Source organism: Micromesistius poutassou, assembly GCF_964030765.1.
Source record: "Micromesistius poutassou genome assembly, contig: SCAFFOLD_2851, whole genome shotgun sequence".
NCBI lineage: Eukaryota > Metazoa > Chordata > Actinopteri > Gadiformes > Gadidae > Micromesistius > Micromesistius poutassou.
The window spans coordinates 1-54391 of record NW_028177084.1 but is presented as its reverse complement, the minus strand read 5'-3'; the positions used below and the strand labels follow the sequence as shown (position 1 = coordinate 54391).

Here is a 54391-nt window from a genome sequence, read left to right as displayed (position 1 = left end):
GTAGTGAACATACAGTGTGTAGTAGTGAACATGCAGTGTGTAGTAGTGACCATACAGTGTGTAGTAGTGAACATGCAGTGTGTAGTAGTGAACATACAGTGTGTAGTAGTGAACTTCCTGTGTGTAGTAGTGAACACCCTGTGTGTAGTAGTGAACTTCCTGTGTGTAGTAGTGAACACCCTGTGTGTAGTAGTGCACACCCTGTGTGTAGTAGTGCACACCCTGTGTGTAGTAGTGAACTTAGTGAATAGTGAACACCCTGTGTGTAGTAGTGCACGCCCTGTGTGTAGTAGTGCACACCCTGTGTGTAATAGTGAACTTCCTGTGTGTAGTAGTGCACACCCTGTGTGTAGTAGTGAACTTCCTGTGTGTAGTAGTGCACACCCTGTGTGTAGTAGTGCACACCCTGTGTGTAGTAGTGAACTTCCTGTGTGTAGTAGTGCACACCCTGTGTGTAGTAGTGAACACCCTGTGTGTAGTAGTGCACACCCTGTGTGTAGTAGTGAACTTCCTGTGTGTAGTAGTGCACACCCTGTGTGTAGTAGTGAACTTCCTGTGTGTAGTAGTGAACTTCCTGTGTGTAGTAGTGAACGTGTTCCGTCCCTTCAGGTACAGGATCCGGTGTAACTGCGTCCTGCCGGGGTTCATCTCCACCCCCATGACGGACAAGGTCCCAGAGAGAGTGATCCACAAGGTGAGAGAGAGAGAGTGATCCACAAGGTGAGAGAGAGAGAGTGATCCACAAGGGGAGAGAGAGAGAGTGATCCACAAGGTGAGAGAGAGAGAGTGATCCACAAGGTGAGAGAGAGAGTGATCCACAAGGTGAGAGAGAGAGTGATCCACAAGGTGAGAGAGAGAGTGATCCACAAGGTGAGAGAGAGAGAGAGTGATCCACAAGGTGAGAGAGAGAGAGTGATCCACAAGGTGAGAGAGAGAGAGTGATCCACAAGGTGAGAGAGAGAGAGTGATCCACAAGGTGAGAGAGAGAGAGAGTGATCCACAAGGTGAGAGAGAGAGAGAGAGTGATCCACAAGGTGAGAGAGAGAGAGTGATCCACAAGGTGAGAGAGAGAGTGATCCACAAGGTGAGAGAGTGATCCACAAGGTGAGAGAGAGAGAGAGTGATCCACAAGGTGAGAGAGAGAGAGAGTGATCCACAAGGTGAGAGAGAGAGAGTGATCCACAAGGTGAGAGAGAGAGTGATCCACAAGGTGAGAGAGTGATCCACAAGGTGAGAGAGAGAGAGAGTGATCCACAAGGTGAGAGAGAGAGAGTGATCCACAAGGTGAGAGAGAGAGTGATCCACAAGGTGAGAGAGAGAGAGAGTGATCCACAAGGTGAGAGAGAGAGAGTGATCCACAAGGTGAGAGAGAGAGAGAGAGAGTGATCCACAAGGTGAGAGAGAGAGAGAGTGATCCACAAGGTGAGAGAGAGAGAGTGATCCACAAGGTGAGAGAGTGATCCACAAGGTGAGAGAGAGTGATCCACAAGGTGAGAGAGAGAGAGTGATCCACAAGGTGAGAGAGAGAGAGTGATCCACAAGGTGAGAGAGTGATCCACAAGGTGAGAGAGAGAGAGAGTGATCCACAAGGTGAGAGAGAGAGAGAGTGATCCACAAGGTGAGAGAGAGAGAGAGAGAGTGATCCACAAGGTGAGAGAGAGAGAGTGATCCACAAGGTGAGAGAGAGAGTGATCCACAAGGTGAGAGAGAGAGTGATCCACAAGGTGAGAGAGAGAGAGAGTGATCCACAAGGTGAGAGAGAGAGAGTGATCCACAAGGTGAGAGAGAGAGAGAGTGATCCACAAGGTGAGAGAGAGAGAGAGAGTGATCCACAAGGTGAGAGAGAGAGAGTGATCCACAAGGTGAGAGAGAGAGTGATCCACAAGGTGAGAGAGAGAGAGTGATCCACAAGGGGAGAGAGAGAGAGAGAGTGATCCACAAGGTGAGAGAGAGAGAGTGATCCACAAGGTGAGAGAGAGAGTGATCCACAAGGTGAGAGAGAGAGAGAGTGATCCACAAGGTGAGAGAGAGAGAGTGATCCACAAGGTGAGAGAGAGAGAGTGATCCACAAGGGGAGAGAGAGAGAGAGAGTGATCCACAAGGGGAGAGAGAGAGAGAGAGTGATCCACAAGGGGAGAGAGAGAGAGAGAGTGATCCACAAGGTGAGAGAGAGAGAGTGATCCACAAGGGGAGAGAGAGAGAGAGAGTGATCCACAAGGGGAGAGAGAGAGAGAGAGTGATCCACAAGGTGAGAGAGAGAGAGTGATCCACAAGGGGAGAGAGAGAGAGAGAGTGATCCACAAGGTGAGAGAGAGAGAGTGATCCACAAGGTGAGAGAGAGAGTGATCCACAAGGTGAGAGAGAGAGTGATCCACAAGGTGAGAGAGAGAGAGAGTGATCCACAAGGTGAGAGAGAGAGAGTGATCCACAAGGTGAGAGAGAGAGAGAGAGTGATCCACAAGGTGAGAGAGAGAGAGAGTGATCCACAAGGTGAGAGAGAGAGTGATCCACAAGGTGAGAGAGAGAGTGATCCACAAGGTGAGAGAGAGAGAGAGTGATCCACAAGGTGAGAGAGAGAGAGTGATCCACAAGGGGAGAGAGAGAGAGAGAGTGATCCACAAGGTGAGAGAGAGAGAGTGATCCACAAGGTGAGAGAGAGAGTGATCCACAAGGTGAGAGAGAGAGTGATCCACAAGGTGAGAGAGAGAGAGAGTGATCCACAAGGTGAGAGAGAGAGAGTGATCCACAAGGTGAGAGAGAGAGAGTGATCCACAAGGGGAGAGAGAGAGAGAGAGTGATCCACAAGGTGAGAGAGAGAGAGTGATCCACAAGGGGAGAGAGAGAGAGAGAGTGATCCACAAGGTGAGAGAGAGTGATCCACAAGGTGAGAGAGAGAGTGATCCACAAGGTGAGAGAGAGAGTGATCCACAAGGTGAGAGAGAGAGAGTGATCCACAAGGGGAGAGAGAGTGATCCACAAGGTGAGAGAGAGAGTGACACAAGGTGAGAGAGAGAGTGACACAAGGTGAGAGAGTGACACAAGGTGAGAGAGAGAGTGACACAAGGTGAGAGAGTGACACAAGGTGAGAGAGAGTGATCCACAAGGTGAGAGAGTGACACAAGGTGAGAGAGTGACACAAGGTGAGAGAGAGAGTGACACAATGTGAGAGAGAGAGTGACACAAGGTGAGAGAGTGACCCAAGGGGAGGTTACCTCAGAGGGGAGTCTCACATGAGGCCGGTCTGAACGACGCCCGACTGCGCTGGACGTTTGTTAGTTTTATATTCATGTTAATAAAACTGTATTGAGCATGTGAATAATCAGACTGTAGTTAATTCTGGTTTTATTTTTGGGAGTTGGTAGTTTGAGAAGGAACTACCAAAATAAAAGTCCCTGTGACCGGTGTGGTTTCAGATGACGTCGCTGGTGCCCCTGGGGAGGATGGGCGAACCGGCCGGTGAGCCAGCCCCCCCCCCTCCCCTTAAACACATCTTATGTAACGCTAACTAACACAAAGTCACTGCAACCCTGCAACTAATGTTACGTTAACTAACATCAAGCTAACTAACATAGCTAACATCTCACTAACATCTCCTGTAACGATAACTCACACAAAGTCACTTTAACGCATCTAATGTTACGTTGACTAACATCTAATGTTACGTTAACTAACATCTAATGTTACGTTAACTAACATCTAATGTTACTTTCACTAACATCTAATGTTACGTTAACTAACATCTAATGTTACTTTCACTAACATCTAATGTTACGTTAAATAACATCTAATGTAATGCTAACTAACATCAAGCTAACTAACATAGCAAACATCTCACTTTAACGCATCTAATGTTACGTTAACTAACATCTAATGTTACGTTCACTAACATCTAATGTTATGTTAACTCACATGAAGCTAACTAACATATCGTCACTTTAACGTATCTGACGTAACGTTACACTGACCAACATGATGAACTGTAACCTATCTGACGTAACGTTACGACGCTAACGAAGAGGAGGTAACTGTGGGGTAGCTAGTGTGACATTATGTTAACGTAACATTATGTTAGCGTGACATTATGTTAACCTAACATTATGTTAACATAACATTATGTTAACGTGACATTATGTTAATGTAACATTATATTAACCTAACATTATGTTAACCTAACATTATGTTAACCTAACATTAACTAACTCTGACAGAACCACGAATACAACAGAAGACGTGTGTGTCGGTGTCGTTCTGTCTCTCCCTCTGACGTCCGTCCGTCTGTATCCCCCTGTGTGTGTGTGTGTCTGTCCAGAGGTTGCAGATGTTTGTTCCTTCCTGGCGTCGGACGACTCTCGCTACATCACGGGCGCCAGCGTGGAGGTCACCGGTACGTTTCAGCACCCGCTGGCCGTCAGCCGTCGATTCGTGTTTAAACCTCAAAGCGCTCCGACTGAGCAGAGTCCCAAACCGGGGGGCCCCCGGCCTGCAGGGGGCCCCCCGGCTGTGGGTCTCTGGGGCCGATGGTTGACGGGTTTAAAACAGAGCGTGGGGGTCTAAGACCATGTAGTGTAGACCAGTGGTCCTCAAAGCTTCTCTACGAGCGTACCAGTGTTGTGCCATGAACTAGTTCAAAAGAACTAGTTCATTGAACAAGTTCATTTTTCTATGAACTTTGAACTGAACGTAACATGTTTTTAACTAAAGAACTTGAACTTGAACTAGTTCAGATTTTGTGACATTCTGAATTGATGCTTAGGTCCACATGTTTATTAGTTAGAGTTACTGCCTTAGTTGTGATGAATGAAACAGGTGTAGATTGGTACAGGTGTAGGTGTAGAATAATATCCACAACAATCTGAGATTGTAGTGATGGGCAGCAGGTAGTGTAGTACACTACATTTTTTTTGTGTGGTACATTTTAAAAGATAAGCACAGAATACTCACTCCCACAGTTTTTCTTCGGTTTAAAAAAAAAACCTGTTAATGAACTGAACATGAACTAGTTCAAAACTGAATTTATTAATTTTCTTTTCTATTAACTGAACTTTGAACTAGTTCATGTGAAGTGTGAACTTGCACAACACTGCAGTGTACCCCCTCTTAGATATTTGTCCATTTTTTTTATTTTAATTAACATAAATAATGAATGGAAAGTAGTGTAGTGCCCATTCTATCGTCTGGCTTTTAGAATTGAAAGAATCTATTTTTTAAATTGTGTACATTTCTTTAGTTTGTATGAATCTTAAGGATCACCGCGCCGTCTGGCTAACCGCTACATCGTGTGTCTCACCCCTCAGGCGGGCTTTTCATGGGCTAGAGACGGCGTCGCCTTGGATACAGAGAACCTCTCATTGGCCAAGCCAGCTGTCAGTCACGACGTTTTGTACTGCTGACGGCGGACATCTTTGATTCTGAAGAAAACTTGATTGCCAAATTTTTTTTTGTAAACGTAATTCTTACGTTTGTAAATGCTGTATATTTGTGAATGATCCTGTAATGACTAAAACTTGTATAAAAACATCCAGCAACGTTTTTGTAAACCTCGTCTGCTTTTTATTGGTTTATTTGGGCGACCTTTTTAAAAGAGAAACGGGGCGACACATCAGCTCTTTTTAAAAAGGTTATATATTACAGAAACAAGAATTTAAAAAAAAATTACTTACACACATTATAAAATAATACTTTTTCTTTTTTTCCAGCACCATGAATTGTTGTCAAAACATTGTTTCTCCAACAAAAAATAATAAACATAATGGACCGGTTCCGGGCGGTTCTCCGGACACTCCTCCCTGCCATACGGACCCCCTCTACCTCCCCCGCCTCCCCCCTCCTCCCTCCTCCCCCCTCCTGATGGAACCCCAGGGGTCATGTGACCAGGTGGAGCCTCAGCAGCCCCAGTTGACAGAACCTTCAGACCAGTGACTACGGTATGGGAGGGGGGGGTGAGAGAGGGGAGGGGGTGAGAGGGTGAGGGGGGGGGGGAGAGAGACCGGGGTCGTGACCCCACGCAGCCCCTGGTAGTCCTGGTTCAGTTGGATCCCAAAGCACCCTGCTGGGCTTATTTAAATAAATACAATAGAATACTATCTCTGTACAACTGGACTGGACTGCCTACGTCTCCCTGGGGGGTGGGGGGGGCGGGTCTACCGCTGGTCTACCGCTGGTCTGGGGTCTGCTGGTCTCTGGTCACGTGGGGGGGCGTTTGGATTCTCCTGAAGGTCCCCCCCCCCCCCCAGCCGTCTCCACTCGGACTACATTAACCACAATGCAACACACCGGCAAGATAGAAGGGGTATATTTGTTCTGGATTAAGCAGGCAGCAGTGTGTTTCTTTTAAATAGTAAATAAAATATCTAAAGCAAAGTAGAGAGAACAGGGATGTTGTTAGTGTGGAGGGAAACGCTCTTCTGTCACGGAGGTGAGGAGGTGAGGAAGAAGAAGAAGAAGAAGGGGGGGGGGGCGGGGCTTATTCGCTGACTCCAGAAGAACACTTTTCACCCCGGAGTGGCCTTCCTCTTCTGGCTTCCTATTGGTCGTTGGATGCGGTCCTCTTCGTGACACTTTCCGAGGTCCCCCGTGGGTTGGCGTCCATTTTTGAAGTGGGGAGGGGTCTTTTTTTTTTTTTTTCCCCCAAGGCGAGTGATTGGTTGTCTCCCAAAAAGAGTGTGTGTGTGTGTGTGTGTTCATGAGCGTGTCTGAGTGTGTGTCTATAGGAGTGTGTTTAGGTGCTCTATGATGTGTGTGTGTGTGTGTGTGTGTGTGTTTCATATCATTTACAAGATAATTTACAAATTAGCGGGTAGCTGTTACCATGTCGACATGTATCTCTAAGTGCATGCGTGTGTGCGTGTGTGTGTGTGTGGTTCTTGGAACATTGTGTGTGTGTGTGTGTGTGTTTAGCCCTGGAAGCAAACAGGTCCGACTTCCAGACCAAACTGCTGGTTGCTCTCCCCAAAGTCTGTCACCTTGACGTCCGTCAGGGGGAGGTGCTCCACCTGCGGCGTGTTCACCTCCAGCACCGTCCGCTCCAGACCCTTACGGTACTGCAACGCACATGTTAACACATGTTAACACACACATGTTACTGTCATACACACTGCAACGCACACGTTAACACATGTTAACACACACACACTGCAATGCACACGTTAACACATGTTAACACACACACACTGCAATGCACACGTTAACACATGTTACTGTCACATGTTACTGCAACGCACACGTTAACACATGTTAACACATGTTAACACACACATGTTACTGTCATACACACTGCAACGCACATGTTAACACATGTTAACACACACACACTGCAATGCACACGTTAACACATGTTAACACACACACACTGCAATGCACACGTTAACACATGTTAACACACACACACTGCAATGCACACGTTAACACATGTTACTGTCACATGTTACTGCAACGCACACGTTAACACATGTTAACACATGTTAACACACACATGTTACTGTCATACACACTGCAACGCACATGTTAACACATGTTAACACACACACACTGCAATGCACACGTTAACACACATGTTAACACATGTTAACACACACATGTTACTGTCATACACACTGCAACGCACACGTTAACACATGTTAACACACACACACTGCAACGCATGTTAACACATGTTAACACACACATGTTACTGTCATACACACTGCAACGCACACGTTAACACATGTTAACACATGTTAACACACACATGTTACTGTCATACACACTGCAACGCACACGTTAACACATGTTAACACACACACACTGCAACGCACACGTTAACACATGTTAACACACATGTTACTGCAACGCACATGTTAACACATGTTACTGTCACATGTTACTGTCACATGTTACTGTCACACACACTGCAACGCACACGTTAACACATGTTAACACACACATGTTACTGCAACGCACACGTTAGCACATGTTAACACACATGTTAACACACACACACTGCAACGCACATGTTAACACATGTTAACACACACATGTTACTGCAACGCACACGTTAACACATGTTAACACACACATGTTACTGCAACGCACACGTTAACACATGTTAACACACATGTTACTGTCACACACACTGCAACGCACACGTTAACACATGTTAACACACACACACTGCAACACACACGTTAACACATGTTACTGTCACGTGTTACACATGTTACTGTCACACACACATGTTACTGCAACACACATGTTAACACATGTTACTGTCACACACACTGCAACACATCACCATCATATTGTCCAGTCAGATGACTCGTATTTAAACTGTGTGCGGTACGACTAAATGTAAAAGTGTAAAACTGTGCGTGTGTTGTGAGGTGTGTGTGCTGTGTGTGAGGTGTGCGGTGTGTGTGGTGTGTGGTGTGTGAGGTGTGTGGTGTGAGGTGTGTGTGTGGTGTGTTGTATGCAGTGCGTTGTGCGCCGTGCGCGTGCGTGCGTGCGACTCACGGAGCAGCCGTCCACCAGGGCCTTGATGTAGGGGTAGGTCTGGTAGGTGAGCTGCTCGTCGTTGGCCCCCTGCAGCTGCAGCGCCCTCTGGTGGCCGCCCTTGGCGCCGCGGTCGGCCCAGGCCACCGAGCGCTGGCAGTGGTAGGTGAGGTTCTGACGCGCCTGGACGCTCAGCAGCCTCAGGAAGCCCAGCTGGACCACGCCCACCGGCTCCCCGCTGGCGTCCACGTAGGAGAACTGGAGGAGAGGAGGAGGGGGGGGGGGGTCAGGGGTCAGGGGTCAGGGGTCAGTCTGAGAGGGTGTGGTCTAAAGTATGCCTTGGGGTTTGTGTAGGAGAGCGGGCCAGGTTTGTGTTGCCAGGGTTTGTGTTGCCAGATTTGTTTGTGTTGTGTTGCCAGATTTGTGTTGCCACAAATCTGGCAACCCAACACAAATCTGGCCCAATCTGGCAACACTGAGTAGACGTGGAGGTCGGGGGCGAGTCTGTGCATGTTGGGGGCGTGGTCTGTGGACAGAGGGCGTGGTCTGTGGATAGAGGGCATGGTCTGTGGACAGAGGGCGTGGTCTGTGGATAGAGGGCGTGGTCTGTGGATAGAGGGCGTGGTCTGTGGATAGAGGGCGTGGTCTGTGGATAGAGGGTGTGGTCTGTGGATAGAGGGCGTGGTCTGTGGATAGAGGGCGTGGTCTGTGGATAGAGGGCGTGGTCTGTGGATAGAGGGTGTGGTCTGTGGATAGAGGGCGTGGTCTGTGGATAGAGGGCGTGGTCTACGGACCTTGCTTCCTGCGGCGAAGCTGCTGTACCAGGACCCTGGAGTCTCCGTCTCCCAGGTGCTCATCTTCACCTGAGGACACGACGGCATCCCGTTAACCCCCAGCTCGGACCAACGCTCTCCTCCTTCATCTAGAACCCTCTCCTCCTTCATCTGGAACCCTCTCCTCCATCATCTAGAACCCTCTCCTCCTTCATCTAGAACCCTCTACTCCTTCATCTAGAACCCTCTCCTCCTTCATCTAGAACCCTCTACTCCTTCATCTAGAACCCTCTACTCCTTCATCTAGAACCCTCTACTCCTTCATCTAGAACCTTCTCCTCCTTCATCTAGAACCCTCTACTCCTTCATCTAGAACCTTCTCCTCCTTCATCTAGAACCCTCTCCTCCTTAATCTAGAACCCTCTACTCCTTCATCTGGAACCCTCTACTCCTTCATCTGGAACCCTCTCCTCCTTCATCTAGAACCCTCTACTCCTTCATCTGGAACCCTCTACTCCTTCATCTAGAACCCTCTGTTCTCTAGTCTGTTCTCTAGTCTGTTCTCTAGTCTGTTCTCTAGTCTGTTCTCTAGTCTGTTCTCTAGTCTCTGTTCTCTAGTCTGTTCTCTGGTCTGTTCTCTAGTCTCTGTTCTCTGGTCTGTTCTCTGGTCTGTTCTCTAGTCTCTGTTCTCTGGTCTGTTCTCTGGTCTGTTCTCTAGTCTCTGTTCTCTGGTCTGTTCTCTGGTCTGTTCTCTAGTCTCTGTTCTCTGGTCTGTTCTCTAGTCTCTGTTCTCTGGTCTGTTCTCTGGTCTGTTCTCTGGTCTGTTCTCTAGTCTGTTCTCTGGTCTGTTCTCTGGTCTGTTCTCTAGTCTCTGTTCTCTAGTCTCTGTTCTCTAGTCTCTGTTCTCTAGTCTCTGTTCTCTAGTCTGTTCTCTAGTCTCTGTTCTCTAGTCTGTTCTCTAGTCTGTTCTCTAGTCTCTGTTCTCTAGTCTCTGTTCTCTAGTCTGTTCTCTAGTCTGTTCTCTAGTCTGTTCTCTAGTCTGTTCTCTAGTCTGTTCTCTAGTCTCTGTTCTCTGGTCTGTTCTCTGGTCTGTTCTCTAGTCTGTTCTCTGGTCTGTTCTCTGGTCTGTTCTCTAGTCTGTTCTCTAGTCTGTTCTCTAGTCTGTTCTCTAGTCTCTGTTCTCTGGTCTGTTCTCTGGTCTGTTCTCTAGTCTGTTCTCTAGTCTGTTCTCTAGTCTGTTCTCTAGTCTCTGTTCTCTGGTCTGTTCTCTAGTCTGTTCTCTAGTCTGTTCTCTAGTCTGTTCTCTGGTCTGTTCTCTAGTCTGTTCTCTAGTCTGTTCTCTAGTCTCTGTTCTCTAGTCTGTCCTCTAGTCTGTTCTCTAGTCTGTTCTCCAGGTGTTATTGGAACACGTCCTAAGCCTGTTCTCCAGGTGTCCGGAGGCTGTACCAGAGGTGTACCAGAGGTGTACCAGAGGTGTACCAGTGTACTCACAGTGTTGCTGGTGCTGCTGGGGTACAGGCAGGTCTCGGCCGCTCCGCTGGTGAAGTTACAGAACACCTTGAAGGAGTCCCGCGAGCAGCCCTGGTTGGGGTCGATCCAGTACTCTCCTGTAGGGGGAGACGGAGAGCTGAGGACCGGAGCGCACAGCGCTACACCACCCAGTGACACCACCACAGAGGACCCCACCCAGTAACACCACCCAGTAACACCATCACAGAGGACCCCACCCAGTAACACTACCCAGTGACACCACCACAGAGGACCCCACCGCTACACCACCCAGTGACACCACCACAGAGGACCCCACCCAGTAACACTACCCAGTGACACCACCACAGAGGACCCCACCGCTACACCACCCAGTAACACCACCACAGAGGACCCCACCCAGTAACACCACCAAGTAACACCATCACAGAGGACCCCACCGCTACACCACCCAGTAACACCATCACATCTAGCTGAAGGTGTCCTGGAAGGAGGACGGAGGAGGAGAGGGTAGAGGGAGGAGGAGAGAAAAGGAGGCGAGGAAGGAGAGGGTAGAGGGAGGAGGAGAGGAGGAGAGAGAAAGAATGAGCAAGGAGGAGGAGGAGGAGAGAAGAGAGGAAGAAGGGACGAGAGAGGAGAGGGAGGAGAGAGGAAGGAGGAGGAGGAGTACCGTCGGCGAGGCCGGGCTGGCTGAGCAGCAGGTCCTGGCAGGTGCGGGCGGGGCTGTCCTGGGTGCCCAGGGGGAAGCGCATGGTCTCGATCTCCTGCCGCAGCGAGTTGAGCGAGCCGAAGACCTCCTCCAGGCCCTCGCCCGCCGCCGCCGCCGCCCCGGGGCCGTCCGCCTGCTCCTCCTCCGCCATCATCTTGCTGGCGTCGATGGAGCGCTTGGACTTGGGGCTGCGCTGGATGGGCAGCGGCTGGATGACGTCGCCGGGGGGGCCCTGGGGTGGGGGGGGAGGGGGTGGGGGTGGTTAGTGATGTCATCGTCGCCGCGGCGATCGGACACAGGAACACGTGGCGGTTGTTGTCCTTGTTGTGTTTGTTTTTTTCCGTTTACACGATGTGTTGGTGTGTGTAGAGCTGAAAACACACGACGCACCTAACGCACACTAGTACAATACACACAATCGTGTGTATTGTAATAGTGTGCGTCTGTCACCGCACTCGACACACTCACTCAAGACAAAGGACAGAGCAACCCAAACCCAAACCGAAGCTCTAAACACGACGCACACTTCACATGGCGTCACATGACAGGAAGCCGTCACGCCCGCCTGGATGATATACTTCCTGGTTTGGTAAAGACCGAGGGGGGCCGGGGTGGTGGGGGGGGGGGATGTTACTCACAGGGGGTCCAGCAGGTCCAGGTATACCCTTCTCTCCCTTGGGTCCTGATCCGCCCTAAACACACACACACACACACACACCAGAGATCAATTAATCAATTAGCTAATTAGCAATTAACCTTAAGGCCTTAACGAGGGGATTAGTAAGGTCTACTCACGCTGGCTCCCTTCGCTCCCTTGATTCCTTGAGGACCCTGGAATAATAAATTAGAACTTGTGAACACATGAACCATCATCACAGCTCTATAGGTTATCACTACTGATTGATGAACACATGAACATCTATAGGTGATCACTACAGACAGGTGAACACATGAACATCTATAGGTAATCGCTACAGAGTGGTGAACACATGAACATCTATAGGTGATCACTACAGACAGGTGAACACATGAACATCTATAGGTAATCGCTACAGAGTGGTGAACACATGAACATCTATAGGTAATCGCTACAGAGTGGTGAACACATGAACATCTCTATAGGTGATCACTACAGAGTGGTGAGCACATGAACATCTATAGGTGATCACTACAGACAGGTGAACACATGAACATCTCTACATGTAAACGTTAAAGGTCAAAGGGTCTTACAGGCAGACCGGGAGGTCCAGAGGGTCCTAGTGGTCCGGTGGCGCCGGACAGACCCTGGAACCAAGCAGAGACACACGGTGAGAACAGAGGTCAGACAAACAGAGGTCACAGGGTCAGGGGTCAGACAAACAGAGGTCGCAGGGTCAGGGGTCAGACTAGGGGGTCTAGACCCAGGGTCAGGGGTCAGACTAGGGGGTCCAGACCCAGGTCACAGGGTCAGGGGTCAGACTGGGGGGGGTCTAGACCAAGGTCACAGGGTCAGGGGTCAGACTAGGGGTCTAGACTCAGGTCACAGGGTCAGGGGTCAGACTAGGGGGGGTCAAGACCCAGGTCAGAGGGTTAGGGGTCAGACTAGGGGTCTAGACTCAGGTCACAGGGTCAGGGGTCAGACTAGAGGGTGTAGACCCAGGGTCAGGGGTCAGACCCAGGGTCACAGGGTCAGGGGTCAGACTAGGGGGTCCAGACCCAGGGTCACAGGGTCAGGGGTCAGACCCAGGGTCACAGGGTCAGGGGTCAGACTAGGGGGTGTAGACCCAGGGTCAGGGGTCAGACTGGGGGGTCCAGACCCAGGTGGGGGGTGGGGGTGACGTACGGTCTCTCCCTTGGGGCCCCCGGTGCCGTGGGAGCCGGTCATGCCGCGGTCTCCCTTCTCTCCCTGCTCCCCGGGGGGTCCGATCAGACCGATCAGACCCGGGTGACCCTTCTCGCCCTTGGAACCCGGATCTCCTCTCAACCCGAGAAGACCAGGAGGCCCCTGCAGGAGGAGAGGGGAGGAGGAGGAGGAGAGGGGAGGGAGGAGGAGGAGGAGAGGAAGGGGAGGAGGAGAGGGAGGGGGAGGAGAGGGAGGCAAAGAGAGAGGAGGAGAGGGGAGGAGGAGGAGGAGAGGGGAGGGAGGAGGAGGAGGAGAGGAAGGGGAGGAGGAGAGGGAGGGGGAGGAGAGGGAGGAGAGAAGAGAGGGGGAGGAGAGGGAGGAGGAGAAGGAGAAGGAGAGAGAGGAGGAGGAGAGGGAGGAGAGCAGAGAGGGAAGAAGGGGAGGAGGAGAGGGAAGAGAGAAGAGAGGGAGGAGGGAGGGAGGAGGAGGAGAGAAGAGAGGGGAGGTGGGGGAGGAGGAGAGACATGGTTAACATGTATTCTGTGCACCCGCTCTAATGTCACGTTTATGCACCACCAGGAAACATCTGGAAACATCTAATGGACCGGCTGGAGCCCTCATGTTGTATTTAGCACTTTAGCAAAACTACAGGAAGTACATTTAGAAACAGGAAGTGCAGCGTTCTGAAGGACAGGTGGGTCCACTGTCCTGTTGACGGCTGTGAGGAGGTGGACGAGGAGGTGGAGGACTTACCAGAGGTCCTGGGGGTCCCTTCTGTCCGGCCAGGCCAGGAGACCCCTGCTCCCCCTGCAACACACCAGCACAAAACACACGTCAACTCCCACAATGCAGCACTGCCTGCCCTCGCTCTAACCCCACAGGCCTATAGCGCAGCCTCCTCACTTTAAAGTTAGGACATTTTAAACACAACTGAAAGCAACTGGAGACTCAAGACCCACTTGTTCAGAGTTCACCGAGACTCTGCATAGCCTCCCCCCTTACCCCCCCACACCCCTCTTACACACTTATTGTGTGTGGCACTTAATGTATGCACTTATTGTGTGTTGTACGTCCTGGGACTTAAACACAGTACTTAGCATTGTGTAGCATCTTATCCTAGCTATCTGTGTTGTACACAGGGAATGGGTTAACCTAGTGATGGTTAGTGTATACGGGGAATGGGTTAACCTAGTGATGGTTAGTGTATACGGGGAATGGGTTAACCTAGTGATGGTTAGTGTATACGGGGAACGGGTTAACCTAGTGATGGTTAGTGTATACGGGGAATGGGTTAACCTAGTGATGGTTAGTGTATACGGGGAACGGGTTAACCTAGTGATGGTTAGTGTATACGGGGAACGGGTTAACCTAGTGATGGTTAGTGTATACGGGGAATGGGTTAACCTAGTGATGGTTAGTGTGTACGGGGGAATGGGTTAACCTAGTGATGGTTAGTGTATACGGGGGACGGGTTAACCTAGTGATGGTTAGTGCTTGGCACTTGGTTCTATGAACGTCCTCACTGTACCCACAGAGATATATTGTTGTCGCCCTGAATGTAAATGTTAACGCAAATAAGACAAGAACAACCAAGCGCAAAACAAGCGAGGCGCTGAAACGGACGACGAGTCCAAACAAAGTACTGACCACGGATCCAGGGAGGCCCCTGAGACCCTCGGTTCCGGGCTTTCCTGGCTGTCCCTGGGGCCCCACGGGGCCCGTCTTTCCTGGGGCGCCGACCGCGCCGGGGTCTCCCTGCAGAGAGAGAGAGAGAGGGAACATCGCAGCGAAACGTTATCACCCGGCCGCGAACGCAACGATGAGTCTGTTCTGGATCCACACACAACACGTGAAGCCCCCGTCTGTTAGAACGCAGTCTTCACCTCGTTCAACTAAGTTGAACTTCGGAAGTATTAGTCCCGAAGAAAGGAGGAGGGACTGAGGAGTTGTGACGTCACAAAAGCGTGCGGTTGCCAGGAAACGGTGGAAGCCCTGAAAGGCATTGATCTGACCGCCTTAAAACAAGCGAACGACCTTGAAGCAGAGTTTGACCTTTGAACCCTCACCTTGGTTCCCTTCTCCCCCTGTCTTCCTTCAGGTCCTTTGGTTCCGGCAGGGCCCTGGGAAATCAGACACAGGAACAGAATGAGACGGGAAAACTTAAGAATTTCTAATCTAAGAATGTATCACAGTTAGACTTCTTGTTGTCTGAAAAGTGAGATGAAAATAAAGTTTGGTTGACCAATTTAAGGATTACGGTTGACAGTCTGGCGTCGCTGCTCTAGAGTCTCTCTACTTAATGCAATAAAAGTGTGGCTTCAACGGTCGACTGTTCTAGAGTCTTCACAGAGTCTTCTTAACCTCACAAGTAAACTGTTCTAGAGCCCAATGTTCTAGAGTCTTCATAGAGTCTTCTTAACCTCACAGGTAAACTGTTCTAGAGCCCAATGTTCTAGAGTCTTCATAGAGTCTTCTTAACCTCACAGGTAAACTGTTCTAGAGCCCAACGTTCTGGAGTCTTCACAGAGTCCTCTTAACCTCACAGGTAAACTGTTCTAGAGCCCAACGTTCTGGAGTCTTCACAGAGTCCTCTTAACCTCACAGGTAAACTGTTCTAGAGCCCAATGTTCTAGAGTCTTCATAGAGTCTTCTTAACCTCACAGGTAAACTGTTCTAGAGCCCAACGTTCTGGAGTCTTCACAGAGTCCTCTTAACCTCACAGGTAAACTGTTCTAGAGCCCAATGTTCTAGAGTCTTCACGGAGTCTTCTTAACCTCACAGGTAAACTGTTCTAGAGCCCAATGTTCTAGAGTCTTCATAGAGTCCTCTTAACCTCACAGGTAAACTGTTCTAGAGCCCAACGTTCTAGAGTCTTCACGGAGTCTTCTTAACCTCACCGGTCGACCGTTCTAGAGCCCAACGTTCTAGAGCCGGTCTACCGTTCTAGAGCACATTGTTCTAGAGTCTTCACGGAGGACTACTGAACCTTCGGAGACTTGAAGCACTTTTCTCTGAGTCAAATCTTCGCTGGGGTTGAGTCTTAAAGCAGGAGAGTTCTACACTAGAGCACCAGGACAGCATCGTAGGGCAGCGGCAGTCAGGGACTCGAACCGGCGGCCACCCATTCACGTCTTCTGAAGGTTCTCCGTTCACGTTCTCCGTACCGTATGCACAGAACCTCAAACCCAACCTACCCTCTTCCCAAGAGGTCCGGGCGGTCCGTTCTCTCCGGTGGGTCCCGGGGAACCCTGCAGCGCAGAGGGGAAGTGAGTTGAACAACGGCGACCCCACAACAGGAAGTGACATCACAAATACAAACATGACATGAGTCAGGTTTGAACACCAGTATATGATGGGTTAGTAATTGCAACAGCTCAGTACACCATAACTGTAGTGTCTGTGCATACAGAAACATAACGGTAAAAACATAACAGTAAAACACAACAAAGGTATCTCTACAACATGATATTAGTCAATACAGAATAACAATAGTGTCTGTAGTCACAAAACATAACTATAGTATGAATATTCAGTAAAACATAACTATAGTATGTGTAGTATAACATGGCTATAGTTTGTGTACATAATCTAGTTAGATAAACATGAGAGATAGTAAAGTTAGAGGAAACTCACAGCTTCTCCTTGCTCTCCGTCCTCTCCTCGGTCTCCCTTGGCTCCGTCCTGACCCTGAGGAGACAAGGAGACAAGGAGACTTAGAACCAGCTAACTCATCGAGGTCTGAACACAAGGAGACTTAGAACCAGCTAACTCATCGAGGTCTGAGCCTGAACAGGGTTATTGTTAACATTATGTAGCTAGGATAACTACCAGGGACTAGGTACAGTAATAAGCATGGACTAGTTAAGGTATTTAACATGGACTAGTTAAGGTATTTAACATGGACTAGTTAAGGTATTTAACAGGGACTAGTTAAGGTATTTAACAGTGACTAGTTAAGGTTATTAATTGACTAATTAAGGTAAACAACATGGACTAGTTAGGGTAACTAACAGGGACTAGTAAAGGTTATCAGAAGACTAGTTAGGGTAACTAACAGGGACTAGTTAGGGTAATTAACAGTGACTGGTTAGGGTAACTAACAGGGACTGGTTAGGGTAACTAACAGGGACTCGTTAAGGTTATCAGAAGGGACTAGTTAGGGTAACTAACAGGGACTAGTTAGTGTAACTAACAGGGACTAGTTAAGGTTATCAGAAGGGACTAGTTAGGGTAACTAACAGGGACTAGTTAGTGTAACTAACAGGGACTAGTTAAGGTTATCAGAAGGGACTAGTTAGGGTAACTAACAGGGACTAGTTAGGGTAGATGTTGACCGGTAAAGAAGGACGACTGAACTTACTCTGGGTCCGAGCTCTCCGGGGGGTCCGGGGTCGCCGGGGAAACCGACGGGACCCTGAAGGGACGGAACACCGGTTAGACGTCAACCAACCACCGCCATGACATCATCACACCACCGCCATGACATCATCACACCACCGCCATGACATCATCACACCACCGCCATGACATCATCACACCTCACCACCATGACATCATCACACCTCACCACCGCCATGACATCATCACACTTCACCACCGCCATGACATCATCACACCACCGCCATGACATAATCACACCACCGCAATGACATCATCACACCACCGCCATGACATCATCACACCTCATGACGACATCACCTTATATTGTGTGTGTGTGTGTGTGTGTGTGTGTGTGTGTGTGTCTGTGTGTGTGTGTGTGTGTGTGTGTGTGTGTGTGTGTCTGTGTCTGTGTGTGTGTGTGTGTGTGTGTGCATGTGTGTGTGTCTGTGTGTGTGTGTGTGTGTGTGCGTGTGTGTGTGTCTGTGTGTGTGTGTGTGTGTGTGTGTTACCGGGTTTCCTTTGGGTCCGTCGTCTCCCGGTCGTCCTCGTCCTCCGGACGGCCCCGCTAGTCCCGGCTGCCCCGACTCGCCCTTCTCCCCTCGCTCTCCGCGGGGGCCCTGCCATTGGGCCAGAGCACTGTCAGTCACCTCTGGGGACCAATCAGGGCCCTCTCATGGTGTAAAGGGGGGGGGGGGGGGCGGGGACACTCACCTTCTTTCCTGGCTCTCCTCCAATACCCGGGGGTCCGCCCTCACCGGCCTCTCCCTGTCAGACACACGGCGTAGCGTAGCGTAGCATCGCGCGTAGCATAGGGTAGCGTAGCGTAGCATCGCACGTAGCATAGGGTAGCATCGCATTGCGCATAGCATAGGGTAGCATCGCATTGAGCGTAGCATAGCATCGCATCGCATCACGCGTAGCATAGCATCGCATCACGCGTAGCATAGCATCGCATCGCGCGTAGCATAGCGCGTAGCATAGGGTAGCATAGCATAGCATATGGTGGAGCAGAGAAGAATAGAGTGCAAAAGAATGAATAGCGTTGAGTTGTAGTATAGCGTAGCATGGGGTCGTAGCAAGTAGCATAGCGTAGCATAGCACGTGGTGGAATAGGACACAATAGGATGGAGGTTAAAACAGCGTAGCATCGCGTAGCGCAGAAGAGCATAGAATGGCACAGGAGAGAAAGAAACACATCATGTTAATATCAACGAGGAGCGTGATAATGTATGTAAATATATAGTATATAGTGTACTGTATACTGTATGTAACACAGAGTATACAGTATATAGTGTACTGTACACTATATGTAACACATAGTATATAGTACACTATATGTAAACATAGTGTATGTTGTGTACTGTATGTAACATTGTTGTTGTTGTTGTTGTTTATAGCCTACAGTAGACTGTGTGTGGCTGTGGTGTGCCTACCTTCTCTCCGAGCGGTCCAGGGTTACCTATCCCACCAGGGGGTCCTTGGGGACCCTGAGACGGGGCGGGGGGGGGGGGGGGGGGGGGGGGGCGGGGGGAGAGGAAACGAGGCGTTACATCGTCATCGTACCACCGTTAGCATCATATCCTAGCGTAGCTTCACAGAGGTCATAGGTCAAGGGCGACCTCAGAGGACCGGGGCGGTACTCACATCAGCACCGCTAGAACCAGCAGGGCCGCGGGGGCCGGGGGGTCCAGGGGGGCCCTGCAACACAGACACACGCACATCGCTAGGTCACGTAGCATGGCTAACATCGCTAGGTTCACATAGCATGGCTAACATCGCTAGGTCACGTAGCATGGCTCATATCGTTAAGTTATATAGCATGGTTCATATTGCTAGGTTATGTAGCATGGCTAACATCGCTAGGTAACGTAGCATGGCTAACATCGCTAGGTTATGTAGCATTGCTAACATCGCTAGGTCACGTAGCATGGCTAACATCGCTAGGTCACGTAGCATGGCTAACATCGCTAGGTTATGTAGCATGGCTCATATGCTCGGCTACAGAGCATAGCTAATATGCTAGGCTACCCGGCATGACTATTATCAATGGGCTACAAAGCATGGCCGATATGCTAGGCTACACAGAGTTCCCAGGGCTGAACCCTCTCTCTCCCAGTGCTACAGCCCAGGGCGGGGTACGTACCATGGGTCCAACATCGCCGGTCTCTCCCTTCTCTCCTGAGGGTCCTGGAAGGCCCTGTTGGCAGGAACACACACATTAACCCCCGCTCACTGGGAACAAACTGGGATAAAGGATACAGCTGGGATGGAGTACAGACTGTAGCTGGGATAGAGGACAGACTGTAGCTGTGATAGAGGACAGACTGTAGCTGTGATAGAGGACAGACTGTAGCTGTGATAAAGCACAGACTGTGATAAAGAACAGACTGTAGCTGTGATAGAGGACAGACTGTAGCTGTGATAAAGGACAGACTGTAGCTGTGATAGAGGACAGACTGTAGCTGTGATAGAGGACAGACTGTGATAAAGGACAGACTGTAGCTGTGATAAAGGACAGACTGTGATAAAGGACAGACTGTAGCTGTGATAGAGGACAGACTGTAGCTGTGATAAAGGACAGACTGTAGCTGTGATAGAGGACAGACTGTAGCTGTGATAGAGGACAGACTTTAGCTGTGATAGAGGACAGACTGTAGCTGTGATAGAGGACAGACTGTGATAGAGGACAGACTGTAGCTGTGATAGAGGACAGACTGTAGCTGTGATAGAGGACAGACTGTAGCTGTGATAGAGGACAGACTGTGATAGAGGACAGACTGTAGCTGTGATAGAGGACAGACTGTGATAGAGGACAGACTGTAGCTGTGATAGAGGACAGACTGTGATAGAGGACAGACTGTGATAGAGGACAGACTGTAGCTGTGATAGAGGACAGACTGTGATAGAGGACAGACTGTAGCTGTGATAGAGGACAGACTGTAGCTGTGATAGAGGACAGACTGTAGCTGTGATAGAGGACAGACTGTGATAGAGGACAGACTGTGATAGAGGACAGACTGTAGCTGTGATAGAGGACAGACTGTGATAGAGGACAGACTGTAGCTGTGATAGAGGACAGACTGTGATAGAGGACAGACTGACGGTGATACAGTCCAGCCTCAGCCGGTGACCCCCCCCCCCCCCAGTGGTGAGATGAGGTCCCTGAGGTCCAACACACCTGTAGTCCGATGGGTCCGGGGGCCCCGGGGAACCCTCTGGACCCCTCGTCTCCCTTGGAGCCGAACGGCCCCTGCTGTCCCCTGAGTCCCAGCTCTCCATCGGCTCCCTGTCGGGCCCCGGAGACACACGAGAGTCCATTAGTCGCTGAACACCAGTGCTCTGCTGTACTGAGGGGCCCCTCAACCATCGAGGGGCCCCTCAATGGCTCCACAGGGTGCGTCGTTACTTACAGCGGAACCAGGTTGGCCCACGGGGCCCATAGGTCCTGGTGGTCCGGGAGGGCCCTGTCCGCAACACAAACACAATCAGTACCGGGTCAGAACCCCCACACCCCCCCCCCGCCCCCCCTACTCCCCCCGTCTTAAAGCAGCACTAGGACTCACGTGCTCGCCCTTGCCTCCCTTCGCCCCCTTCTGGCCGTGCTCCCCAACTTCACCCTGGAGGGACAACAGCACAAACAACGTGAACAAACAATGAGAACATACACAAGGCACAACGCACACTAGGCAGCCCGTAACACAACGTTAACAGCACACACACAAACACACACACACACACACACTCCACAGGACAAACGATAAGGAACACAACAAACTACAGTATAGTAGCAACGACAAAAATAACAAAAACGCCGGTAAGCTTAGCGGGGTTCAGAGTATGGATCTGGTTCTGAGTGGTGCTGGTACTGGCCTTGTCTCCGTCCTCTCCGGGCACCCCAGGGGTTCCGGCGGCTCCGGGCAGACCAACGGGCCCCTGGACTCCATCCCGTCCTGCTGGCCCCAGAGGGCCCTTCTCCCCCTGGGGGACACACAACCGCCTGTTAGCTCGACCACTTCCTGCCAGCGCTAGGACTTCCTGTTAGCTCTACCACCGCCTGTCAGCAGTAGGGCTTCATGTTAGCATTAGAACTTCCTGTTAGCAGTTTGACTTCCTGTAGTTACTGAACTAACTGTAATTTACAACATGTACTCCCTGTTAGCAGTTCAACTTCTCGGGTCGCAGTTTTACTTTCTGTTTGCGGTAAACATCTTATTCACCGTTGGACTGAAGTGTTAACTGTTGAACATACTGTTGGCGGTCGAACTTCCTGTTATCAGTTGAACTTCCTGTTAAATCCCTGTTAGCGGTTGAACTTCCTGTACTTACGGGACCTCCTTTCTCCCCTGCGTTTCCGGGGGGCCCCTGGGGGCCTGGTCGGCCGGGGGGTCCGATGGGGCCAGCGGTGCCGGCGCCTCCTCTCTCACCGGGGGAACCCTGGAGACAGAACCCCAGAACCACAGGTGAGACCCCAGTCCCCCACGCCAGCGTCAGAACCTTCCTCCACTCTCGGCCTCAGATGGATGAACTACACCCAACATGGTGGTCATCATACTAGGAGAGTCCTTTACTACTATTCACTGTTTAGTGAACAGCCAGACCCTCGTATCCACGGTGACTGGAGAGTTAACACATATTCCCAGCCAGGACAACAGTCTTATAGAGACAACAGACTTATAGAGACAAGTCCTCATTGGACAACAGTCTTATAGAGACAACAGACTTATAGAGACAAGTCCTCATTGGACAACAGTCTTATAGAGACAACAGACTTATAGAGACAAGTCCTCATTGGACAACAGTCTTATAGAGACAACAGTCTTCATTAGACAACAGTCTTCATTGGACAACAGTCTTATAGAGACAACAGTCTTCATTGGACAACAGTCTTATAGAGACAACAGACTTATAGAGACAACAGTCTTATAGAGACAACAGTCCTCATTGGACAACAGTCTTATAGAGACAACAGTCTTGATTAGACAACAGTCTTATAGAGACAACAGTCTTATAGAGACAACAGTCTTATAGAGACAACAGTCTTGATTAGACAACAGTCTTATAGAGACAACAGTCTTCATTGGACAACAGACTTATAGAGACAACAGTCTTATAGAGACAACAGTCTTCATTGGACAACAGTCTTATAGAGACAACAGTCTTCATTGGACAACAGTCTTATAGAGACAACAGTCTTCATTGGACAACAGTCTTATAGAGACAACAGTCTTATAGAGACAACAGTCTTCATTGGACAACAGTCTTATAGAGACAACAGTCCTCATTGGACAACAGTCTTGTTGAGACCAACGGGCCCTGTCTGTGCTTAGGGGTGGGGGGGTTCTGTCAGGACGTACCGCGGGTCCGGGGGGTCCAGCAGGTCCTTCGCTTCCCTTCAAACCGCCGCCTCCCTGGGGGACGAAACGCAAGAGATTAACACAGATTACAGAATATAATCCTGTATTTTTTATATCACCCAGATTACAGATTATAATATTGTATCTTTAATAGCACCCAGAATACAGATTATTATCCTGTATTTTTTATATCACCCAGATTGGAGAATATAATCCTGTAGTTTTGATATCACCCAGATTACAGATTATATTCCTGTATCTTTAATAGTACCAAGATTACAGATTATTATCCTGTATCTTTAATGTTAACCAGATTACAGATTATAATCCTGTAGTTTTAATAGCACCCAGATTACAGATTATAACCCTAGAAACAGATTGCAGTCCTCCCAATGAAAGTAAATCCCTGCGTTGCATCAGGCATAGATAAACCATCTACAGTGTATGTCCTGTACAGGTGGTTTATCAGGCATAGATAAACCATCTACAGTGTATGTCCTGTACAGGTGGTTCATCAGGCATAGATAACTCATCTACAGTGTATATCCTGTACAGGTGGTTCATCAGGCATAGATAAACCATCTACAGTGTATGTCCTGTACAGGTGGTTCATCAGGCATAGATAAACCATCTACAGTGTATGTCCTGTACAGGTGGTTCATCAGGCATAGATAAACCATCTACAGTGTATATCCTGTACAGGTGGTTCATCAGGCATAGATAAACCATCTACAGTGTATGTCCTGTACAGGTGGTTCATCAGGCATAGATAACCCATCTACAGTGTATGTCCTGTACAGGTGGTTCATCAGGCATAGATAACCCATCTACAGTGTATGTCCTGTACAGGTGGTAGCCTGACTACGGTCACGGCCAGTCCCTCTCCATAGAGCCAGACTCACAGGCGTGCCGGGCAGCCCTCTCTCCCCAGGGAAGCCCCTCAGGCCTGCGGGTCCGTCCTTGCCGGGGCCTCCTGAGGGGCCGGGGTCCCCCTTGGTGCCCTCTTTCCCTGAAGGTCCTGACAGACCCTGCTCCCCAGGGGGTCCCGGGGGTCCGGGGTGGCCCCGCTCGCCCAATGGACCGGTCTCTCCTGACGGGCCCTGGAAGGATGGAGGGGAGGGTGGAGGGAGAGGTGGAGGAAGAGGAGGGGAGGTAGAGGAAGAGGAGGGGAGGTGGAGGAAGAGGAGGAGAGGTGGAGGAAGAGGAGGGGAGGTGGAGGAAGAGGAGGAGAGGTGGAGGAAGAGGAGGGGAGGTGGAGGAAGAGGAGGAGAGGTGGAGAGGTGGAGGAGGAAGAGGAGGAGGAGGAAGAGGAGGAGAGGTGGAGGAAGAGGAGGGGAGGTGGAGGAAGAGGAGGGGAGGTGGAGGAAGAGGAGGGGAGGTGGAGGAAGAGGAGGAGAGGTGGAGGAAGAGGAGGAGAGGTAGAGGAAGAGGAGGAGAGGTAGAGGAAGAGGAGGGGAGGTGGAGGAAGAGGAGGAGAGGTGGAGGAAGAGGAGGAGAGGTGGAGGAAGAGGAGGAGAGGAGGAGGAAGAGGAGGAAGAGGAGGAGAGGTGGAGGAGGAAGAGGAGGAGGAGGAAGAGGAGGAGAGGTGGAGGAAGAGGAGGGGAGGTGGAGGAAGAGGAGGGGAGGTGGAGGAAGAGGAGGGGAGGTGGAGGAAGAGGAGGAGAGGTGGAGGAAGAGGAGGAGAGGAGGAGGAAGAGGAGGAGAGGTGGAGGAGGAAGAGGAGGAGAGGTGGAGGAAGAGGAGGGGAGGTGGAGGAAGAGGAGGAGAGGTGGAGGAAGAGGAGGGGAGGATGGAGAGTTGAGGAATGAGTACATTATAGTTGTAATAGGAGTATTGACGTACAGCTACTAATAATACACTCGACCAGCGGTAAAGATAAAGTTAAATGATGTTAGATAAACCCTTGTGGACGTACCTGAGGTCCGACGACTCCGGGAGGTCCTGGGGGTCCCACTTTACCTTGGAAACCCTGAGGAGCAGAACGCACTCAGAACACACCTTCACCTGCTTTAACACACCTTCACCTGCTTTAACACACCTTCACCTGCTTTAACACACCTTCACCTGCTTTAACACACCTTCACCTGCTCTTCACCTGCTTTAACACACCTTCACCTGCTTTAACACACCTTCACCTGCTTTAACACACCTTCACCTGCTTTAACACACCTTCACCTGCTTTAACACACCTTCACCTGCTTTAACACACCTTCAACTAACGTATGACATACTTAACCCCTGAAGAGCAGAATACACTCAGAGTATACCTTCACCTTGTTTAAACTAATCAACTTGTTCAAACCTAAACAAATCTACAATATACCTATAAACATACAGTATAATATACATTAAACCCTGCAGAACAGAATACACTTATAATATACCTTAAACATATATAAACATCTTAAACGCATTTACCTTAAGCTGATATATAATATAGCTTCAACTCGTGCACATAATATATATTCAAGTGATATTTATGTTACACCTTAAAGTTACATAATATACCTTAAATGTGGATATAGTTAACCTCAAACCCTGGAGCTATGAACTATAATGTACGCGTTACAGCCTCACCACTTCTCCTCTCTGTCCCGGGTGTCCGGGAAGTCCGTCTTTCCCTGGAGGGCCCTGGAAGAACAACAGCACGGCGTCACACACCACGCACACCCCCGGACCGTAACCAGGACATCACACACCACGCACACCCCCGGACCCCAACCAGGACATCACACACCACGCACACCCCCGGACCGTAACCAGGACATCACACACCACGCACACCCCCGGACCCTAACCAGGACATCACACACCACGCACACCCCCGGACCGTAACCAGGACATCACACACCACGCACACCCCCGGACCGTAACCAGGACATCACACACCACGCACACCCCCGGACCGTAACCAGGACATCACACACCACGCACACCCCCGGACCCCAACCAGGACATCACACACCACGCACACCCCCGGACCCCAACCAGGACATCACACACCACGCACACCACCCCCGGACCCTAACCAGGACATCACACACCACGCACACCCCCGGACCCTAACCAGGACCACCCAACGCTGAGCTGGACTTTGGGACGTCAGAATCTGAGGCTGGTTTAAGTCTGGTTCAAGTTTGAATTAGTTGAAGAAGTTTGGAGTTGAGCTATATCTAAAGGAACCCCCAACCCTAAAACGACTTATTTGAGATGAAGAGTGATGTCGTGGGTTACGTTGAGTTGCTATGGATCGATCACAAAGCTGTAAATGTCAGATGAGATGTAAATATGCACTCTATTTGCCCTCTATGGGTTAAACAAACGCTATTGTATGGGTAAGTTATTACTGGTTGTTTTTAGGTTGCCAGATTACGGCAATCAACAATCAGGCTACACCCCCCAAATCTGAATATTCTGGTCAGCAAGAAGGCTTTTTTATTTACTTGATAGGCGGGTACCAGCTCAACTAGGGGGGGTGGTCCCCCTTTAAAGGTGCTGTAGGTCAGATTTATTTAAGAGCTATAATTTGATTGTAAAAAGTTAGGAATGCCAAAGTGATCATTCAGCGATAAGTGAGTGAAATGCTCTGTGAGAATATCTGCTACGGTTGGCGGTGCCTGCTCTGTAGAAGCTTGGTCGAGTCATGTCATAAGTATTTTTGTGTTTTAAGTGTGGAATTTAAGTGTGGATTAGTCATGTCATGAGTAGTTTGGTGTCTAAGCTTGTGTTTAAGCGTGGACAAGACATGTCATGTTATGTGTGTTTAAGAACAAGTGTGTGTTTAAATGTGTTTGTTTAAGAGTGTGTTTAAGAGTTTATTTAAGAGTGTGAGTTTAAGTGTGTGTTTAAGCGTGTGTTGAAGTGTGTGTGTGTGTGTGTGTGTGTGTGTGTGTGTGTGTGTGTTTAAGCGTCTGTTTAAACGTGTTTAAGTGTGTGTTTAAGCGTGTGTTTAAGTTTGTGTTTTAAGCGTGCTTTTAAGTGTGCGTCTAAGCATGTGTTTAAGTGTGCGTCTAAGCATGTGTTTAACCCATGTTTAAGAGTGTGTTTGAGTGTGTGTTTAAGCGTGTTTAAGTGTGTGTGTTTAAACGTGTTTAAGCGTGTGTTTAAGTGTGTGTGTTTAAACGTGTTTAAGCGTGTGTTTAAACGTGTTTAAACGTGTTTAAGCATGTGTTTATTAAGCGTGTTTATTAAGCGTGTGTTTTAAGCGTGTGTGTTTAAGTGTGTTTAAGCGTGTGTGTCTGGGCGTGTGTTTTTAAGCGTGTGTTTAACCAGTGTTTAAGCATGTGGTTAAATGCGTGTTTAAGCGTGTGTTTAACCAGTGTTTAACCAGTGTTTAACCAGTGTTTAAGCGTGTGTTTAACCAGTGTTTAACCAGTGTTTAAGTGTGTGTTTAACCAGTGTTTAACCAGTGTTTAACCAGTGTTTAAGCGTGTGTTTAAGCGTGTGTTTAACCAGTGTTTAAGTGTCTGTTTAAGCGTGTGTGTTTAAGCGTGTGTTTAAGCATGTGTTTAACCAGTGTTTAAGTGTGTGTTTAAGTGTGTGTTTAACCAGTGTTTAAGCGTGTGTTTAAGTGTGTTTAACCAGTGTTTAAGCGTGTGTTTAACCAGTGTTTAAGCGTGTGTTTAAGTGTGTTTAACCAGTGTTTAAGCGTGTGTTTAAGTGTGTTTAACCAGTGTTTAAGTGTGTTTAACCAGTGTTTAACCAGTGTTTAAGTGTGTTTAACCAGTGTTTAAGTGTGTTTAACCAGTGTTTAAGCGTGTGTTTAAGTGTGTTTAACCAGTGTTTAAGCGGGGACTTACGGGAGGTCCTTTGGGTCCGGGGAATCCGTTGGCTCCCTGGGCGCCGGGCAGACCCTGAGAACACAAAGCACAACAGCGGTACGGTGACTCAGCGTTTCGGCGGTACGGTGACTCAGCGTTCATTATGAGGGCCGAAAACGAGTGTGACGATGAAGGGGTCCGACACCCACCCTCTCTCCTAGTGGTCCGTGGGGTCCGTCACTTCCTGAGGTTCCCTGGAAAACAAGACGGAGGGGGAGCTTAGGAGATGGGGCAAAAGCAACGATGCAACACAGCGGTAGACGCGATGATGAAGAGGACGTCATAAACGACGGTTTATAACTCGTGCTGGAGGGGCCGTACCTTGGCTCCGGATTTACCGGTACCCCCCCTTGGCCCTCTCTGTCCTCTGGGCCCCTGAGAGAGAGAGAGAGAGAGAGAGAGAGAGAGAGAGAGAGAGAGAGAGAGAGAGAGAGAGAGAGAGATGGACAGACAAATGAAAGAAATAATTAGTGAGTGAATGCTTGTGTTTTTTAACAAACCATTCATTTGTGGATTAAAAATCAAAATGGATGGATGAATAATCTCCATACCGTGGGTCCTCTCTGTCCTCGTGGTCCGGCTTTGCCCCCCAGACCCTGAGGAGAGACAAGAGGAACTCATGTGATATAACCCTCTCCATCAAGACCTCATCCTGAGGCAGCCGTTTGATTGGCTTCCATCCTTGATTGACTCCAAGTTCGATGTCCCGCCCATTTCCTTTTTTGACCTTCCTGCATTCAGTTCTGCACACGTTCATCAGACTCAGTCTTCAGCTCCACCCCCACCCCTCCACCCCCACCACCACCCCTCCAGACCTCCACCCTCACCTCTACACCTCCACCAACACCCCTCCACCCTCACCTCTACACCTCCACCAACACCCCTCCACCCCCACCCCTCCACCACCCCACCTCTACACCTCCACCAACACCCCTCCACCCCCACCCCTCCACCACCCCTCCACCTCCACCCGCTGCCCGGGACCCCAGACATGCGTCACCCAGCGGGTGTCATCAGCCCCTACTCACCCTGGCTCCCTTCTCTCCGTTTGACCCGGGGAACCCGGGGAATCCGAGAGAACCCTGGAGAACATGGAAAAGAGGGGAATGAATGGATGAATCCAGACAGGGGAGTGAGAGTGAATGAAATGAAAAGGGGGAGGAATGGGACGTGTTAATGAGTGAATGAGTGAATGAAGCGAATGAGGAAGTGAGGGAATGACGTGAATGACTGAATGAGTAAGTGAGTGAATGAAGCGAGGGGAAGTCTTACCTTCGGCCCTTGTCTTCCAGGATAACCAGGAAGTCCGGGAACGCCAAGTTTTCCCTGGAATCAGACGATCAGGATCAATAATGAGACAATGATGAAGCCATCAATCAATCAATCAATCAATATACATATATTTATATATATTTATTCCACGGCTCTCCTCAACGCTGTGGAACGCGCCGTTCCCTTGCACGGGCCTTCCCGACTTCCGGCGGTCAATGCTAAGCATTTAATGACGGCTGTCAAGGAGCGGGATAATGTGTAGAACGTCCGGTTCGTCCTGTCGGGGCTTATTTTCCCGATAATGACTGGCGTTCTATACATTATCCTTTACATAACGACCGGCGTTCTATACATTATCCCTTACATAATGACCGGCGTTCTATACATTATCCCTTACATAATGACCGCCGTTCTATACATTATCCCTTACATAACGGCGTGTGTGTGTGTGTGTGTGTGTGTGTGTGTGTGTGTGTGTGTGAACCCACCTTCTCTCCGACCAGGCCGATGGGTCCCAGTTCACCTGGGGGCCCCACGCGGCCCTTGGGCCCCTCGGGACCGTCCTCCCCTCTGGGGCCCGGGACTCCCAGCTCGCCCTGTTGCCACGGAAACACAGACGTTACGCGGACGTTACGGACGTAAACCCGGACTGACTTCAGGGCCGACGCGGCGCCGGAACGCGTCACTCAGACGTGTGCACTGTACAGTTTTAGTGTTTTATGTATTTTAGAATTTTTTTAATTTGAGAATTTGGGGTATTTTCAAATATGTAAGTAGTTTGTATATTTGACTATTTTAGCATTGTATTGATTTGTTACTCTGTTGTCAGCGTCTCTTTATAAATAGGGTTTGGGTAAATCTCCACCTAGTGGACAATGCAGCCGTTGCAGCTGTACATTCGAACCGAATACAATTATTCAAATCTGATGACTTGACTGACAATTATGATTGATCTTAAATATACTATTAATATTATTATCGAATTGACTGCTAAAAGTTGTATGAAAATCAAACCCCATTTTGTGTTGAGTTTTTTATTTTTATGTCAAGCGTTGACATAAATGTTCGATCGAACGTGTCGACCATCCACTCACCCGCTCTCCTTTGACTCCAAAGTCTCCCTTAACTCCTGGGAAACCGTCCTCGCCCTGGAAACACAACAGACCATGAACTACACACACAACAGACCATGAACTACACACACAACAGACCATGAACTACACACACAAAACACCAAAAATTTAACTTTTCTCTTGGTGGAATGTGATGATGAATATGCAAAGAGTTGCTATGAAAAGTAGTGATTGGAGCTGAGAGATTCAGAGCTCAGGGTTGAAAAACAAGCGGGCAGCTTAGGGCTAACTTGACTCCAGCAGTTTGTCGGTTGAACGGCGAATATATACAAGTTAGAAAAGGCTTTTATACACAGACTCTCACAGGGGGAACCGAGACAAGTCACCGAGGAGCAGGCAGGAGTTGAATCTCTTGCTCAAGGATAATTACACACAGGCTACAGATATCAGGGTTCAAACCCAGAACCTTTCTCAGGGAGGTGAACACTGTAGCCGCTGGCGTCTCTCCTGTCTGTCACGAGTCGTACAGGACAATGAGAAGGTCCACCCACCTTCTCTCCTTTGTGTCCCTTCAGACCGCGAATGCCTTGAGTTCCCTGAGAGGAGATGAACAGCAAAGGTCAACAAGACAGACAACCTCAGACAGACAACCTCAGACAACCTCAGACAACCTCAGACAGACAACCTCAGACAACCTCACACAGACAACCTCAGACAGACAACCTCAGACAACCTCAGACAGACAACCTCAGACAGACAACCTCAGACAACCTCAGACAGACAACCTCAGACAACCTCAGACAGACAACCTCAGACAGACAACCTCAGACAACCTCAGACAGACAACCTCAGACAGACAACCTCAGACAACCTCAGACAGACAACCTCAGACAGACAACCTCAGACAGACAACCTCAGACAACCTCAGACAGACAACCTCAGACAGACAACCTCAGACAGACAACCTCAGACAACCTCAGACAACCTCACACAGACAACCTCAGACAGACAACCTCAGACAACCTCAGACAGACAACCTCAGACAGACAACCTCAGACAGACAACCTCAGACAGACAACCTCAGACAGACAACCTCAGACAGACAACCTCAGACAACCTCAGACAACCTCAGACAGACAACCTCAGACAGACAACCTCAGACAACCTCAGACAACCTCACACAGACAACCTCAGACAGACAACCTCAGACAACCTCAGACAGACAACCTCAGACAGACAACCTCAGACAGACAACCTCAGACAGACAACCTCAGACAACCTCAGACAGACAACCTCACACAGACCACACACGGACCCTGGACCATAGACCCATGACCACGATGGGCTCCTACTCACCTTCAGTCCTCGGGGCCCTGGGTACCCGATCGTCCCCTGGGGGCCGCTGGGGCCCTGAGAGACGGAGGAGAGGAAGAGGAGGGACACAGAGAAAGAGAAAGACAAACCAAGAGAACGTGATCAACGCAGTTCACAATGAAACACAATGAACAGTCACAGTCACACTGCTAAATATACTACAACAACCTTCAGGCAATTTACAAGACGTGTTTGACTGCTTCTGGAAGGGTTGGACCACACTATGGTTGATCCTGAGCAGCTCTCAGCCCCAGCTACAAGGTGTGTGTTGTACGTCCTGGCACTTAATGTACGCACTTATTGTATGTTTTTACATCCTGGCACTTAAGAACAGTTCTTAGCATAATGTAGCATCTTCTCCTAGCTATCTCTGTTGTATACGGGGAATGGGTTAACCTAGTGATGGTTAGTGTATACGGGGAATGGGTTAACCTAGTGATGGTTAGTGTATACTGGGAATGGGTTAACCTAGTGATGGTTAGTGTATACTGGGAATGGGTTAACCTTGTGATTGTTAGTGCTTGGCACTTGGTTCTATGAACATTCTCACTGTACCCACAGAGATATATTGTTGTTTCTCCTTCTTCTGACAAATGTACTTATTGTAAGTCGCTTTGGAGAAATGCGTCATGCAAAACGCCCTCAATGTAAATGTAATGTAAAGGTATGGTGGACACAGCCACTCCCCCTGGAGCTCAGTCTCAGGTCAACACCGCCCCCATAGGACCTCATCCCATGTCAGGCCTGTGGTTCTGGGACACCAGGTGCATCCAGGTGTGGCCAGGTGTGGCCCAGGTGTGTTGAGACACCCACCTGGTTCCCCTTGGTTCCAGAGGGGCCCTCCTTTCCTGGGTGACCCTAAGAGAGCAGCGTCCAAGAGGTCAAAGGTCAGTGTTACACAGTGGTCAAGACGTTAGTGTATCTTTGGGATTGGTGTGTGGACGGGGTGGGGGTGGGGGGTGGGGGTGGGGGGGTGTCGCTGGGGGGCCTACCGGGGGGCCGTCGGCTCCGGGCATCCCTGGGAGCCCTGGTTTGCCTGTGGGGCCCTGGAGGAGAACAGAGGGACGTTAGCAGAGCTGCCTGTAGCCCTCCTGCTCACCACAGGGGGCGCTGTGAGTCACTGAGGGTCATTAAGGTCAATGTTTATTATTAGCTCAATCTTTGAGCTGGACTTTATTCACTTTTAGATTAATAAAGAAGATTAACTTTATTTTTGGGGTCGTTTGTCTCTACTCAACTTTATTTTAATTTTTTTCTTAAGTCTTTTCAGTCTTCTGCGGAGACAACTTTGTAGAATATTTCAGTCGATAAGGTGAACATTTTGTCCCAAGGTCTTCAGCTATACTTTATTCCCAAATTGTTCAACTGAACTTTTTCCAAGTACATCTGCATCAGCGCAGAATTATCTTTGATGTATCAATCGCTGTTTATATTTTCAATGTCTCTCAATAATAAATATCTATACTATCAATATCAATATGATAAATACCTATGCTATAATATGATCAATATCTATATTATAAATATCTATATTGGCAATAGCTATGTTATCAATATCAATATCAATATTATCAATATCTGTTATCATTATCTATGTTGTCAATATCTATAATGAATATCTAGAATCTATCTATGAAGTTAATATCTTCATGATCAATATCTATATCTATATCTATATCTATATCAATCACCTTCTCCCCTGGTGGTCCAATAGCTCCTTGAGGTCCGGGCATGCCCTGAAAAACACACACACACACACACACACACACACGCACACACACACGCACACACACACACACACACTTTTTACTCCAGCATATTGTGCCATATATCTTTTAACTGATATAATATTTTGATGATATATTATATCATCATTGTGTATCGTAGGCTCATATCATACATCATATATAAATCATACCCTCTCACCTGGGGTTCATCATATCATATCATATCATATATCATATCATATATCATATCATATCATATCATATATCATATCATATCATATCATATATCATATCATATATCATATCATATCATATCATATATCATATCATATCATATATCATATCATATCATATATCATATCATATCATATCATATATCATATCATATATCATATCATATCATATATCATATCATATCATATATCATATCATATCATATCATATCATATCATATATCATATCATATCATATCATATCATATCATATCATATATCATATCATATCATATCATATCATATCATATATCATATCATATCATATCATATCATATCATATTCGGGCCATCCCAGGTGGGCCACCCTCTCACCTGAGTCCCTGAGGTTCCCTGCTGGCCTGGAGGTCCTGGCTCTCCTTGTGGTCCCTGGAGGAGGAGAAGAAGAATACATCATGTACCCTACATCAGGACCATAGTGTACCCTACATCATCACCATCATGTACCCTACATCATCACCATCATGTACCCTACATCAGGACCATAGTGTACCCTACATCATCACCATCATGTACCCTACATCATCACCATCATGTACCCTACATCAGGACCATAGTGTACCCTACATCATCACCATCATGTACCCTACATCATCACCATCATGTACCCTACATCAGGACCATAGTGTACCCTACATCATCACCATCACGTACCCTACATCAGGACCATAGTGTACCCTACATCAGGAACATCATGTACCCTACATCAGGACCATCGTGTACCCTACATCAGGACCATAGTGTACCCTACATCATCACCATCATGTACCCTACATCAGGACCATAGTGTACCCTACATCATCACCATCATGTACCCTACATCAGGACCATAGTGTACCCTACATCATCACCATCATGTACCCTACATCAGGACCATAGTGTACCCTACATCATCACCATCATGTACCCTACATCAGGACCATAGTGTACCCTACATCAGGACCATCATGTACCCTACATCAGGACCATAGTGTACCCTACATCAGGACCATAGTGTACCCTACATCAGGACCATCATGTACCCTACATCATCACCATCATGTACCCTACATCAGGACCATAGTGTACCCTACATCAGGACCATAGTGTACCCTACATCAGGACCATAGTGTACCCTACATCAGGACCATAGTGTACCCTACATCAGGACCATAGTGTACCCTACATCAGGACCATAGTGTACCCTACATCAGGACCATAGTGTACCCTACATCAGGACCATAGTGTACCCTACATCATCACCATCACGTACCCTACATCATCACCATCATGTACCCTACATCAGGACCATAGTGTACCCTACATCATCATGTACCCTACATCAGGACCATAGTGTACCCTACATCAGGACCATAGTGTCCCCTACATCATCATGTACCCTACATCAGGACCATAGTGTACCCTACATCAGGACCATAGTGTCCCCTACATCAGGACCATAGTGTACCCTACATCAGGACCATAGTGTACCCTACATCATCATGTACCCTACATCAGGACCATAGTGTACCCTACATCAGGACCATAGTGTCCCCTACATCAGGACCATAGTGTACCCTACATCAGGACCATAGTGTACCCTACATCATCACCATCATGTACCCTACATCAGGACCATAGTGTACCCTACATCATCACCATCATGTACCCTACATCAGGACCATAGTGTACCCTACATCATCACCATCATGTACCCTACATCAGGACCATAGTGTACCCTACATCATCACCATCATGTACCCTACATCAGGACCATCATGTACCCTACATCAGGAACATCGTGTACCCTACATCAGGACCATAGTGTACCCTACATCATCACCATCATGTACCCTACATCAGGACCATAGTGTACCCTACATCAGGACTATAGTGTACCCTACATCATCATGTAACCTACATCATCACCATCATGTACCCTACATCAGGACCATAGTGTAACCTACATCATCACCATCATGTACCCTACATCAGGACCATAGTGTACCCTACATCATCATGTCCCCTACATCAGGACCATCATGTACCCTACATCATAGTGTACCCTACATCATCATCATAGTGTACCCTACATCAGGGCCATAGTGTATCCTACATCAGGACCATCATGTACCCTACATCATAGTGTACCCTACATCATCACCATAGTGTCGCCTACATCAGGACCATGGTTTACCCTACATCAGGACCATAGTGTCCCCTACATCAGGGCCATAGTGTATCCTACATCAGGACCATCATGTACCCTACATCATAGTGTACCCTACATCATCACCATAGTGTCGCCTACATCAGGACCATGGTGTACCCTACATCATCACCATCATGTACCCTACATCATGGTGTACCCTACATCATGGTGTACCCTACATCATGTTGTACCCTACATCATGGTGTACCCTACATCATGGTGTACCCTACATCATGGTGTACCTACATCATGGTGTACCCTACATCATGGTGTACCTACATCATGGTGTACCCTACATAATGGTGTACCTACATCATGGTGTACCCTACATCATGGTGTACCTACATCATGGTGTACCTACATCATGGTGTACCCTACATCATGTTGTACCCTACATCATGTTGTACCCTACATCAGTCTTTACTCACCAGGTTTCCTTTGGGTCCGTGGGGGCCGTCGTTACCGCGGACCCCCTGAAACACAGAGGATCAGTTAGAGCAGGACTGTGGTCAGGCCTGATCCGGCCGTCCAGCCGCTGTGTTTCTGCTGACCGGAGGTTCGTTAGGCCAGCCCAGTTCAGACCGGCCCACACAGCTGCATACATTATGTAGTCATCTAATGGTCTAGTGGTCTGGTGGTCTAGTGAGCTAGTGGTCTAGTGGTCTAGTGGTCTAGTGAGCTAGTGGTCTGGTGGTCTGGTGGTCTAGTGGTCTAGTGGTCTAGTGGTCTAGTGGTCTAGAAGGTTTGGATGATCTGGTTTCTACTCACCGGAGGTCCACCAATCCCTGGAGGGCCTTTAGGTCCCAGTAATCCACGAGGTCCCTACACACACACACACACACACACACACACACACACCATTAATAACCACAGAGCCACTGAATAGTGTTAAATAGTTGACGTTCAGATATTGATCAATAGGAAGGGATGGATCGTCATGGCAACACTCACGGGTTCACCTGAGAGTCCTCGCTGTCCCAGCTCTCCGTCGTCGCCCTGGAAACACAGACAGGGTCAAAACGCTCTCATCACCACAGACAGACAGACAGACAGACAGACAGAGAGACAGACAGAGAGACAGACAGACGAACAGACTGACAGATAGACAGACAGACGAACAGACTGACAGACAGACGAACAGACTGACAGACAGACAGACAGACAGACAGACAGACAGACAGAGAGACAGACAGACGAACAGACTGACAGACAGACGAACAGACTGACAGACAGACAGACAGACAGACAGACAGGTGGTCCTCACCCTCTCTCCATCCTCTCCCTGAGACCCCAGAGGGCCCATGGGTCCTGTGTCGCCCTGCAAACACAGCGGGAATCAAACCCACACCCTGTGTATGTTGTGTGTACGTTGTGGTACGTTGTGTGTATGTTGCGTGTTTTACCCTGTGGCCTTTGTCTCCAGGGAGACCGGGAAGCCCGTCGAACCCACGGTCGCCCTGAGGGAGAGAAGACACACACGTTACAACACACACTAGGAGACACACACTAGAGGAGACACACACTAGGAGACACACACTAGGGACACACACTAGGCACACACACTAGGAGACACACACTAGAGGAGACACACACTAGAGGAGACACACACTAGAGGAGACACACACTAGGAGACACACACTAGAGGAGACACACACTAGGAGACACACACTAGAGGAGACACACACTAGGAGACACACACTAGAGGAGACACACACTAGGGACACACACTAGAGGAGACACACACTAGAGGAGACACACACTAGGGACACACACTAGGGACACACACTAGAGGAGACACACACTAGAGGAGACACACTAGGCACACACACTAGGAGACACACACTAGGGACACACACTAGGGACACACACTAGAGGAGACACACACACACACTAGGGACACACACTAGAGGAGACACACACACACACACACTAGGGACACACACTAGAGGAGACACACACACACACACTAGGGACACACACTAGAGGAGACACACACTAGGGACACACACTAGAGGAGACACACACACACACACTAGGGACACACACTAGAGGAGACACACACACACACTAGGGACACACACTAGAGGAGACACACACACACACACACTAGGGACACACACTAGAGGAGACACACACACACACACTAGGGACACACACTAGAGGAGACACACACTAGGGACACACACTAGAGGAGACACACACACACACACTAGGGACACACACTAGAGGAGACACACACACACACACACTAGGGACACACACTAGAGGAGACACACACACACACACTAGGAGACACACACTAGAGGAGACACACACTAGAGGAGACACAGACTAGGGACACACACACACACACACACACACACACACAGACACACACACACACACACACACACACACACACACACACACACTCACACACACTAGGAGACCCCTTACCTTGGACCCTGACTCTCCAGGCATGCCTCTGGCGCCGTCGGCTCCAGCACGACCCTGAAGGAACAGAGGGTTAGCCTTAGCCGCTACACTGTGGAGCTACGCTATGCTAAGGAAGGAACAGAGGGTTAGCCTTAGCCGCTACACTGTGGAGCTACGCTACGCTAAGGAAGGAACAGAGGGTTAGCCTTAGCCGCTACACTGTGGAGCTACGCTACGCTAAGGAAGGAACAGAGGGTTAGCTTTTAGCGCTATACAGTGGAGCTACGTCTTTATCTGTCGCTAAGCTATCGTAAGAACAGTACCAGGAAGTGACATCACGAGTGCGACAAGCTCGGACAGAACCAGCAGGAAGTGACATCACGAGTGCGACGAGCTCGGACAGAACCAGCAGGAAGTGACATCACGAGTGCGTTACTTACCCTTCGTCCTGATTTGCCGGGAGGTCCCAGCAGCCCCTGAGGACCCCGCGGGCCCTGAAACACAACGACAGGCGTCCGCGGTGAATGCCTGCTGCTCTGCACGCAGTCGGACCCTCTGGGCGCAGCGTCATCAAGGTGGCGGCGTTTTAGGGGCTAACCCCCTCAACGTATTTATATTTTTTTACGTGCATTTTTATTACTTACCTTTATACTTAAATGAGCTGCGTTGGAAATCGTTCCCTATCACCGATGTAGTGCACTATAAAGGGTGATATAGTGCACTATAAAGGGTGATATAGTGCACTATAAAGGGTGCTCGCCATTTTGTAGTGGTGTTCTCATTCTCAGTGGTTAACTTCGTTCACTATATAGCGGACTATAAAATACCCAACATGTGAGTGAACATCCGATGTTCCCTACATGTTACTCCCGTACACCACAATGCAATGCGGGCGCATTTACTGACACAAATGACGTTCAGAAATGTTCGGCGTAGTGTCCGAATTCTCGTTTGTTTGTTCCCTATAAGGTTCACTATATCATAAACACTGCATAGGGAACAGTGAGTGAGGGAATAGGGATAGTTCTATCTGTACACAGTATTTTGATAACACTTTGATGTGTCATGCGTTACAGCTGAGGATGGCCGCATTCCATGGTGACTCCTGCTCCGTGTTCCCTAGCGCCGGTAGGACGGAGGGACCTACCTGGGGTCCGGGGTCTCCTCCCTCGCCCTTGAAACCAGAACTCCCAGGGTTCCCCTGAAGAAGAGAGACAGAGAGACGTTGCTCATTCTTTGTCATTAGACACATACGTAAACATTGTTCAACCAAAGAGAGAATCCATCCAGTATCCATGGCAACAGTACCCTGACAACATACTCTACAGTACCATGACAACAAGCTTCTATTTAACCGTGACAACAGGTCTATATGTTACCGTGACAACAGTTCAATATTACCGTGACCACCACATTACTGTGACAACCGTTCTATGCCACCATGACAACATGTCTACATGTTGTGACAACCGGTCTACGTTACCATGACAACAGATCTACGTTAGTGTGACAACAGGTCTACGTTAGTGTGACAACAGGTTCTATGTAACCGTGACAAAATGTCTGCGTAAGCGTGACAACAGGTTCTATGTAACCATGACACAAGGTCCATAGAGAGGCGAGTGGCGGCTGGCGCGGGGGTGACCCACCATGGGTCCAGGACGGCCGGTGAAGCCCATGGCTCCGGACGGTCCCTTCAGCGCCATCTGGGGGCGACAGGCGGACATGACCATCAGAGAGGCAGACCCTGACAGCACTCAGGGGGTACTACTGAGATTAATGATGACACACGGTCATTCTTTCTACTTCTAAGTCTCTGTGCTTGTGTTCAGTATTCTGGGAAAAAAAAAACAAGTGGCATTTGCTTTGTGTTGAATGCGGAGTCTTGTTTTGTTACTCAGAGTACTGCCTTTTACTTCATTCAGCAGTATATATGATGCTCTGCTTGTGGTTAGATACAAACCTCTCGGTCTAGTTAGCCCCGTATATGTATGATGCTAACACACATGCTAGCTGTTAGCATGCTGGTGGGGGCGGGGTCGACTTACCCTGGCCTGAGACAAGATGGCCGCTGCCTGAGCTTCCTGAGCCGACACAGAGGGTCCCTTATCTCCTCCACTCTGGCCGAAACGGAACTGCAGCAAGATAGACAACCACATGATGAAGAACCTAGGACGTCTTAACAAGATACTAACGAGTTATTAACGAGATACTAATGAGTTATTAACGAGATACTAACGAGTTATTAACGAGATACTAACAAGTCACTAACGAGAGACACTAATGAGTTATTAACGAGATACAAACAAGTTATTAATGAGATACTAACGAGTTATTAACAAGATACTAACGAGTTATTAACGAGATACTAACAAGTCACTAACGAGAGACACTAACAAGTTATTAATAAGATACTAACAAGTTATTAACAAGATACTAACAAGTTACTAACGAGGACCACCACTGAGCTGGGGAATGACCCACTTCCCAATGCAGCCTATTTAGTATGCAGACCATGACTTAAAGATGACATCACCAATATCAACATGACATCACAACGACCAACATGACATCACGATGCTCAACAGGACACCACAATGACATCGTTAACAGCTGTTAGATTGGACAAGACAATATGAGACCAAGGAAAGACCCGATCCACCAGGACTAAGAGGGTCAGCGGTGGAAGGAAGGAGACTCACGGGCAGCATGACGGAGGTACCAGGAGGTCCAGGGAGCCCATCAGCTCCAGGGAGACCCGCCTTCCCAGACAGACCCTGTGAGACGGACGGACGGACGGACGGGAGGTAGGGTTAAAGACGAGCTGCTCTGCCAGCTCCTGTCTCCAGAAGCTCAGAGGAGGGCAGCCAGATGTGGACCGGGGCGGAGGACATCACTCACCCTCTCACCGGGATCGCCGACGGAGCCGGGTGGCCCGGAGGATCCGGACGGACCAGGAAGACCCTGGAACAACGGGAGGGTGGGGTTCATGTTCACTCTGCACTGCGACCTCTGGGAGCCCTGGTGCTCTACATCTAGTAGGAACCTTCTAGAGGTAGTGCCAGGTTGTATAGCAGGTATCTTTGGTAGTACTACTATTCTAGAGGGAGAAGTAGCCTTCTGAAAGGTATCACCAGGTAGGACAGGGTTCTTTGGTAGTAGTAGTAATTTAGAGCTTCTAGAAGGTATTATCAGGTAGTATAGCGGGTATCTTTGGTAGTACTAGTACTAGTAGTATAGCGGGTATCTTTGGTAGTACTAGTAGAATAGGAGATATCTTTGGCAGTACTAGCAGTATAGGAGGTATCTTTGGTAGTACTAGTAGGATAGGAGGTATCTTTGGTAGTACTAGAAGTATAGGAGGTATCTTTGGTAGTACTAGTAGGATAGGAGGTATCTTTGGTAGTACTAGTAGAATAGGAGATATCTTTGGTAGTACTAGTAGGATAGGAGGTATCTTTGGTAGTACTAGTAGGATAGGAGGTATCTTTGGTAGTACTAGTAGGGTAGGAGGTATATTTGGTAGTACTAGTAGTAGTAGGAGGTATCTTTGGTAGTACTAGTAGAATAGGAGGTATCTTTGGTAGTACTAGTAGGGTAGGAGGTATCTTTGGTAGTACTAGTAGGGTAGGAGGTATCTTTGGTAGTACTAGTAGGATAGGAGGTATCTTTGGTAGTACTAGTAGGGTAGGAGGTATCTTTGGTAGTACTAGTAGGGTAGGAGGTATATTTGGTAGTACTAGTAGTAGTAGGAGGTATCTTTGGTAGTACTAGTAGTAGTAGGAGGTATCTTGGGGTAGAACTTACAGCAGGACCCTCTGATCCGGGCGGTCCCTCGATCAGCATACCCTGCAGGAGGAGAACCGAGAAACAAGCTTCAACTTCAGATCTGCTGACACGCAGAACCTCTAGTGACCTTCATACGCCTATAGCCACAGTGACCTCTAGTGACCTTCATACGCCTATAGCCACAGTGACCTCTAGTGACCTTCATACGCCTATAGCCACATTGACCTCTAGTGACCTTCATACGCCTATAGCCACAGTGACCTCTAGTGACCTTCATACGCCTATAGCCACAGTGACCTCTAGTGACCTTCATACGCCTATAGCCACAGTGACCTCTAGTGACCTTCAGTACGCCTATCGTCAAAGTCAGGACGATGTGAGAAGTCTAAGAGGAAGTGGTCAGCAGTCTAACAGGAAGTGGTCAGCAGTCTAACAGGAAGTGGTCAGCAGGCTAACAGGAATAGGTCGGCAGGCTAACAGGAAGTGGTCGGCAGGCTAACAGGAAGTGGTCAGCAGGCTAACCGGAAGTGGTCACTCACAGGCTCTAGAACGGCAGGTTCTCCTTTTTCTCCTTTCTGGGATCGAACAGCAGCCTGAGGAAAACAGATATGTAGCCAACAACACATCACAGTCAGTATAAAGTACACACAGTACACAATGTACACACACACACACATATTGCCCACAGTTGTTATTATACAAGGTAATGTGTGTGTAGTACACAACACGGCCACACAGTACAGTATAGAGTACACAGGACAGGGTTCACAGAAGACAAAGTACTGTCGATTAACAGAACGCACACATAAGACACGTGTGATGACACACACACTTACACATTGAGGCATATTCCCATCCTGGAATTTACTTGACGATAAGATATAGTCACATTCAAATAAAACAAGCACGTACCAAATCACATTTACTGTAGAAAAGTAGACCATGGATTCAGTAAAATATTCAGTATTCTGTTCTATTCAACATTTGATACCCAACTGAAAACCTGATAGGCCTGGGGTCACATGACTCGGTCCAGCAACCAATGACGTCTGTCTTAAGCCTATTACCTCACCGCGGTCTCCTAGCAACGTTCCATTCAGCCATACACAGAGAAACGGCGTTTCGGTGCAAACAAGGCCCCTTGTTGTGCCTTGAAACGCCTTCCTACGGCATGTAGCATTTGATGCTAGCGCTGAGTGCTAAGCTAAGGCTAGCTTACCACTCAGCGCAGGCTACATCCCGTTTCAACCAATGGCTGCCATTGTACCGCAGGTTCCTCCAAATCACACCGTTCCTCTGGGGTTGATTGATTGATTGATTGATTGATTAATTGATTAATTGATTAATGGTTAATTGATGTATTGATTGATTGAATGAGTAGTGACTAGGGTCACCAAAGGACCAGGCGTTCCGGGTGAACCCGGACACACCGCGGATCAACCAACCAACCAGCGGACGGTGACAGAGCGAAGGAACCTGTGGGCACCAAGTGGGCGGAGCCTCGGGCCCCGGGGGGCGGGCCGTGTTGAAGCGGCGGGGGTTCGGATGTACGGCCGCCCGGACTTACGCCTCCCTGGTCCACGGCGGCGGACAGGGCGGGGCCCATGTGGCCCAGGTGGGCGGCGCCGGCGCGGCTCTCGGGCAGGGCCTCGCCGTAGTCCCTGTAGGAGTAGTCGTACTCCCTGGGGCCCGCCTCCCCCGTCACATACTCCTCTGTGAACAGCTCCTGCTCCTCCTGCACCTCCTCTCCGCCCGCCTTGGTGGCGTGGAGCTCCTCCTCCCCGACCACGCTCTGCTCCACCTTGGTGGGGGCGGGGTTAGGGGGGGGCGGCCGAGGTTAAGGGGGAGGGTGGAGGGAGGGAGGGGGGGAGTGGGGGGGGGAGGAGAGGTTAGGGGGAGGGTGGAGGGAGGGAGGGGGGGAGTGGGGGGGGGAGGAGAGGTTAGGGAGAGGGTGGAGGGAGGGAGGGGGGGAGTGGGGGGGGGGGGAGAGGTTGGGAACGATGGAGGAGATGAGGTGGGGCGAGGGTGAGGAATGAGGGTGGTGATGAGTGGGAATGAAGGGATGAGTAGGGGTGAGGTCGGGGATGAAGGGGTGAGTGGAGATTAGGGGATGAGGGGATGAGAGGATGAGAGGATGAGGAGGATGAGAGGATGAGAGGATGAGAGGATGAGTCGGATGAGGGGATGAGAGGATGAGAGGATGAGGAGGATGAGAGGATGAGGAGGATGAGGGGATGAGAGGGATGTGGGTGTTGATGAGGGGGTGAGTGGGGATGAGGGGATGAGGGTGAGAATGAGGGGATGAGGGGGGAAGGGGGAGGGGGGGATGAAGAATGGGACGGGGGGGGGGGGGGGTGAAGGAGGGATGGAAACGAAAAACCAAGCATGAAAGGGGCGGTAGTGACGAGGAGAGGGAACTTACCTTCTCTTCATTGAGACAGTCGACCAAAGCCTCCGTGTGTCTACTCTAACGTCACCTCGGTCCCACTAGTCACGGTCACTAAAGACGAGACGTGTCTGACATAGCTTCCATCAAAGCTTGAGCGACCACACCGCCGTGTGAGTTCCTAACTCCGCTGCAGCTCAGTTTGAAACCCTCCACAGGGCAGGTGAAGGACTCCAAGCTGAGCCCAAACGTTTGAATGCCATTCAAGAGGAAACGGCCGCACACAGCGCTGTCTGGAGCCACTTAGCTTTGTGAACGAGGTCGATGTGAAGCTACTATGTTAGCTTCCACTTACTTACCCTGAACAGTAAACAATAAACAGGCCTGGCTGAGATCATCGTCACCGCCCCGCGTACCCGACTGGGACCCTAAAGCTCAACGTTCTCCCGGCTGTCAAGAGGAAGTCCGCCCCCCAGAGCTACTTGTAGATTGTACACGGTTTGTTGTTAAAGAATCATGTAGGATATTCGCTCACTGGTATCACAGAGTTTGTATACATCACACCTCTGCAGCGTCGCTTCTCAAAAGACCCGGGTTCCTGAACTCAGGTCTTTGTTGTTAGGCAGAACGGGAGGCTGGTCAGACGACGTGATGATAGAAACTGGAGGAATACCCTACATGGTTCTGGAGGACGGGGGGGGGGCCAGGTCTGGGACCCAGCGAGAACCCGGGTATGAAGTGTTAGGAGAGGTGTTGGGACGGTGGGGGTGTTATGTTATGTTATGTTATGAACGTTATGTTATGAATGTTATGTTACGTTATGTTATGAACGTTATGTTATGAACGTTATGTTATGAACGTTATGTTATGTGGTTGAAGGACAGAAAAGAGGCTCACCTCCACGCCTTAAAGGTTCCTCAAAGGTTCCTTAAAGGTTCCTCAAAGGCAGAACCGTGCGGATGTCTCGGATACATTCGTTTTTTAAAATAATTTCATTCCAACGAGATGGAGGTCTGGAATGCCAATTGGACAAACTGAACGGATAAACTAATTGAGAAAAGACATTTAAATAAACTAAACAGAACTACATCTGTATGTTAAAAAAGTTTAGCTAAACAAAGAAAGTGTCTAAAGGCAAAACTAAGATAACTAAAATAATAATAAAAACTATAATAATCTAAAGAAATCTAAACCAAAAGCCAAAGTAAGAGTTCCGCGGGTTGGGCTGTTTTCTGATTGGCTGTTTTCTGATTGGCTGTTTTCTGATTGGATGTGAAGCCCTGAGTTCGGGGGGCCGCCTCCGCGGAGCGGGTGTTCGTTGCAGTGCATTCTGGGTCCCTCTTTACCTGGGCGGCGCTCACTTCTTCTCCGGTCAGCTCGCCCTCCGGCTGCACCGCGACCTCCTCATACAAATACTCCGTCTCACTGGGGGCGGGGCCAGCGTCGGAATACTCAGTACCAACATCCTGATTGGTCAAGGTGGTCGGGAAGTGGTGGGGGGGAGGAGGGAGGAGGTAAGCAGATTTGATCGGAAGAAAGTGGTGAGTTCAAAAGGTGATGTGGGCGGTTAAAAGAGAGGGTGAAACACATCACTAAAATAGTGGGTTCCCAGTGTTGGCTTTTTAACTGGCAACGCACATTTTCAAGGTTTTACTGAGGAAATTTCAGCAACGCCGCGACGTCTCGATGCCTATAAATCGGGCCGTCTGCCGGATTTAGGGAGACATCGAGACCACTTTGGTGAAATTTCTTCAGTTGTATCGTTGACCACCTCTCCGGCCTCGCAGCGGCCTACAACGCCCGCCGTAGATACAGAGCGGGCCGCCGCCGCCGCCGCCCGCCCGCCGCCGGCCCCCGGAGCCTAGCCATCCCCCGTGACATCATCACAGCCTCACCGTGACCTCGTGACATCATAACCTCATCATGACATCACAACCTCATCGTGGGCTGATGACATCACGACATCGCAGCGCCCCACCGGGACCCGATGGGCTCATCGCGACCCGATGACCCCATGGCGACCCGACGGACGGGCTGATGTTTGGGATGTTTAGCCCCACCAGAGACCGGGAGGTCCAGCGGCAGCCCCGATCGGCAGCCTCACAGAACATGGAGTTCAATCCGCTTAGGAGGAGGCTCTCGTACGGAGAGCCTTGTTTTGGCAGCGCTGACGGTAACAGCACTTCTGAACCTCCGATTGAACTGCGACCCTCAGCTTACTTAAGGTCTGACCAGTGGCTTCTGTGAGGCTGCGTCATTCATATTGGATGCAGAATATGATATATAGATAGGACACATCTATATATGAACGAGACAGATGAGAGAACACAGATACTCAGGAGAGAAGAGACAGAGTGAGAGGTGATGGAGAGACCCGTGTGGTGTGTGTGTGTGTAGAGTATGCTGGTCTTGGGTGACTTGAGAACAGCGATCCACGGCGACCTTCAGAGACTTGATCGCTCCAGGTCTGGCCCTCTGGTCTAGAGGTTTGACTGGGATTTGTGGGAATTATGGGACGGACTGAAGTCAGCCTTCCCTCATGATGACTGTATTGGACAGGTGCTCGGGACAGATGCCCACCTGCTAACGCTACCTTACAGCCCCGGACGGTCCACCATTGAGGGGCCTGTACCCGGCCGCTTTGCTTGGCTGATTTCTAATCAATGTTACTCAGGTTCCTCTGAAACATTGAAGCATTTTCCTCTCATCCCGATTGGTGAGAACGTAAAGGGAATGCCTTTGGAGAGGAGGAGGATGCGTGTCTGGACTTTGGTCCTGATGCTGGGGGCCTCTCCTGGAGGGGCCTGCGTAACCTAGGAGACAGAGGCAACACACCGGCCCTGGGCCATCCTGTTGTACCTGTTGGTAACCGCTGGTGGGCCGCTTCACGGGGAGCCCGGTGCCGCTCAGCGCCGTCTTCCCGAAGGGCGGGAAGGGCTTGTGGAGGGACTTGACGTTGTCCAGGTCGACGGTGGGCTTGGAGCGGGCGCCGTTGGTGGTGCTGGTGGTCTGCAGCAGCACGGGCAGCAAGGTGGCGGTCCTCTTGGTGGCGCTGCTCTGCAGGAAGCTCTTCATGGTGGTCTTGACCACGGGGACCTTGGTGACGATGGTGGTCACCTTGGTGACGTGGCTGGTCTTGGTGGCCGCCGCCGCCGCCGCCGCCTTGGTGGCCTTGGGGGTCTGGGCTTTGGGGGCGTTGGTCGGTTTGGGAGTCGGGGCTTTGGTCGCGGCGGACTTGGTCGCGCTGACCACAGTCTTCTGGACCTTGGTGACCTTGGTCTTCGTGGAGGTCTCGGTTTTGGCAGGTTTCGCTGCGCCGTTAGCCTTCTTTTCGGCGGCGGCGGCGGCGGCCTTGGCCTTCACCACGGCGGCTTTACCGTTAGCCTTGGCTAGCCCGTTGACCTTCTTCTCCACCACGGCCTTCACCACCTTCTTCTCCACCGTCACCTTGCCGTTCCCGTTGGACACCTTGGTGCTGCCGGTGGCTTTGGTGACGGCTGCCTTTCCGTTGGCGTTGGCCTTGGCCTTCCCGTCGGCCTTCACCTTCTTCTCGGCGGAGGACTTCTTGGCCGCGGCCGCCGTGGGTCTGATCTTTGCGAGGAGGACCTCCACGGCGGTGGGCTTGGCTTTGGACGGCTTGGCCGCGGCGGGCTTCGCAGCCTTGGTCGGCATTGGCGGCTTGACCACCACCTTAGCGGAGTTGGCTTTGGCCGCTTTGGCCGCAGCAGGCTTGGCTTTGACCGGGGCGGGCTTAGTGGGGACCTGCTTCCCATTGGCTGCCTTCTTCTGTTCTCCGTGTTAATTAGTTTGTGGTGATGGTGTGATAATGTGGGTTGAAAGAGAGAGGGAGAGACAGAGAAGGAGAGGGAGTGGAGGGTGAGTGAAGGAAGACAGAGGAAGAGGGAGGTGAATGGGGTTGGGAGGGGAGGAAGAGCACAAACAAGGGATGGACAGAAGGAGAGAGAGAGAGATTGGATGTTTTGAGATACAGTGACATGAAGATGGCTGAGGATTGGCTGAGACTGGTCAGGCATTACTGGACAGCAGGTCAGGGGTCAGCCCGACCTTAACTGAGATAGACCAATCGTAGAGCTAACCCAAATCGGATCGGGGGGCCAAATGGACCAATGGATGACCTGCAACTCAACTGAGTGACCTGCAGGTTTTTGGAGATCGTTTTAGAGCTGGTTCCTCCAGTAATGCCATTCTCCATTTAATAACGACAAAGCTTTTCTGCTGATTAGAAGGCAATGACACACATACACACACACACACACACACACACACACACACACATATATATACATACACATGATCACACTCTTGTAACAACACAAACACTGGCACACAATACAGAGCTTAAGTAGGTGTTTTTTTCGTAGTGTTTGTGCACACACAGAAACACACACATGGACACGCAGACACGCAGACGAGACTGAAGCGTCGACACGCGCACATGCACGCTGCTGTTAGCATGCCAATTTGAGTTAGCATTCAAGTTAGCATGAGTTAGCATGCAGCTCTACACCGTGCAGCGCACCACGAGAGAGGGGGGAAGGCTTCGCGGCGCGGCTATTGAACGTAGGTGTTCTATGTGAAGGCTAGCATAGAATACACACCACAGACAAGCTACCTCCCCGAGGGAGCAGAGGTATAGATGTATAGATGAATAGATGTGTAGATGAATAGATGTGTAGGCGTATAGATGAATACACTGTAGATGTATAGGTGTTAGGACCTCAAAGAAGAGAAAAACAAACCTGGGATGCAGAAACAAGAGCCCAGCTCACTAGTGGCCAGGCTGACGAGTAGATAACAGAGTGGGTAACAGAGTAGATAACAGAGTGGGTAACAGAGTAGACGACATACTGTCCATGCGTGGGGACATCCAGCGACTCAAAACCAAGGACCCCCCATGCAGCTACCAAGACCCAAGACGTCAGGTCAGTTCCACATTCTGGCGGGCGGTTTGTTTCGGTGTGCCGGGGATGCTCGGAGGGGTGGAGTTAGCGCCGCGGAGCCCCCGGTGGGGGGGGTGGGGGGGGGGGGGGGGGGTAGCCGTGGAGCCACGAGGCGATGACGAGACGCCCCTGTGCGCGCTGGTCATCCGTCTCAGAGATCCAGCGACTCCGCCCCCCCGGGCGGTTCTGCCGGCCGTTAACCCCGCCCCCCTCCAGGGCATCCCCGCATCGCAAAACAAACGACTGAAAAGAACTGCCGGCCAACGCCGCCTGGACCGAGGAGAGCCCTTCCGACCCGTGTCGGGGGGGGGGGGGGTGGCTTAGAGGAGATCGGACACGCCCATGACAAGGTGAGGTCACAAAGACCCGCCCATTCGATCATGATTTTAAAGCGCCCCTATTCCACCACCAGGCGTGCGGTCGACCCGCTGCCACGAAACGCTTCAAAATGTATCCTTCTGTGACGTCACAAGGGGGGGGCGTGGCCGACCGTACAGTAGACCGACCGACCGACCGGTGGACACGCCCACTCATGGACGTCGACAGGGGATAGATTTACATCTGGTGGGCCAATAGGAGGACTTTAACAGTCTGGTGACAAGTTCTAGAGTACAGCCACACTTGTCTTTGCGATTCCCTTTAAGGTGGTGTGTGTGTGTGTGTGTGTGTGTGTGTGTGTGTGTGTGTGTGTGTCTGTGTGTGTGTGTGTGTGTGTCTCAACTCTACCACACTCCAGTGCCCCCATACTTAACCGCACACACGCACGCGCACATGCACGACAGTACACACAAAGTGTGTGCGAGTGTGTGCATATGTGTGTGTGTGTGTGTTTATATGTGTATGCATGTGTGTATGCTGGTGCGTGTGTGTGGGGGTTTATATGTCTATGAGTGTTTGTGTGCGTGTGTGTGTGTGTCTTTATATGTATATGTGTGCGCGCGTGTGTGTGTGTGTGTGTGTGTGTGTGTGGTCGGTGTGTGTGTGTGGTCGGTGTGTGTGTGTGTGGTCGGTGTGTGTGTGTGTGTGTGTGTGTGGGGGGTGTGTGTCTTCATATGTATATGTGTGTGTGTGTGTGTGTGTGGTCGGTGTGTGTGTGTGTGTGTGTGTGCGTGGCGGGGGACTCACGTATGTGTTGGGGTCCTGGCTCTGGGTCTTGGGCAGCGGGGAGTCACAGTCCGGGCTGTAGTGCTCGCAGAAGTCGTAGGCGGCCTGGGCGTTGGACGCAATCAGCAGCTGCTGGATGTCCCCCTGTTCACACACAACCAGGACCACAAACCAGATCAACACCAGGATCAGGACCAGGATCAGGACCAGGATCACAAACCAGATCAACACCAGGACCACAAACCAGATCAACACCAGGACCACAAACCAGATCAACACCAGGATCAGGACCAGATCAACACCAGGATCAGGACCAGGATCAACACCAGGATCAGGACCAGGATCAACACCAGGACCACAAACCAGATCAACACCAGGACCACAAACAGGATCAGGACCAGGACCACAAACAGGATCAGGACCAGGACCACAAACAGGATCAGGACCAGGACCACAAACAGGATCAACACCAGGATCAAGACCAGGATCAGGATCAGGACCAGGATCACAAACCCAATTAATACCAGGATCAGGACCAGGATCCACACCAGGATCAGGACCAGGATCAGGACCAGGATCACAAACCCGATGAACACCAGCATCAAGACCAGGATCACAAACCAGATCAAGACCAGGATCACAAACCAGATCAAGACCAGGATCACAAACCAGATCAAGACCAGGATCACAAACCAGATCAAGACCAGGATCACAAACCAGATCAAGACCAGGATCAGGACCAGGAGGTGTACGCGGGGGGTCTGGGGGCGGGGCTGACCTGGAACACCTCCTCGTCCAGGAGCCGGGCCCCGAACACGGTGATGCCGTTGGTGTCGATCTCGGCGTGGTTCCCGCGCGCCAGCGGCCGCGTCATCTTCTTCTTGCAGTCCAGCAGCAGCGTCACGTTCTTCTTGGAGACGGAGATGGCCACGCGGTGCCACCTAGAGGCCGCGGCCGGGAGGACGCACCGTCAACAAGAGCACCGCCACCACCGCCGCCGCCGCCGCCGCCGCCGCCACGTAGTGTACGCACTTATTGTGTGTTTGTGCGTCCTGGCACTTAATGTACGCACTTATTGTGTGTTTGTGTGTCCTGGCACTTAATGTACGCACTTATTGTGTGTTTGTGTGTCCTGGCACTTAATGTATGCACTTATTGTGTGTTTGTGTGTCCTGGCACTTAATGTACGCACTTATTGTGTGTTTGTGTGTCCTGGCACTTAATGTACGCACTTATTGTGTGTTGTGCGTCCTGGCACTTAATGTACGCACTTATTGTGTGTTTGTGTGTCCTGGCACTTAATGTACGCACTTATTGTGTGTTTTTACGTCCTGGTACTTAAGAACAGTACTTAGCATCATGTAGCATCTTACCCTGGCTTGTTGTAGCTTAGTTGTATACGGGGGAATGGGTTAACCTAGTGATGGTTAGTGTATACGGGGGAATGGGTTAACCTAGTGATGGTTAGTGTGTACGGGGAATGGGTTAACCTAGTGATGGTTAGTGTATACGGGGAACGGGTTAACCTAGTGATGGTTAGTGTATACGGGGACTGGGTTAACCTAGTGATGGTTAGTGTATACGGGGAATGGGTTAACCTAGTGATGGTTAGTGTATACGGGGAATGGGTTAACCTAGTGATGGTTAGTGTATACGGGGAACGGGTTAACCTAGTGATGGTTAGTGTATACGGGGAACGGGTTAACCTAGTGATGGTTAGTGTGTACGGGGAATGGGTTAACCTAGTGATGGTTAGTGTATACGGGGGAACGGGTTAACCTAGTGATGGTTAGTGTATACGGGGGAACGGGTTAACCTAGTGATGGTTAGTGTATACGGGGAACGGGTTAACCTAGTGATGGTTAGTGTATACGGGGAACGGGTTAACCTAGTGATGGTTAGTGTGTACGGGGAATGGGTTAACCTAGTGATGGTTAGTGTATACGGGGGAACGGGTTAACCTAGTACGTATCAAATAATAGCTCACTCAGCACACACACACACACACCCACACACACAACACACACACACCCACACACACACACCCACTTGCCCACACACACACACAACACACACACTCTTGGGGCGGAGGAGGAGGAGGAGGAGGGGGGGGGGGGGGGGGGGGGTACTGACTTCCCGTCGGCCAGGTTGACCCCCTTGAACAGCGGGTAGTCCTCGGGCGCCGGCCGGCCGCTCTGGTCCTCGTACAGGAAGACGGGCGAGCGGCCCAGCTCCACGCCCAGCTGCTGCACGCCCTGCTCGCTGTACACCGACAGCAGGAAGGCCTGCAGCCCCGCCTGGGCCTTCACCAGCGCCATGATGGAGAAGTTCTCCGGGAAGCGACCTGCCAGAGGTCAGAGGTCAGAGGTCAGAGGTCAGAGGTCAGAGGTTAAGGGTTAAGGACTGGACAGGAGTCACTGGGCCTTCACCAGCGCCATGATGGAGAAGTTCTCCGGGAAGCGACCTGCCAGAGGTCAGAGGTCAGAGGTCAGAGGTCAGAGGTCAGAGGTTAAGGGTTAAGGACTGGACAGGAGTCACTGGGCCTTCACCAGCGCCATGATGGAGAAGTTCTCCGGGAAGCGACCTGCCAGAGGTCAGAGGTCAGAGGTCAGAGGTCAGAGGTTAAGGGTTAAGGACTGGACAGGAGTCACTGGGCCTTCACCAGCGCCATGATGGAGAAGTTCTCCGGGAAGCGACCTGCCAGAGGTCAGAGGTCAGAGGTCAGAGGTCAGAGGTTAAAGGTTAAAGGTTAAGAACTGGACAGGAGTCACTGGGCCTTCACCAGCGCCATGATGGAGAAGTTCTCCGGGAAGCAACCTGCCAGAGGTCAGAGGTCAGAGGTCAGAGGTTAAGGGTTAAGGGTTAAGGACTGGACAGGAGCACACCCCCCCCCCCCCTACAGGCCGCACCGTGGACCGGGTGGAGGGGGATTAGTGGAGTGGAGTGTGGGGGTGGGGGTATTGTTGTGGCGGGGGTGTTTGACCCCCAGTAGAAAGGTACCGGGTTTGATTCCCACGTCCTAGAGCAGACAGTTTGACCCCCGGTGGTTTGATTCCCGAGGTCGTCCTAGAGCAGGAGGCCCTACTGCTGCATGTCTCTGCAGAGTCTGCGTCCGCTCGGTGACTCCGTAGCGCTGGTGGAGACCCTGTACCCCCGCCGCGCTGAACCCGCTCTGACAGCCCGTTGGCGTCCGCTCAGAGAGACACCAGGCGGGCCCTCGCCGGTCACGTCTCCGGACACCCGAGTTTGAGTCGATGGTCCCGGAGTCAGAGAAGATAACAAACTAACTGGAGTTTGGCCTTTGGAATAACCTGATTAAAACCAGGTCTGGTTGGGTTAAGGTTAAAGATAAAGGTGAGATGAGAGGGATAGAGAGGAGAGGAGGAAATATAAATATATTCAAGGAGAGGAGGAAGAGACACAGAGGAGGAGGAGAGGAGAAAGAGGAGAGGAGAAAGAGCAGAGAGGAGGAGGAGAGGAGAAAGAGGAGAGGAGAAAGAGCAGAGAGGAGGAGAGGAGGAAGAGAAGAGAAGGAAGACAGGAGAAATAGCAGAGAATGAGGAGGGAGGGTGAGAGAGGAGGAGAGGAGAGGGCTGGCGCGGGGGGGGGCAGCGTCAGCCAGAGTGATGAAGACAATGATGATGAAGGCCATAATTACAGACTCGGGGGTAACTTGTTGCTCCTCAGGATTTCTCCGGGGAGATAAGTGCTAGCCCCCGGCGGCGCGGGGCCCCGGGGTGGGGCGGCGCGGGGCCCCGGGGTGGGGCGGCGCGGGGCCCCGGGGTGCCAGCCGCCCGCCGTGTTTGTTTTGGTTCTCAGACTACGCTCCAGCGCGCTCCGACCTATAATTACACCCCCGACCTCCAGCCCTGACGGGGTGGAGGAGAGAGCAGCACCACAGAGCAGCACCACAGAGCAGCACCACCACCAACCACCACCAACCACCAACCACCAACCACCAACCACCACCACCACCACCACCACCAACCACCAACCACCAACCACCAACCACCACC

At 50.2% G+C, this 54391-nt stretch overlaps 1 protein-coding gene across 1 annotated transcript; it reads right to left on the bottom strand.

Moving 5' to 3' along the window:
- Positions 1-6893: 6893 nt before the first annotated feature.
- On the bottom strand, positions 6894-54244 carry col11a2 (collagen, type XI, alpha 2; the record flags this gene model as incomplete). The annotated part of the gene is made up of 66 exons (XM_084491247.1): positions 6894-7040; positions 8488-8724; positions 9261-9329; positions 10731-10846; positions 11398-11668; positions 12075-12128; positions 12232-12267; positions 12667-12720; positions 13259-13420; positions 14012-14065; positions 14906-15013; positions 15325-15378; positions 16453-16506; positions 16892-16945; positions 17619-17672; positions 18148-18255; positions 18350-18403; positions 19072-19125; positions 19283-19336; positions 19782-19835; positions 20817-20924; positions 21049-21102; positions 21202-21255; positions 21509-21616; positions 21965-22072; positions 22993-23046; positions 23895-24092; positions 24908-24961; positions 25570-25623; positions 27792-27845; positions 27962-28006; positions 28134-28187; positions 28364-28408; positions 28841-28894; positions 29085-29138; positions 29573-29680; positions 30179-30232; positions 30709-30753; positions 31514-31567; positions 32345-32389; positions 32524-32577; positions 33223-33267; positions 33845-33898; positions 36149-36193; positions 36489-36542; positions 36672-36716; positions 36985-37038; positions 37124-37177; positions 38157-38210; positions 38576-38629; positions 39283-39336; positions 39785-39841; positions 40184-40270; positions 40838-40912; positions 41037-41099; positions 41943-41984; positions 42464-42517; positions 43492-43725; positions 45657-45776; positions 47170-48096; positions 50397-50519; positions 51154-51316; positions 52509-52719; positions 52805-52839; positions 53027-53072; positions 54038-54244. Coding segments are annotated over 66 exons (6263 nt in total), but the record flags the coding sequence as incomplete, so codon positions are not given.
- Between the last annotated feature and the right edge of the window lie 147 nt (positions 54245-54391).